At 31.1% G+C, this 56,877-nt stretch overlaps 7 protein-coding genes across 12 annotated transcripts; 3 read left to right on the top strand and 4 right to left on the bottom strand.

Annotated features, from left to right (window-relative positions):
• The first annotated feature begins 7,978 nt into the window (after positions 1-7,978).
• On the top strand, positions 7,979-9,752 carry LOC114389595 (CASP-like protein 1F2). 2 transcript variants are annotated; one of them, XM_028350298.1, is made up of 3 exons: positions 7,979-8,415; positions 8,556-8,676; positions 9,266-9,390. In XM_028350298.1, exons 1-3 carry the CDS (start codon positions 8,279-8,281, stop codon positions 9,290-9,292), a joined length of 285 nt encoding a protein of 94 aa, XP_028206099.1. In that variant the 5' UTR covers positions 7,979-8,278; the 3' UTR covers positions 9,293-9,390. The 2 variants fall into 2 exon arrangements, with proteins under 2 accessions (XP_028206099.1, XP_028206098.1); XM_028350297.1 differs by having other exon boundaries at positions 7,981-8,415; positions 9,244-9,752.
• Positions 9,753-17,044: 7,292 nt separating this feature from the next.
• Positions 17,045-22,298, bottom strand: LOC114389725 (BRO1 domain-containing protein BROX homolog). Of its 4 annotated transcripts, none has more exons than XM_028350470.1 (12): positions 22,162-22,298; positions 21,261-21,468; positions 20,913-20,987; positions 20,734-20,792; positions 20,505-20,652; positions 20,169-20,265; positions 20,011-20,077; positions 19,283-19,381; positions 18,862-18,951; positions 18,149-18,303; positions 17,962-18,063; positions 17,045-17,357 (listed from the first exon to the last, which is right to left on the bottom strand). In XM_028350470.1, the coding sequence occupies exons 2-12, from the start codon at positions 21,448-21,450 to the stop codon at positions 17,183-17,185; spliced, it is 1,257 nt and encodes a 418-aa protein (XP_028206271.1). In that variant the 5' UTR covers positions 21,451-21,468; positions 22,162-22,298; the 3' UTR covers positions 17,045-17,182. The 4 variants fall into 4 exon arrangements, with proteins under 4 accessions (XP_028206271.1, XP_028206273.1, XP_028206272.1 ...); XM_028350472.1 differs by lacking the exon at positions 22,162-22,298 and adding an exon at positions 21,549-21,929; XM_028350471.1 differs by lacking the exon at positions 22,162-22,298 and adding an exon at positions 21,561-21,928.
• Positions 22,299-28,703: 6,405 nt separating this feature from the next.
• On the bottom strand, positions 28,704-32,735 carry LOC114391241 (zinc finger protein CONSTANS-LIKE 15-like). The gene is made up of 4 exons (XM_028352295.1): positions 31,974-32,735; positions 30,650-30,799; positions 29,476-29,735; positions 28,704-29,160 (listed from the first exon to the last, which is right to left on the bottom strand). Exons 1-4 carry the CDS (start codon positions 32,607-32,609, stop codon positions 29,061-29,063), a joined length of 1,146 nt encoding a protein of 381 aa, XP_028208096.1. The 5' UTR covers positions 32,610-32,735; the 3' UTR covers positions 28,704-29,060.
• Positions 32,736-34,852: 2,117 nt separating this feature from the next.
• On the top strand, positions 34,853-37,565 carry LOC114391183 (translocon-associated protein subunit beta-like). The gene is made up of 6 exons (XM_028352203.1): positions 34,853-35,160; positions 36,182-36,280; positions 36,383-36,491; positions 36,581-36,652; positions 36,769-36,774; positions 37,172-37,565. Exons 1-6 carry the CDS (start codon positions 34,979-34,981, stop codon positions 37,286-37,288), a joined length of 585 nt encoding a protein of 194 aa, XP_028208004.1. The 5' UTR covers positions 34,853-34,978; the 3' UTR covers positions 37,289-37,565.
• A 4,271-nt stretch (positions 37,566-41,836) lies between these two features.
• LOC114389623 (GEM-like protein 5) lies at positions 41,837-44,321 on the bottom strand. Its single transcript, XM_028350332.1, has 3 exons — positions 43,847-44,321; positions 42,741-43,015; positions 41,837-42,216 (listed from the first exon to the last, which is right to left on the bottom strand). Exons 1-3 carry the CDS (start codon positions 44,151-44,153, stop codon positions 41,980-41,982), a joined length of 819 nt encoding a protein of 272 aa, XP_028206133.1. The 5' UTR covers positions 44,154-44,321; the 3' UTR covers positions 41,837-41,979.
• Positions 44,322-45,390: 1,069 nt separating this feature from the next.
• Positions 45,391-49,481, top strand: LOC114389313 (cysteine-rich and transmembrane domain-containing protein WIH2-like). Of its 2 annotated transcripts, none has more exons than XM_028349953.1 (3): positions 45,391-45,567; positions 45,657-45,875; positions 49,136-49,481. In XM_028349953.1, exons 1-3 carry the CDS (start codon positions 45,519-45,521, stop codon positions 49,138-49,140), a joined length of 273 nt encoding a protein of 90 aa, XP_028205754.1. In that variant the 5' UTR covers positions 45,391-45,518; the 3' UTR covers positions 49,141-49,481. The 2 variants fall into 2 exon arrangements, with proteins under 2 accessions (XP_028205754.1, XP_028205753.1); XM_028349952.1 differs by having other exon boundaries at positions 45,393-45,567; positions 45,657-45,879.
• Positions 49,482-51,120: 1,639 nt separating this feature from the next.
• LOC114389007 (protein AUXIN SIGNALING F-BOX 2-like) lies at positions 51,121-54,484 on the bottom strand. Its single transcript, XM_028349580.1, has 3 exons — positions 53,270-54,484; positions 52,162-52,657; positions 51,121-52,077 (listed from the first exon to the last, which is right to left on the bottom strand). Exons 1-3 carry the CDS (start codon positions 53,722-53,724, stop codon positions 51,310-51,312), a joined length of 1,719 nt encoding a protein of 572 aa, XP_028205381.1. The 5' UTR covers positions 53,725-54,484; the 3' UTR covers positions 51,121-51,309.
• Positions 54,485-56,877: the final 2,393 nt, after the last annotated feature.

The following is a 56,877-nucleotide window of genomic DNA, read 5'->3' as shown; positions in this document are numbered from 1 at the left end:
TTTATTATTAGAGCTCGTTGACGTGGCTTTCAAAATATAGTAACAGTACTTTTGTTAACAAATTGAATTTTTAACATTACAAAATTATTTTACTTATTAAGATCAATAAAAAAAATATAAAAATGTGAGGTTGAATATTATGAGATTTATTAACTTTAAATCCTTAAAAATTCTACTATAAGACTTTGTAACATATAGTTTTGAGTTTGTCTCTTTCATTCTTTTCAGGCAAAATAAAAATTTCATTCTCATTTTTAGAATAAATCATAAAAGAAGCAAAAAGTATGTACATACATTTTTATGTCATAGTGTTGGTAATTTACACTTTTGGGTCAAATGTATTTTGTCATTATTATCTCTTTGGCAAGCTAATTAAATCATGCAAGTAATACAGTAGATAAATTTAAGTGTCACTTTTTAAGAGACTTATGTGATATTATCAATTCAGGTAAATATTAACTTAAACTAATAAGTATTAAAAAAAACATAAGGTGACTTTAAGAAAGTTAATAATAGAACAAGTGCATAAACAAGTTAAAATGGTCATTTTATAATCATTTAAAACAATATAATATACCCTTTATGAATCAATGTTAGAATCGGTCAATGAATGTTTTCTTAACCTTAATCTCTTAGATGAAAAGACTATTAGTTCTATTAAATTTTGATTCCTTAAAAATTTAATAAATGAACTAGTTTTAAGTCTAATGATCGAAGATAATTGATCGATGAACCAAGCTTCATTCCTAGACACGAATTTTTTTAGATATTTTGCTTCAGTTTAAAATTATCAAAGTGTTTTTCAACAACAATCAAGTTTCAAAAACATGTCGTAATTGATCATTTCACAATAAGCATTAAGTAAATAAGCAAATATTAACATCAAGAGAAAGTTTCTCTCTAATGAACTTGTGTCTACTTTGTGGAATGATACAAAAAAAAAATATGAGAGATCATATGTAAAAGATAAACATTCACTTTAAACACTTCATAAAAAATTTTATTTTTGGTAACAAATTTCAGTTAGCCAGATTGTTTAGCTTAACTACAGTATATAAATTTAAAATTACATGACAAAACTCATGCTTGGCCATCAAATATTGCTTAGTCAGGCTTTGAATCTTTTGCTCCTTGTCTCAATTTTAGCTTAGCCTATAATTTGCCTAGCGACTATCTTTAAGGCATTTTCTTGGGCACTTTAAGCTTTTGTTCCAATCCTCTTTCTAACTTCAACCTCCATTTATAGAACAAAGGAATAAAAACACTACGATAAAACTACAAAATAAGACAACTAATTATAAATTTATGACTTTATAAATTAAACTAAGACAAGTTAAAGGAGGCTCCAAATGAGAAGAAAGGATAGACAATTGCCTCTTGAATTGCTCACAAATTAAGTGTCTTGGACAATTATAAGTCATTATAATTTATTTGTGCAAGTGCAGTGATTGTTTTTAAGGTGCATTTATTTAAGTTTTCTTTCCTATTAATATGTTTGGATAACATTTTCTAAATAAGAATTTGAAACAAATTAAATTTTGGATTATTTTAAAAAGTTGTAAGGAATAATTTATAAAAATATGAAGTGATGTTGGTTACATAGATATAGACCACACAACATCATTTAGCACAATTAAAAACCAAAGTTTCATGAATAGTATTAAGTTTGATCTCCCTTGATGATTTCTTCCTATGCCATTTTTAATTTTTCTCTTCTCCTTTTTCACGAACTAAAAAGCATGCAATCTACTATGCTAAATAACGTCTCTTATATTCTTCTTTATACACGTTCAAAACACCTACATTATTTTATTTTCTTATTTTACTAATGAATGCTATATCAATCTTCTTTGATATAACATCATTTTGTATTCTATTTTTTCTTGTATCATCACACATCCATCTTAATATTTTCATTCATGTCACTCCCACTTTTCTCTCATGTTATCCCTTTAAAGTTTAACATTTACTACTATATAATATAGTTGGACATATAATTTTATGATAAAACTTGTTTTCAAATTCAAATATTAGGGATCTGATTTGAAGGAAAAATTTATTAGTGACCTAAAAATGAATATATATTATGAATTAAAAATATATTTAAGCCTAAAAGATAAGAAATAAAAGTAAAATGGGTGATTTTAGTAAAAATAAATCAAAATTGTTAAGAGATGTGTGACTTAGGACACTAAGTCAAAATCAAGATTAAACGACGATGACATAACAAAGGTTGTAATTAACTGCCCCTAACCTATATGCTTCTCGTTGGTTTAATAAGCAATTATGTTTGAAGCTTTGAGGCGGTCTCAAATCTAAAACCGTGAGCATAATTTAATAAAAATAATAATAAATTTATTATTAATAATTATTGAATACACGCTAGTTGTCTAATGCCTTTGGCGCCCTTTCCCAGTAACTTGTATTGAAATTTTCCCATAAACCAAATAAAGAGGAACACAACTATACCATTGGCTTCCTATGCACCCTAAATTTTCTCTCTCACACTACCATTTGCTTCATTGTTATGGTTCCTAGATCCAACTGCGCCATTAAAAAGGTATCTACTATAGATCATTACTGTTTTTAATATTTTTAATAAAAGTTGTAAAATGATAAAGTTATCAGTAAAATATACTATGAAAAAGAATTGAAGCTGTGAATACATACATGCCTTCAATGTACTTGAGGATCTTTCCCGCCACCAGGAAGGAGTGTTTTACCGGGTGCTTCAACATCGAGACGAAGTTACCGGTGACTTTATCTATAGTATTTAGCTCATTTGTTATCTCTCTATCAGTGATCTTTATCTTCATATTTTACTCTTTTCATATCAAAATAAAAAACAATTGCATCTGTTTCACTCTCTTGGCCACGAACAACAAAGTCTTCTGTCACAACTACGATTCAAAATTCTATTTTAAGAATTTGGGTTCAATTAAAATAAATTAAATTTTATTAAAACAATTTTAGTTGGTCATGCTTGTTAATGGCGGAAAAGTGTTTGAAACAACAATTTGGGTGAGATTTAAATGCTTGCTAAATGCGTGAATCAATTTTAATTTGGGGAAAAATCAAGTGTTGTTGTATATTGTTGATATTTTTGGCGGAATTGATATATCTTGTTTTAGAAAGTAGTTCCATAACTATTTGTATTTTGTTAGAACATAGTTCTAGAAATTACTTTCTGAAATTGATATATGAAGCTTTGGAAAGTAATTTCCAAAATGATGCATTAACAAATAAAAGAGTATAAATGGAAATAAAAATATAAAGAGAAGGGAGCTAGTGAAATTAGCAAATATGGGAATTGTAAATAGAAAGTGCCGAATAAAAATCCGTTTGGTTACACTAGTCCATGAATTATTTTGTTAGTCCATAGTTTGGGAAGTTGATATTGGCCCCTCCATAATTGCTATTGGCCCCTACCATATTTGTGAAAATACCAAAATACCCTTTCCTCCTATTACTAGCACCCACTCTTCACCACCAATATTTCTTCCTTCTTTCCTCTTTCCCTTTCTTCCTTCCTTGCCTCACAAAGCTCTCTCCTTTGCACGATATTTTTTTTTTTTTGCCAACACAACAGAAGTACGATTACATTATTTTTCTAGTTTTATGGCAACCAAACGAAATCACAATTTTGTTGTTCTATGGAATCAAAAAAGAAAAATTTACAATGGAAGTAAATTTATGTTGTGCATTATACAACATAATCATACTTTTGTTGAATATTTTTTCGCACTCCCACTTATACAATGAATCATGATTTTGTTGTGCAATATTTTCACATCCCCAATTACATAATGAAAGTATGGTTCCGTTCTGCATTGTACAATGAAATCGCACTTCCGTTGCACAATATTTTTTGCACCCACACTCGAGATTATCAAACTTAAGAGTTTACATAGACTCGTGGAAGCTTAATAGACTCGACTTGTGGACTCAACTCATAAGAGTCTACTTCATTTAAAATAATAATAAAATATCTATAAATAACATACTAGTTGAATATTCCAACAGCATAATAAAGCAAAATAGTAAACCATAAAATTCACAATACTTAAATAACCAAGTCTAATAATGCATCACTACTAGATAATAACCAAGTCTAATAGTAGTGATAGAATATTTTCATTAAGGGTTTGTTATTGTTAGAGGTGATGGTTCTTCAATTCAAGAACAACACACCAAATAATGATATGTTGAACCCTAAACGCATAGTAAATAACCCAAAACGATCTAGATTTTGGTCTAATTTTTTTAACTTGTTGACTCATCGACTCACTGGTAAACTCGAGAGTCAACCGAGTCTGCATAGAGTCAACCAAGTCTGCATAAAATCTATTGAATCTACTAAAAAGAGGTTACACACTAGTCAACTCGTAGATGATAAATAGATTCATAAACTCAAGAATTTGACAACCATGCCCACTACTGCCCACTACTGCAATGGAAGTATGTTTCCACAATATTAAGTGGGAAAGAATATTTTTGGAAAATTTGAATGCGACGAGCGAATAACAACTCCCACATCTTTATCTTCAGGCCATTTCTCTTAGTTTTCAAGACCAGGACTTAACATCCAAATTACCCCCCAAACTTCTTTCAAGTAATAGATAGATTATATTAAAAAAAATAATGAACTTGCGTGGATTGAATTGTCTGTTGCGGTGTTTCTAACTTTCTATGCTTTACATAGCCACAAGTAGTGTACTTGGATATATTGTGTATTTGTTTATTCAGTTTTGTCAAGTTTTGTAATTCTGCAGCTTAGTTAGGCCACATCTTGTGAGCTAATTGAGTTTTTTAAATAAAAAATATTTTATTTAAAAAAAAAATAAGTAAAATAATACATACTTAATAAATGATAATATATATTATCATTGATAATATATTAATATTTTTAATAATATATGTTGTGACTAATTATAATCTAACTCAAAGAGATATATATTAATAAATTTTATAAATTAGAAACAGTTAGTAGCAGTTATCAAGTGACACTGGACTTGAAACGTCAAAATTTTAATTAGTTGATACTAAGCAACCTGGCACGTGTTTGTATCAGTTCTCTTGACCGTTAAATGCAGAAACAATAATCAAAAGAACTAGTTCGTGTGTCTTTTTTTTGGTAAATGATCAAATGAACTAGTTTAAACACACTACTCTTTTTTCTCAAACTGGATTTTGACCTGTGAGTTACAGGGGTTAACAGTTTTAGATTTTTTAATTGGATTTTATATTGTATATAATACCATGTGTTATATTTTTATCTTCATATTCTTATAAAAAAATAATTTTATCATATAATAATTTAGATATTAATATGAATTTATGTAAAATTTAATCTCCTAAAGAAGGTCCAGATAATTTTATCATATGATATCACGTAAAATTTTATCATAATAATTTTTTAGTGGGAAGTTGAAGGTCCAATAGAAAAGTTCTTAAAGGAAAAAGCTAGATCTACTAAAGAAAAAGAGGATATTACAATCGCTTTTTATTTATTTCTTTATATAAAAAAATAGCTTTTTATTTGCTAGCACGTTATATCTTTTACTCTTCAATATGAGTCTATTAAATTATTTAAATGTAATTACACTTTTGTTTCTTTTATTATTGTGAATTTAGTCCCCATTATTAAAATTATATACTTTTGGTTGACTTTTTTATTGGCATAACTTTTAATATTTAACAAAATGTTGATGTATTAGGAAAATGTGATGGAATGATGGGAAAACATGTAATAAAAGATAAGACAACATTATAAGATTAAGGCAACATAATAAAATTTCTTTATTACTCACAAATGAGAAAAACCACACAATAAAAATTAAGGCAACATTATAAGATTAAAAGAAAATATTATACATTTGTTCAACATGGTTCAATTTCTCATTTCTAAATCTACACAATTTTATTTTGTTAATGTAGTTCAATCTATCATACATCTAAGATCTCAAAATTGTTAAACATCCATAACTTCATCACAACTTTTCTGAACAAACTTGGTAAACTCTTCCTTTACACGTCCCCTCCTTCACTTAGGGTGGTGACCGCTTTTCAGGTTAGGTGATTTTTCTTATCTCAACAACTTTTATTTCCAAACCTAGCATCCTAATCTTAAATGAGAAAATAAAATCTTAATTTACATGTATTATTTTTAAAATATAAATAATATCTTAGATATTTGAAATTACCAATTTGAATTCTTTCACAATAATTTTCCCTTGAATTAAAATTTTATAATTTCATCTTCAATCATCATGAATGCTTGTCATGCTTTCTCTCCACACAAAGTTTGGTATGTTTCCCAACATGCTCTCTTTGAGTATTGAATAGTCTTGACTTGTAGAGTATTGCTATTAGCTACCACCATTGGAACACTTCGCTTGACTTTTACATTGTCAATAAGACTTTGGATACAAGGATCCACACAAATTCATCATTAACCCTCTCAAGCTTCTTCAATACTCTTTTTCTTTGATCACTAGGTCTCTTGATCAATCAACTTTGATATTACTGTTGGAAAAAAAAAAACACACTTATTCATTACTCACAATGAGAAAGAACACACATAAAAGATAAGACAATACCGTAAGATTTAAAAAAGATCACAAATTTGTTTAACATGGTTCAACCCCTCATGCTTACATTCACACAATTTATTTAGTTAATATTTTCATGCCTACATATTTATGGACAAACTTAGTAAACTCTCCATTCACATTACCCCCTTCCTCAATTAGGCTTAGTTTGGTAGAGAAGAAATGGAATGAAAAGAAAGATAAATTTTTAAAAATTGGTGTGGATTCCATGCCTCTACCATACTATTTTAATTCAAATATTTATTCTTTGTTTCTTTTCTTTCTACACTAAATGCTTTAAATAGTGAAAAACATTTTAAGTAGTGAAAAAAAACGTTATCCAAAGTGTTTTAAGAATGAAAGACAAAACAAATACATTTTGTAAGGATTAAAATATTTTTTTTACAAAGATAAAAATGAAAAAAAATACTAAATGGTAGAAAAAAAAAGATATTTAAGTCAATATTAGAAGACCGAATTTGCAAAACAAGCACAATAAATGACTAAAAATATAATTAAGTTCATTATTTAATAAAATAAGAGTATTTTTTTAATAAGTAAGAAAAGAGTATTGAAATTATGTTTATTTTGATTCATGTTTCACTATCTAGAATCACATTACAATATCAATTAACAAATTTTTAGACAAATTTTTACGTTTAGTTTATGATAAAAAATTAATTTTAATTTAAAGCTTCTTAATATACTTTTTATATTGAATAAAAAATTTATATTAATTTTTACTACTAATTTCCTTTTAAAATTAAACAACATAATATACTCAATTGAAATCAATTTTACAAACAGTTACTTCCCAACCTCGTCTGAGGCGGTTTATTCATAGTTGTGAGTTTCAAATTTTGTTAAAAACAACAATTATCTTTTAGTTTTTAACATTTAATTGTAAATTTTTCTCCAATTTTTTATTTTAAAATAATTTATTTTCAAAGTTTTCTTTTGTTATTAAAATTAGTTCTAGTGGTGTTTTTGTAATAAGGATAATGATAACAAAGGTAGCAACAATAAAGATGCTAATTATGGTAATAGTTAATAATGACAACTGACAATTATATTAATTGCAATGGAGGTGATGAGATAATATTAAAGATAATAATAATAATGGTAACGTAAGTAATCATAACAAGAATAACAAGAATTACCGGCAAATGTTAAAAGTGTATTTTCCTAAAATAAAAACTAAATTAAAAAAAATATTGGTTTTAAAAGTAAATGTAAAAAAATTTTAAAATTTAATTAAAAATAATTTCAATTTCCACCAACACGTTTTATTTTATAAATTACTATATTTTAAAGTAAAAAATAAAAAACTCACAGTCCTAAATTCCCAATATTCCTCTTTTAAAGATCCCATTTTTGCAGCTTGTCCTCGGGACAATGTCTCATTCTTTTTCCTTTTTCCGCAATTTCTCTTGTTAAATTCACACATACTAGTATTTTCATCATCATCACTTCCCTGTCAAGTCTCTGCCTTCCATTCCCTGTCGTATTCTTCCCCAATCAAGCTCTCTACTCTTTACTACCCATTTCCCTTCCTTTAAAGTAACTCGAAACGGTTTCCCTTTCCCATATGCCTGACGCCAAAGATTCCTCCATAGTATACTCCAAATCCAAATCAACCTCGATCAGCCTCACAACAACAACATAGGATTATACTAACTATTTTCTTGATGGCTCAAGACATCCTCAGAATCATACCCACTCTCCTCTCTGCAGCTTCAATCGCCGTCATGGTCACCAACAACCAAACCGTTCTCATCTTCGCTATCCGCTTCCAAGCCCACTTTTATTACTCACCCTCCTTCAAGTAAGTACCTTCAATTTCAAAGATTTGATTTTTCTGCTGTAAAACACGGAACACGGAACAGCATGAGAAGAGATAGTACAGAATAACATCAAAAATATTTTTTTTTTCAATTATCCTCTGTCTGCTTTTCGGTACCACAGGTTTTTTGTTGCAGCAAATGGTGTAGTCGTTGCCTTGTCTTTGCTGACACTGGTACTGAACTTTCTCATGAAACGTCAAGCATCACCAAGATACCATTTCTTCCTATTCTTGCATGACATTGTAAGCTTAATCCTTTTCCTTCTCCAATGATGTCGTAAATATATGCATCATATATGTATGCCTAGAAAAAAAAAAGTGTTAGACATTAATATAAAATAAGTTTCCATTACCATTTAATCATAAATTATTATCCAAGGTTATTTTATTAATTTTTATGAAAATGATTTTTAAAATTATAAAAGAATGATTTTTATTAGTTACATGTGAAAATAAATTATATTCAATAACCGTTGGTGAACCTCAAAACTGTGTTTTTGAAACGGATCGATTTATAGTATGTTTTTTGTGTTGGTCCGTTAGATTAATCTTAAAACCCGCGTCACCTTAGTCTTAAAATGTGTCAGTGCATGTTAGATGACAACTCAAACATGTCCATAGTCATTAAAATCAGCATAATTTAACATATTATTTTATTAGTATTCTCTAGCTTGTAATCAAATTCATAATGACACATCATGGTGCGGTTTGATTGATTCATATAATGTAAAAATGAGAAAAGGGTTTAGTTACAATTTGACTTTTCAGCCAACAAAATTAGTGAAAAAAGAATTTAATTTGACCTTGAAGGTGATGATGGTGTTGTTGATAGCTGGATGTGCAGCGGCAACTGCAATAGGTTACGTGGGGCAGTTTGGAGAGGATCATGTGGGTTGGCAGCCAATATGCGACCATGTGCGCAAGTTCTGCACAACAAACTTGGTTTCCCTTTTGCTCTCTTATTTTGCTTTCATTTCCTATTTCGGAATCACTCTTTTATCAGCCTACAAAATCGTCTCTTCTTCTCCCAAGAACTAATAATCAAATCAAGTCAATATACCACCAACAACAACAACTACCGTTACCAACAACTTGTCTAGCTAGCTACAATGATGAGGGCCATGAGGGGGATTAATTAATTTATACTATATAATCCCATGTTACTATAAATGTTGTGCATGTATTTTTTGTTACAAAATTGTTAGTTTGGTGTGTGTTTATCAATGCTTTTTTTGGTATGGTTATAAATGCTATAACATGTAAAGTAGGAGTTAAAGAAAATATTTACCAATAATAATCAAGCTGTGTTTTAAGATACATAATTATCCTATATTTTATCTTCTTTTTCATCCCATTTTTATTTTTTATTTTTGATATTTTTAAAAGTCAATTTTAATGATTAATTTATTAGTAAAAATTGGAAAGGATTTGAACTCACACCTTTCTTCCTCTTTTTCTTTACTCTTAATCATCAAGCAAATCTTATAACTCTAATTTTTCTTTTCTTTTCATTTCATTTCTCATTACACTATTTATCATATTTATTGATTTCTTTTTTTATCTCTGTGACTCTCTGTTCCTTCAATCGATCTATAGCACCCAAAATCAGATGTCACTTCAACAATTTCCCTTAATTGTGTCTCGCTTTCAATAAAATGCATGTGGTCCGGGAGACATATTCCTAGCTTCTCACCTCTATTTATTACCGTAATAATGATTTGTCAACGACGTTGTATAGTAGCATTTTGGACATGTAGCTAGTTTTTTTTATCTTTTTCCTGGGGGACTTGTGGTTAAACGCTTGTCTGATATATAAGATATTTGAAACCTAAAAAATATAATATTTTTATATAACTTAGATAATTTAAGAAACATAACCATAGCTTTTTAATTTAAGAAGAGCTATTTGTTACGAGAACTTTTAGTAGGAATTTAAGTGATTTTAACCAATAAAAAGAAAGCATTCGCCAATCAGAATAAGGGTTTGGCTTAATGGATCCTTGGGGAGAAAAAGTCGAAAAACTAAAATACTAATCTTAGCTTGTTCTCTTACGAACTTCTCGTACTATTTAGCATTTCTGTTTTAATTTATATTTTTAGCCACATATTTACATTTTTTTTGTAATGTTATCACAAATGTATTAGTTTAACAATATCTAATACCGTAAATCAATTTTTTATAGGGTCATATACGGACATTATTGTGAAAATTAATCAAACTTAAACTGAATTAAAGTTTATTGTACATAATTAAGTACATTCAAGATTATTCAACAATTAGTTTCAACAATTAATCCCGTACAGTTTTAAATAATTTTTCATTTTCTTTTTCATTCTTATTGTAAACTTGTTATTGTTAATAGATATATTGTATTTTGTTAGCATGTAAACCTATAATATTATGATAATTTTTATGGAAATACTATGGTGTATTTGATTTCAACTTTTTATGTATATTTCATGTTAAAAATCTATAAAAATGATATTTTATTTTGGTTTTTAGTATAATAAAATTATGATATAATATTTATTTAATGCTACGTGTTTTATATATCATTTAATTATTATTAATTCAACCACTATTCAACCGTAATTATCTGATTTTAAAAACATTAATAGTTAACCTTAATAAGAAAAAGTGGCAAAGTAAAAATTAAAATCTCAAATGTTAGCTTGTAATAGATTTTTTATTTATTTTTTAAGATAATTAATGTTTTTTTTAAAAAAAAACTACTATTTTGATAATAAATATGGGGGATATACTTTTTTTTTTCTCTACGGCCTTAGGGGGTTGAAAACTAGTATTTTTTAGGATTGAGGTAAGATAAATTTGGAGGATATACTCAATCTATATACAAGAATCACGAGAGGTTTAGCAAAACAAGCACATGAATATATGCAGCTTTGTTACAAAAACGTGAAGAATACCCATAATCAAAGTGATAGAACCATATTGAGAAGTGTGGAATGATATCTTGTAGAATAGATCCATCATAAGCAATTTCTATCTTCGAAGCTTTTCTTCCAAGTACTCCAAAAATCTTGTAGAAGAATAAGGATAAATAGTCATTTTGATCCCTGAAAGTGTAACTCGCTGTCAATTTGATCCCTGAATCGAGATAAATTGCAAAATAGTTCCTGAAAGTGCAATCGGTTAGTCACGTTAGTCCCTGTCGTGAATGGAGTAGTTAACGTCGTCAGTTTTCGCTGATGTGGCACGTTTAGTGCCACACAGACATGCCACGTAGTGAGGGACCAAAGTGACATTAAACATTTATTTATTTAAATAATGTTTTTTTAATTAAAAAACAATCAAAAGTCACGTTTTAGGTTTTTTTATCAAAAACTTTTCAACTCTCAGGGACTAAAACAATATAAACGTATATCTTTCAGGGACTAAAATGACAGTTACATACAAACACCACCATTGACAACAATTGGATTAAGAACATTCCATAGACAATTGTTCTAAACATCTTCATTTCAATCCCCATACAATCAAGCTTTGAGTTAACTTGAGTCTTCCACATTGTCTTATCTTCCTCTCTTCCAAATTGTCTTCTTTGTTCCATGGAAAATGTCCCAAGTGAATCATCAACTCCAAGTGCTTCAATCAATTGATCAACCCAAATAAAGTATCCACAATATCCAACTTCATCCTGAAAAGCCCCAAATAGAAACCCTAAATCAAAACCCCCAATGTGAAATCAAAACCCTAAATCAATAAATGTGAAATAGACATACCTTATTAATTGAACAAGTGAAAAACATCCTTCCTCTGTTAATATTTGTTCCAGCAACACGCCTAACAGCCCTTCTACCACAACCACAAAAAAGAACAACTTGTGATGAAACTCTTGTTCGAGATGATGATGCATTGCTCCTCTGCGACATTGTTGATAGTAAGAGAGAACGAAATGGTGCGATTTTTGAGATCTATTGAGATGATTAGAAGTGCAAATATGGAGGAGGAGGAGGAGAAGAGGGCATAGGTTCTGTTTAAGGGTTATGTTAAAGAAGAAGAAGAAGAGGAGGAGGATATATGAGGATTTTTTACTTTCGTTTTGGTCCCTCATTTCATTAAAATAAACGAAATTAGAAATAAAAAATTCACATAATCATGTCTGTGTGGCACTTAACGAGCCACATCAGCGATAACTGACGGCGTTAACTACTCCATTCACGGAACTAACGTGACTAACAGATTGCACTTTCAGGGACTATTTTGCAATTTATCTCGATTCATAGATCAAATTGACAGGAAACTTTGCAATTTATCTCGATAAATAGGGAATTTTGTAGTACCCATTTTAAACAGAGCAACTTTTACTTCTTCATGTGTTCTGAAAGGCATTGATAAAATTCTGATAATTTAATATTGCTATAGCTTTGTTGAAATCTCCCGAGAATTAATGCCTCTGATATGCTCTGTGTGGGTTTGTGTAAGCGAACAATTCCCCAAAATAGTCTTTTAATTTGCCATATTTTCAGTTTATTTTAAATTTCCAAAAAGATGTATAGGAATATGTTTTCCATAAAAATCTTACAAAATGAGAATTAAACTGAAAAGAAAAAGAAAGAGAGATAACAGTTTACAATTAATTAAAAATAAAAGTGTTATCTTAAATTAAATGATCCGATCCTGTTTTGTTGAAAAAATCCGTTCACTTGTCGGCATTTAATTAATCCAGCTCGTCCTTCAACTATAATGCTTATAATAATATCCTCTCAATAATTCTCTAAACCCTTTATAAAAAAATTACTTAGAACTAACAATTTTTTAAAAAAAGGTTACATGAAGATTTAAAATTATTCCACAAGCCCGATGAAGCGAATAGCCTCCCTAAACTATCTTGTCCACCCATTCATCAAATTTTTGGTTCAGTCCATTTTATTGATATTGATCGATTTTTAATTCAACATTAACAAAACAAATGTTAACTGATTGACAGACGGTGGGGTTTTGTTTTTCAGCACATATTATAAATTTTGTTGACTTTTTAACTGTTTGAGATAAATCACACGTCAACTAAAGTGTAAGAGTGTTGTGGGCACTTTGACAAAAGAAAATGAAGACAGAAAAATATTTTGCTACTTTCAGGATTTGAGTTTGAGAGATTATAAATCTTAGCTATTAAAAATCAAATAAGAAAAAAAATCAACTTAATACGTTACTAGTATTATTTGATACTGCTATTTGCCTACTTCCCATAATTATTAAATAGTTAGACTACGTTCATTGATTAATTAAAACAAAAGGATTATTGAGTTTAATTAATAGTATGGACAACAATCAAATGGTCCACTCCCCCTTTATATTATTGATTGATCTTGGTAGTTGAGAAGTTCGGGTCATTAAATGTTTAACGAATTAAGTTTGATTGCATCACTTGTTACTAGCTAGGTTAATCTAGTCATATTTCTAATTTAACATCTAATCTAGTACCACCTTTTTATAGGAATATTTTATGAAGTTTTTATTTTTTTTAAAATATATAGAACTCTTTCTAAATTATCTATTGCTACCACATTATTTTCTTTTCTTCGTATTATTTAATTAGGTGGAAAAATTAAAAGAATGAAATTTAAACAGTTTCAAGGATAACACAAAAAATGAAATATTGACAAATTAGCTTTCATCACCTCTTTCATGCTCATGTCATGGGAATGGGATAGAGGATATAATCCAGCAAAGGGCATACCCAATTTAGAAATGAAGAGCCTAACACGGTTGAATAAGGAAGGAGGTGCAGCACAACGGCTGAATTACCAATAGTCATAAAGCGATCAAATTTTATTTTGTTTTTTGTTTTTTTTAACTTGCGTGTTACAATTTACAAAAGGATTTTTTTTCTTAAAAAACAAATATAAAAAGCCAAATCCTTTCCTAAAACTGTGATAAAGGGATAAATTAGTTTATGAAGAATGAAAAATATAAATTTAGTCTATTAATATACAACAAATTAGTAATGTCATTAAATATGTAAGATTATTTTGTCTTTAAATTGTAATGTTTAAGAATCAATTTAATAATAAATTATATTTTTTAGATTAATTTGACATTAAGATGTAAAAGTATAAGAATTAATTTATTATTAAATTTTTACATGATTAATTTATCACAATTTTTGTAAATTCAAAAATTAAAATTAAAATTTTCATTCTCGAGAATATACTTATCCGTGCTTCAAGGACTAACCAGCTATTAAAACAAAAAAAAAGCTAGAAAAGACGTGGAAGAATAATTTACATTTTTTTATCCACTAGTTTAAATTCTTTAACGTGGTGACTTTCAAAATAATTTTTTTGGAGTTACAGTTACATCCTTCCTGTTAATGTCTGCTTGCTTATTTCGCATTCAAAATACAATAAAGTTAAAAAATAATAATAATCAATGACTGGTTACATGGTATAAATTAGAAGTTATTAATATTTTTCTATGCCTAACCCCACCCCTACCCCCGAATTTTATTTTTCCTTTCAAAAGAGGCAACATGATATTTTAGAGATAGAGATAAACAATAATAGATTTGCCTTTGCATGGGTTCTATCAGATGGATCCAAAATTATTTTCCACATTGAGATCATAACGTTTTTGGCTAAATCGTCTAATCCAATTAACAAAGGACAAATTACACATATAGCCACGCTACTTTATTCATGCATATCTTCTATGACAAGTTAGCTTTCATGGCTCATTGCTATCGTGAGCCACCGGGAAGATTCACCCGTGATTATTGCAAAAAACTAATTAAGACTCGCTTACTTTTAAAACTTAAATTAAAATTCAAATTTCCTGAGTTTTTAAACATGATTAGAAACAAGGGATGGAAATAACTCGATCTAAATCCATCTCGACTTAAATTTTAACTCGATTTTAATACGATATTTTTTTTTCTCAAATTTAATTGAATACTTAAGTTCGTGAACAAGTCTGTTTAATTTGATTTAAATTATAATTTTTTTCTTCATATTTTTATTTATTTCATAAATATATAGTATTAGTTAAAAATCAATTATATAAATTTAATAATATAAAATATTATATATATATAAATGGGTTCATGAACTAATTGAATCAAATTACACATAATTTAAATTTAACTCATTTATTTAACAAATTCATTTTTTAACTTAAATTTAACTCATTTGATTTATGAATTATGTGTTTGAAATAAGATAAAAAAAAAAAGAGTATAAGGAATATTGTGTTGTAACAATAACCACTTCCCCAAAAGAAAATTCCAATAAACCTTCGATATAATAGGATTTCTTTGCTCTCCAAGGTTTCCACAACGCTGTGTTTGAACCCGTGCACGAACAAACACATTGCAGTCTCACGAAGAATGTCAAGAAGAACGAAAAATATAAGAAAAGTTAGAGAAGAAAAATATTTGGGATTTGGAGAAATGTTGGATCGATCAAGCGTCATGCTATTGTTCCTTATAGAGCAAAGGAAATCGATTCATTGACAAAGGTTTAAGAATAACTTCTAATGCTAGAAAAAACGGGTTTGTATAATGACCAACAACGATAACAGAGAAGAAATGGTTAGATAATTATCGAGGTAACACAATTGACAAATTTTTAGTGTGCGTATAAACTATGAATTAAAATCATACCAACTCACAAAATCATGGTAATATTATGAAAAATATAAAAATAATTATTTATCATTTTATAATCAAAATGAAAAACCTTAAATGATTTTTTATAATCTTGAAATTATTCAGAAAAGTCTAAACATGTCAATTTGAACTATTAGGTCCAACCTATCTTATGAAGAGGTTAGTCCAACCCGATTCAATTTTTATTAAGTCCCATAAATGTTAGTTCGACGTAACCCATCACAGGTTAATGGATTAAACAGACTGATCCACCGGTCCACTTAAAACTAAAAAATTATTGTTTAAAAGAATAATCAACAGAAAATTAATTTTAAAAAAATAAATTTGAATATTTAGCATAATTTTGAATAATAAATGATAATATTATTTTTAAATTTCATGAAGCTAAAAAATATCAATGAAATGTGAGCCAAAATAGTCTAGAATAAAATAATTTTAAACAATATTATAAAGCACAAATACTAAAAAAACATCGAAGTCTATAACTTTTTGCTTTGAAGTCTAAAACATTACAAGTGACTAAAAAAAATCAGTAGAAAACACAGCAAGTAATAGGCTTGATATTAGGTTAATTTTTAGGTAGACTACATGAGTCAACCTGACCCATCACGGATTCAATTTCCTAACTAACTAAAATCTTTCTTCTTTAGGCCGGACTGGGTTGGCCCACGGGTTCCAACCCGTTTTGACGGTAGTACGCAAAACTCAATGAATTAAGAGAGGATGAGAGAAGAAGCGTCTGGATTTATTTTTTTTATGGTGGTGTCTAGAATATTACCTATGCAGATTTGGGTTTTAAAATAACACAACTAAATAAAAAAATTTAAAAAAATAATTTTTTATAAAATTTTATGTACATTTTCAAAAACCAAGTTTTTATCCCAGTTGGTTTAAAAGTCAAAAGGCATTTGGTTTTGATTGATAAGGCTATGTCTTATTGTTGATTATGGAGATAAGTTTGTGATTCACTAAGATTTTGTAACTTGGGAGTCATATAATGAATAGTAACCCTGATATTCTATGATAGTGTTAGCATGTATAGAAGAGCTTTGACACTCAAGCATGTATTCAACTACAAAATACAAAAGAAAATACAAAAGAAAGAAGACCATTTAAGTTTCTCAATCAGTTGGATTCTCTTCAGTCTCATCACTATCTCTAAGGTGCTCCTTCAATGGCTGCCCTAGAGATTTCCAGTTTTTACTATCCCATGCAGGATCAATTTCAGGCAGTTCATAGTCATCTGGACGTAATGATAATTGGAACTCAGGAAGATCTGGCAATGATTGAAGTCCTCTGCATCATTAACAAATTTCCAAATTATGCATAATTCCTTATTATATATGAAGGAAATTAGGAATTTGGCTATAAATCAAATGAGTCCAGAGTGTTTTTGGTACTTGTATTTTCAGTCAAATTTGATTTTTATCCCTTTATTTTCAAATTGATAAATTTAGTCCTCCAACATTATTAGAAAATATGTGAATTTATATTAAAATATAAGTGTGAGGTGAAATCTCATATTAGGTATGAATGAGAAGGTTAAACACTATATAAGTGAGGAGAAGACCCATAAAACTTGAGTCTTATGGTTTTGAGTTGAAACGTGGTGTTAAATTTACTTATCTGATTGCTCGGTGGTCTATTAGTGAAAATTCTCGGATGTTTACCTCTCTCAATTGCACAACAAATAAGTCTCTCTCCAACTTTGTACCCGTTAAAAACTGTCACTAAATATTAAGTTTAGACTTGACAAGGGACTAAAAACATATTTTTAAAAGTTGAAAGACTAAATTTAAAAGTAGAGGGTCCAAAATTAAGTTTGATAGAAAGTATAAAGACTAAAAGCACATTTTGTCCGGTTAGTTAATCAGAGTTGTAAACAAATAAAGCTACTTACTTCTCTCTCTCCCAGAGGTAGCCATACATCTGGGACTTCCTTGATGCAACTTCAGGAATTTTCTGGTGTAAGAATTTCATAGCACCCCAGACTGGAGGAGCCCTTGACAAAGAAATACAGAATTTTTAAGATAAAGAAATATTACAAAAAGAACCATCTCAGACAAGAGTTAAAGATCAAAACCAACCTTGTCACTGGAGGTGCAAGACAAAAGCTTAAGCATGCCTTCTTGCTTTCAGCCAGAAGTTCTTCTGCGGCAAGAAAACAAGACACAGCACCAATGTGGCTGCTTGGTTCACTACCCTTGTCAAGGATCAGTCCATGGTAGTAGTAGGCTGCAGCCTGACAAAATTGGAACTAGGAATAAGGTATGGATCATATGTATTACTATCTCCTTCCCATGAATTTTGATGTTTTACCATTTTTTTATCTCAAAATAATAGATGTTTTAAAATTTCAAAGTTTAATTAATGTTTTTTTTTCTTTCAAATATATCCTTATGTCATATCTATCCGCTGCCAGTGGTTTAGCCATCAAGCATCAAGTATTAAATAAAGATATTTTAGTCCAAATATAATATTATTTTCATTAAATATTTCTTAATCTATATATATTAACATTATATACCTAAATATAATGGAGGTAGTATGAGTTAATTTTGATATGTTGTCATCGTATCAGGTGCAACTAATTAGAAATCATTCTAACAACTTTTTAAACAATTGTTAAAAAAATCAATAATTTTTAACTATATGTCAATTCATGATTAGATTAGATTGTAAAAAATATTTACTCTCAATGTTTCCAACTAAATTCATATATTATTGGCTATGTCAAAGATTTATCTTCTGGTGGGGTGGGAAGTATTTAATCAATGTTGATAGCATTACTATTACTAACCTTGGATTCAAGGAACTTCCATTTGATAAATCGAATATGCTTCCTTCCAAGCCCTTGGTTGATGTCGCATCCTGACAAGCAGTGATACGCCTGCTCAAGAAAGTGAGAAACATTTTTATTTGAGAAACAGCAATCAGCAACAGAACATACAACAAAACTGGTGTTAAAAGGAAATATTGGACTACAATAAAAAAATCTCTTAAACTAGTCAATGAAGCAAAGAGCATGTTTGGATACAAGACTAAAAGTCCTTTTGACAGCTTTCGATAGCTTCTCTACCGGAAAAACTTTATATTTCCAAAAGAGAAACTCTCAAAAGTACTTATACCTTGTATCCAAACAAACCCTTAAAGCAGATTGCAGTTATAAAGTTAGTGATTTAAAACATTAATGATGAGGCTCAAAAGATTGGAATAAAAACCTGACTAAAGTAAATCAGCTGCTCACATGCCAACCTCCTCTTCACAGACAAAGTTGCCTTCTGACTTTCCACCGCAAGACCAAGTTGAATCTCAGTTCCCTAAGTTATCATCAAGATGAACTATTATACCCAATCTGAAGGGGACTTGTTTTACAAGCTATATTTGGCTACTGGTCAATAGAGTCAAAGATGAGGAAATTGGGATTTGTGCCATGCTTTTTTCATGTCCTTTGTGCATTTCAATAGAAGAGCAAAGAAAATGACAACCATGTACACAATCCAACAATTAGAACTGACAAAATATGTATTGTATGATGTTTGATATAATTCAGGGATGAACAATCCACTGTTACAATAAAGTAGACTAGGAAGGTGTTAGTTTATGATATAAATTCTTTTTAGCTTATTTCATAAGCTTCTTGGTGAATCTTATCTAAATGAGTTATAAGGAGTTTATAGGAGGGTCATAATCCACTTTTATGGGTAATTAAAATAAGCTTATTCAGTTAAGTAGCATATGAAAATAAGCTAGAAACAAGTAAAATAATAAGTCTTGTACCAAACAAGCTTATTTTGGTCAAACCAACTTATAAGTTTCTAGTAACTTGCCAAACACAGCCCTATGGTAAGCTCTTAATGAGCAAGTGTTTAATTAAGTTGTTTACTTATAATTGTACCCTATAAGAATTAAATACTTAAGAGTTGTAAACTATAAGAATCACAAGTACCTGGCCTAGTGTTTGAATAGCAATAGCCTCCAATACACCCTCCTGCAAGTCGTGGGGGAAAGTTTTCCTGGATGTTGTTTGAATGTAGTTTATTAAAGGGTGATCAATACAGGTCCAAAATTAGTTTCACAAACTTAAAAATCTATTAACAAACATACTTGGTTTCAGCAGGTATCCGAGTAAGAACATCCCTTACACAGAACTCCAGGTATCCTGATGCCTTGAGTAACAAATCAATTGCTTCCCTCTTGCTATCTGACAATACAAATATGCACTGATTAATCATAGTTCAACGTGTGGATCGTTTAATAGAATCTTACTTCATGCATCACTAGTACAGATATAAGGTTGGTTCGGTGGTTGAAGAGAGAAGGGGGAGGAAGAGGTCACAAGTTCGAATCCCTCCTACTAAAATTCTAACTAACATTTGCCAATCTAAAAAAGAAAAACTAGTATAGTATCTAAAGGATAAAGGTTGTGTATTGGCACAAAACCTGAAGATACAACCCTGAATCCAGAGCCTGAGGGGTCCTTTGGAATCATCAGTGAGTCAGCCTCTGAGAGTGTCAGCATAGACATAAGGTGAACTGAAGATAGCACCTCAAACCAGGTATTTGATATACTGCTATCCTGCCAATTGGACTTTACCATGTTAAAGAACTAAAAATTCAATAATAAAAAAATAATAATAATAATAGAGAATGAGTTTGTTTGTGGTCATACTTGTCTCCCATCTTCTATATTTTTCCACTTGAAATCTATTACTCCTTCTAGACCATACTCTGTTAACAAATAAAAATTACTCACAAACTATTTGAGAAATGGAGAGAAAATATTCATTCTATAAAAAAAATTGAGAGGGTTTTGGAAAAAGGGGGGGATAATGTGTCAATTTGGGAAACCTTTCTTAGTAAGTCCAATCAGAACGGACAAATATTCATTCAAAGCTCGCTGCAATTCAGTTACAGCTGACCCACCTGCACAAAATATTAAAATTTCAGATCCGCATAATATAAGAAATTTGGTGTTTCTTTATGAATATTAGTAGTTGAAGAAGTGGACTTATTGAAAGAGCATAACATAAGTTCTAAACTTTTGACCACTTATTGTCCTATGTAGTGAAAATATTCAGGTCTATAATCCAGTGTGCTCATTCTTCAATTCTTCTATATATTTCAATAAACACAAACAAAAACAACTATACAAAACAGATATAACAATACATATCAATTGAAAAGGCAAAGGCACACCAGTATCCTCTGCAATCAACACTATCTGATTCCTTAGTGCAGCCAATTTATCAGCAAGATCCCTTGGAATTACTCCCTTAAGCACCCTTTGGAGATCAGATTGAACCGGAATTCTTGTTGATGGAACAAAGACCACCACTTCAGGAAAGCTTGATTTTTTCTTCCTATACACAGAGTAAGTGCACCCCATCCTTTCAAGCAAAGCATCCTACACAAACCAACCATTCATTGATTTTCACAACTTAAGTCCATGACACTGGCAAGCAGTGATAATATGAAGACACTGACTCATTCACTCACGGAGCATTAATTATGATATGGACTTGTTGAGGTAATAATGAATGGGAGAAAGGATGGGACTTCACATGAGCATAGTTGGCACATTTTTTTTAACAGCATAAAAGTGATGGAATTCAACTCTGATAAAGGGGGTTGGGAATGAAAAAAACCTCATCTGAACACAGTTTTCATCATGACTATTAAGTGCATGTTTGGTTTGTCCTTAGAAATGTTATGACACGTGTTTCAATGCAAATTCAAAGAAATAAAAACAAAATAAACTCAAAAGCAAAGGTCATGATCTGTTAACAAAATTACTTTTGTCTCAAATGTAATTTTGCAAGGGATTCTCAAATATGTTGTAAATGGTTTGGCCAAATAGAAGGTTAATAAAAAAAACAGTTGGAGCATCTACATGTGTGGGACAGAAAAGACAGTTAATATTGGTGGATTCAATTCAAATATGCCTTATTCAAGAATATTAAAATTAAAATACCCAAATCATGGGAGGAGAAAAGAAAAAACACACACACATACAATGATACAAGTTGAGAAATGAAGGAAGAAGGGAATAAAATGGTTATTATTAATAAAAAGAGAGACAAAGTTTGGAACAACTTACTGGATACAGAGAGGAGAGAAGCAGGGAAGATTCTTGGAGAGGCAGAAGAACATGTTAATATGGTATCTGAGTGAATTGGAAGCTCAAGAACCGAGACATATCTCACATGGCCATGGCGCAGAAGTCTCTGCTTCTTTCAAAGAACCACGTTCACTTGTATTTATTTTTTGGTTTCAGTAAACGCTTAACTAGTAGGACGTGTACTGGTCCAAGATTACTACTATTATAATTACATGCATGTATAGTTTAGTGTAATAATATTAGCTATCGATGTTTCCATAAATAATTAGATTTGACATTTTGTACTATTTTTTTAAAGTCAAATCTCTATTTTTCATGAAAAAATCACACTTATAAACAGTGAGGAATCCAAAAAATTTATATTGTTGGGACAATATTCATATAAATAAATTTGTGGGGAACATACTTATAGTATAAATTAAATTTTTATATTGCATTTCATATTGTGAATGTAATTTGTAATTAATAATTACATGTGTATATTACATAATGAATTTCTTAAAACTTTGTGGGGAGAATTTCCTCCAGTATCTCATAAGTGAATATGTCCCAACTTGTAAATTTTATTGGTATGAAGGCGGGTATATAAGTGACATCTAAACCAAAATTTGAGAAATACTTGTTTTATTTTAAATAAGAAAGTTATATTGTTTTCCCATTGACAAAAAAAAAATAAGAAAGTTATATGTGCTGTGTTTTTCTTTTTTTATATATGTTGCTTCTTTTTTCTTTAAAAAATTAATAGCACATTTTCTTCTTTAGTTGATGGACATTGACATGAGATATCTAGAAAGATATTGGTCTTTAACCAGATATTGTTAGTACATGTAAAAATTAGAAAAATATAATTATCAAAATTTGAGATATTAAAAAGTAATTTATCTTTACTTATAATATTTAAAGCTAAACTATATTTAGTTAATAAAAAAAAGGCTTTATACCCAGTTTGATTCCTTAATTTATTTAAAATCTTGAATGAAGTCCCTTAATTTTTTTATTATGCAATGGATCATTTAGTTTTCAAAATTGACCCAATGGGGTCCTTTTTGTCAAGTCCTGGCATATATGAGAACCGATCATTGATTTAATTGGGCAGGTGTATGTTTAGGGTTTGTGTGGGCAAGTGAGAAAGTTCTGGTCTAGGGTTCATTGGTTGTGAGAAATTATATTGCAAGATCAGTACTATGTTAGAATTGGAAATTGGAGAGTATTGGCACATGGATTAAGGATGAAGGAAGTAGTGGGTCCCGGAATGACGCATTCTGTGAATGCTCGCACGTGCAAACAGGAAGTCATCATCATCCCCATATCAGCTACATTCTAGGACCGAGACACACCAACACCAACACCACCATATTTCTTTTCTCTCCAAACTATCACTCCATATGAATTGTCTCCAAAGGAAACTTTGGAATAAAGTTGTTCTATATTTTTAATAATTATAATCAAGAAAGTGTTGTATTTTATTTCTTATATTTTTTTTAGCATATAATAGTTTTAACCATGTTTGAACTTATAATTTTATGTATTCTATTTTAATCTCTCATTATTTGGAGTGTTTATGAATTGATCAAAATTAATGTAGATCGAAAAAATCGATTCAAAAAATCAAAAACAGAACAGATAAAAAAAATTAAAAAATTATTTTTTTTATTAGATCAGATTATATTTTAGATTTATTTTTAAAAACCAAACTTATATTTGTTCATAAATTTATATAATTAGTATCACTAGTTCTTATTTTGATTTCTTATATATTTATAAAATTATCATATAACTTATATTTATTTATTAAAAATATATTTAATTAAAGATATTTTTACTGATTATTTGAGTTAACAAATATCTTATTATTAATTATATAATGACATATAAATAAAATATTTGATATTTGAAATTATTTGTTATTGTATTTATTATATATCTTACATTTTATTTAATTTTTTTTAAAACAATAAAAATAGGATTAAAACTGAAAATCTATCAAATTCAAACCATTTCAAATTACATTGGATCGGATTAAAATTTTAAATTAAATCGATTAAATAATAAATTAACAAAACTAAAATAATTAAATCAATTAATTTTTCTCTTCAAAATTAGTCTAATATAATTCACCAAAATCCCTACTCAATAGGCCCATCTCAGAGGATTGTTTTGTTTCGTATATGTAGTAGTACCGGAAGTAGTATTTTTGTCAATGATTTAGTTTTAAGGATAAATTGTGACCTCCAATAAAGTCTCTTGTCTAATCCACATATTACAGCAAAAGCCTTGAATCTCCGGCAAAATCTTCTTTGTTTTTACTAAAGAATATGTTGGTATTGAAAAGCGGATTTGGAAGGATTGTCTACATTTATTTGTTAAATTAGAATATCCCATCTTGTCCAATCAACTCTTGTTTATCATTTATCAAGTGAAATGTCACATATTGACAACTAATGAATAGAAACGTAAAAGTGATAAGTAATGCAAAGAAACAATGAATAAATGTGAATTTGTGTAACAAAATTTTGACGTGGAATTTTTTTTATAATAAAAATTTAGATAAATTAGGTTTTGGAGATTTATTAAGATTAAAACATGTGTCAAGGATAAAAAAACATTTGATATACTTATAGATTATTTATTCATTAATAAAAATCTCACATTAGTCACAAGAATTAAACCAACATTTTCATGCGACATCCATAAATAAATCTCAATTACGTATCTCGAGATTCTTTATAAAATATTTTTTTACTTAATAAAGTCAAAAGACTTTTTTAATTTTTGATATCATATTAGTTTAAAAATATATATAGATTTAATTAAAAATAACATAATCTAATAAAATAATTAATTTTTTTAATAAATAATATATATATATATATATATATATATATATATAATTAATATATATTTACTTATAATCACGACTAAAGGATGTAAGTCATTTATTCTAAGCTCCGCTTGCTTTTAATTTCTTGACCTGTAATCTTAATTGATCATCCTTAACCAAACTTGCAGCTTTTGTATCATTGTTTTGTGATTGAGAGGCAACATCTAATGAAGATATGTCGTAGTTTAAATCCAATCCATTTGGATTTGGATTGGTTTTTCAAAAATTCAATCTATCTATGAACACTCCAAACTGCCGGTATCCCCAACTATCCGAGGGAGACAATATCATATAAATTAATTATAATGTAATTTATTATTTACTAATTCTATAATATAATATGTCAAAATATATTACTTAATATTAAATATTTTTATACATTATATAATTAAATTAATCTACCATTGATGCTCCATTTTCCATGGTCACAACGGAAGAGAGGATATTTATCTCCTCTTGCAATGTGTGTGTCTATATAGTGTTTGTTGTCCTGTTTTTTATATTTTTCAAATTTCGTCTTAGTATATTTATTTATTTTCAAATATTTATCATTTCTTATATTTTAAAAGTTTGTGAAAAGAAAAATAGAGAATTTTTTTTTTAAAAAAGTGAGAAAGTAAGAGAGACCAAAAATATAATTAAATCTATATATTGATAAGAATATAAGTAGAGTAATTGTTGAGACTGGGTGCCTTATATAGTAGGACATGGGTTCAACTCTTGAGGAGATTGTGAGAATAAAGTCATTATTATTAGTCCACATGAGTTGGTATATGAAATCATGTGGAAAAATGATTTTTATGTTGAGGTTTATGAATCAACTTAATTACTCTTTAAAAAATATAAAAAAAAAAGTTATAGCAGTTACTATTTTCAAATCAAAATTATTGATGTTTTACATATTTCAAGTCTTATTAATTATTTTCTTTCGCATATACCCTTGTTTAATAATTATAATTTATTCCACAATGCCTTCCATCATAAATATTAAATGAGGATATTTTAGACTAAATATGTAGTTTGTAAGTAGTATTATATATTTTTTAAGTTGTGTATATTAACCTACAACATCAATAGTTTTGGTCGAAAAATAGTATATTTTATCTTCTAAAGCATAATTTCTCAATTTAGAGTAATTAAATCCTTATTAAAAGTTTGTATTAAAAAGAAAGATATAAGGTTCAACCTACAAGTAAAATAATTTATAAGGAAACAAAATTTAGTAGATGTGCATATCGTTTTATGGGTTAACAATTAGCATGTTTAACTGCAAGTATAAAACGAGCTTTTTTGACTCATCTAAACGCACTTATATGACTTGGCCCATTTGACCGAAGACTTATGAAGCCAGGTCCAAACTACACAACATAATAATACACCAGTGATAGATATGGTTCACATTTGAATCGGTCACAACAACTGTTTTGGTCCAATCTTTAATACCAGTTATAGTCATAGATCTAGTCTTCTTGCTAACATCTACTATCATAATTTTTTGGTAAGCAATAGATTCAATGCTTTAAATTTGGTTCTTAGACCAAATTCGTGGTTGAATTAATCAAAAGTCCTGTCTTGTTTTAACAACATTGTTTTTCCCTTATTGAAATTTCACTGGCACCTCACAATTCTTGTATGCATCATAATATATTTTCCTCTATAACTATCGGGCTCTTGCATTTACGTACCCCATTTTCCCTAAGTATACCCCTATAGCCCCCTTTCTACCTCCTAACTACCCGTTATCTCCTTTTCCCTTAAAGATGTACACTCCTTTTGCTTTCTGGAATTAAATATATCTATTCCAAAAATATGTCTCAAGTACTATAATTTATAGTTTTGGAGATATACTTCCAAAATAAATATGTTTTTTTAATAAAATATCACTTAGGATTAAGATTGTTTACAAGAAATACAAAAAAAAAAATCATCGATAGGACAAATGCTTATCTTATATCGATGTTTGATAGTCTTATTTTTATCTTATCATTGGAGTTTTGTGTATTAATCAATAACATACAATATTTTGTATTTTCCTTCATGTGACACTATGTTTTAAGGTATGTTCATGACTGACTTCATCTATTATACACCTTAATTGTAAAGCAAAGCTTTTGATGATGGTTTTTTCGTTTAAGTGCATTCATTCATTTTCTAATACAAGTTTATGTAAAAGACCCTCAATGACTCTTATGTAATTTGATTGGGTTATGATTTGTTATTATCGAAAATGTATTTTTGGAATAACATATACCATTCTAGAAGTGTATCTCAAGAACTATAAATTATAGTTTCAAAGATATATTTTTGGAATAGGTATATTTAATTCCAAAAATACATTTCTAGAAAGAAAAAAAGGGTGTACATCTTCAAGGGAAAAGGGTATAATGGGTAGTTGGGAGGTAGAAAGGGGATATGTTGGTGCACTTAGCAAAATAGAGATGTAAATAGCAAGGTCCTATCCGGATAACTACCCACACAGTAAAATTTATAATAAACGGGATAGGTTATACTTTATATTTTTGTATCATGTTTGGGTAAATTTATTTCATAAATATCTCTAATAATAGAAGAAGAAAAAAATGAAACAAAAATTTTCATAAATAAAAATGAACTTATGCATAAATTAAAAATTATCTTTTGGAAAAACTAATGAGAAAACTTTTACAATTTAACTTAAAGTTTAATGGTAAAAAACTGTCAGAAAATCACAAATCATTGTTTGAATTACTTTAAAATAATTATTTTAAAAATTAACAAGTTCATCATATATAGTAGAATGTGATTGAATGACTGTGTAAAATTTTTTATACTATTAATGCATATAATCTCTTTTTATCTTTAACTTATGTATAAGTTAATTTTAACTTATAGAAAAGAAGAAGAAAAATCTTAGAAGTATTTCTAGAGAAGTTTACCATTCATAATTTTATAGTTATCTTTCCTTTCTTAAACTTCTTTTATATTACTAAATCCCACTTAAAAGTGAAAAATATTAAACTTTTTTTCTTCTTAATTTATCTATGATTTTAGACTTATTGAACGTTATTCTAATTGTTATTGTTACATTGAGTTTTATCCTTACTTTAGGTAGCTAGGTAATACAAAAAATTATGGCTCTTTGCAGAATTTTAAATTCATCTCTAGTGTTTTGTTTGTGCATCTTTTTTTGAGTAAACCCCGAGAGTTAACATACTAAAATTCACTGAAGAAACTGACTTTTGTTCAAAAATGCTTTTTCTATATACGTCATTTTGTGTTTGTGCATCTAAGCATTTTTTAATCATAATTTAATAATAGTTTATTTAAAAGAAAGTTCTTCATAAATTAATGTACAATACCCCATACTAATATTAATAAGACAGCTTCCAATTATATTTAATAATAGTTTATTAAAAGAAACTTCTTCATAAATAAATGTACAATACCCAATACTAATATTAACAAGACAGCTTCCAATTTTTTTTAAATCTACAACTTATTAATTAGAAGTCCTGGCAGCATTTTTAACAGGTTAATAGAAGATTTGTATCGTTTAGGTGAGAGGTAACATCGCATGACTGTTCAAAAGTGAGATTTTAAAGCGGAAGAATTCAGTTCATTTGATTTATTTTTTTTCTAAGCTGAAATGAAGAAATAGAAGTGGGAGAAAGATTATTTTATGTGAGATTTCCACGTGACCATATTACGTGTAAAGAGATTGAGACACAAGAGACTTTTACCATAACTCCACAAATTCTAACACAAACTCACCAATTTATTGTCAGTGTCTCTCTTATATATCACCCTCTTATGAGAGAATCTCACACAAAAAAACCTCTTCCCATATAATGTAACAAACAAAAATTCAAATAAATCAACTACCAAAAAAGATTCAAATCAATCAATGCTCAGGGAGTTCATGAAAACTATAATATATCCATATTTCTCTTGTAGTGTAACTTATGTACACACACACGAGCATTGAACTCGGATGAGATTTCTGAAAAGGCACTCATCATCACGCTTGAACATCACTTGCCTTCACAAATCTCCCTCTCACCCTTTTTCTAGTATCAGCCCTGGCCTTCCTTGATTCATAGCGAATGTGCTTATCGTACCTGTGCAAAGTTTGATGACACGTATACTTCAAAATAAAGATGCAATGTAATCTTTCTCAAAATAAAATGATGTGCATATTGCCTGCATGTATAGATAGATGAGTTTATGCATACATATTCACTTGCATTTGCCACAATTTCTTTTTATATTATCAACCAATCAGAAATCATGATAAATATAACTCTTAAAATAGTTATTATAAAACTAACAAATTTATTATCCATGTTAATTTGTGAATTTATGATTGGATAACAGTATAATTTTTTTTTATGCTGGCAGTGTATAGACTATTTATTCTATTAAACTAAACATACCTTCGAGTTTTCTTCTTCTCCTTGTAACGCAACATGGCATCCCCTCTATTCTTAGCCAACTCTTCCAAACTAACCCTGGCTGTTAAGGTGCCAACATTTTCATTCCCACCAACAAGATGCTCCATGACTACGACATTGTTGGTGCCATTGTACGGTATGGATTCAAACAGTTTGGACTCTGATGATAACCCACCTTTAGCTTTTTTGTTGTTCTCTTCTTTCTTCTTTGCATGGCTTGATGATGACTGATCCGATTGATTCTGCAATTTTTGTAAAGATTAATAATTCATTGTTCACATTTTCTCTCCAGATTAAAGTTAAAACACAAACATGAAATAGAAATATCTGACAAATAATGAATGAGAAAGCCAAATCATATGGGAACTTTACTGCAATCATTGCATAACAGTTCATAACACAATAAATTGTGGAAAAATTACCCATGTGAAACATAGAGATGGTGCCATGGTGGTTATCACATACTCTCTGCACCATCTCACTTGAGAATGAGAAGCATGATTGCATCTTCGGCTTTTAAATGATATGGATGCAGCTGTTAAAGAATGATATGGATATACTTGAGACAATTAAAGTTGGAAGACTCTGTGCGTCTTTAGCAATTAAATCCTTCCGTCCTCTATTGTCCCTCCCCATGTGAAACTCTGTACACTTAATCAAAGCTATGAAGGCCCACAGTTTTGTCAGTATGTACAGATTTCAAAGCTACTAACCCACTTCTACTGCAACTTTCTTTTTCAACATTGATTTCGTTTAAAAAAGAAATCCACAGGTTCATTATAATTAAGGTGTGTCAGAATCTCAATATTTCTCAAAATTATTGGAAGACAAAGAAAACTATAGAGCATTCGCATACTCCATTGACATCCTTAGAGAGCCCGAAACAATGATACACAACCAATATACCTTAGCATCACCCATTCAAAACCATTTCATCACATTCATACCAACATTTGCAATCCAATGACTCTCACTTTATAAAAAGAGACAAGTAGCATACTATAACTTCTTGAACATGCCAGTAACTGTAAATTTGAAGTAACACAAGTGAACTAGTTTCAATTCTGTGGCAGAGAATTGGTAACTCGCAATACATCAAGCTCAAAAACGCACATGGCAAAAATAAAAAACCATTAAGCAAAAAGAAATGGCTTACATTTCTTGATAGAATATCAATGTCATCACCAATTGTTGAGTACTTCATATTGTGCTCATCCTGAAATAATTTTGGAACTTCTAGACCATCAAATGTTACAACTCTTGGTTCATGGCAATCTCTTGATTTTTGTAACTGAAAATCCCACACCTGCATGGAAGGAAAAAAAGAAGGAAGAAAAGTAAACAATAATTATGGCATATTTTATGTCTAAGCCACAACTCTTCCATATTTAAACGTGCCAGGACGTTATTGGTTGAACCATTACGCCATAATAAATTCAAACAATTGAGTGTTACATAAAACGACCATATTAGGGACAAACGTAAAATCTCAAACAAACACAAGTAAAACTGAAAAATCATTTTCAAAGTTTGCCTGATTCAGCTTTTTTTTTAAAAAAAAAAAAATCAGTTCCCAAATAGGAATGGTGTAAATGAGTAAAGGAAGATGTTCGTGCCCACATAGATTTCCTCAATCATGTAAATTTAAAAAGAAAACGAAAGTTAGATACAATACAATGCAAGATGGCACACAATTAAAGGAGGCCGCATCATTTAATGACAAACAATGCAACCTTCCACCTCTAAGCTATTTAATTATTCATCCACGTTGCAATTAAATAATCAAATTTGAAAAGAAAAATAATCACAAACTTGAGTTATTAATTAGATTCATTCAAGTCTTACCTTCAAGAAAAGAAAAGTTGGATTCAAGTCTTATCTTCACCGAAGAAAATCTAGCACATAATAAAGTGACTCAAACTTGAAATCATTAAGGGTCTATTCGGATACAAGCCAAGAAGTGTTTGAGAGCTACTGAAAAAATATACAAGCTAAAAGTTCTTTTAAGAGTTTCTCTACTAGAAATATATAGAGCTTTTTCCGGTAAAGAAGCTCTGGAGTACTTCTAGCCTTATATACAAAACTCTAATTAAACTAGAACAACCTTGTACCAATTGATAATATCGAATTTAATTCTCGTGAATATATATACATGACATAATAATGTGTTTGACAGTATGAATGTGCTTGGTTTGCAGTTGGCAAGCCTCAACGGAGAAGTGCATGTTTGGATAAACGTTACAAACGGAGGTTTGTAGCAAAATGAGTTTTGCAAAAGGATGCTGACCCTTCCTTTTGGAAAATGAATTTCGTACACCATTGATTTAATTTCGAAATTCGTGCACAGCTGAAAACCAAACATCCACTAATTTTTTCTACATTGGAAAGTGAGAAATTCCATCGTTTGCAATGATGCTTGCAAACGGTTCCCAACACACACATAGTTTTTTAAAATCTGGAAGGTGGAATTGCAAACAAACCTGAGGAGGCTGATACGCGGGGTTATAATTCCAGAGAAGATCCCCTGCCTCGGTTCCGTAACCGTTGTTATCGTTACTTTTTCGGGAGTCGAATTCAGATTCGGAATTTGGCAACATAAGCAAAGACGTGAACGGCGTTTGCTGCATCAGCATCTCGTCAACAACAACGACGTCGTTTATGGGGGATTCGTCGAACTTGAGTTGTTCGGCGCCGAGGTCGTCGTTCCTCTGCCGCGCGATTTCCAGCACCTGCTCGTACACCTCATCGCGACCGCCGGAGGCGGCGGTGGGGACCACGGGATCCTGGGCCCGGAAATCGAGGCACAGCGCGGAGGCGATCTCCGTGACGGAGGGGCAGCCGGAGAGGCCGTGGAGGCGGTGACGTTGGTGGTGGGAGGAAGCGGCAGCACCGTGGGTTTCCACATCGCAGTGGTGGCAGAGGACGAGGTTGTCGGTGGAGCAGCGGAGGACAGCGGTGTCGGTCTTGCAGGAGTCGCAAATCTGGAAGCGCACGTGCTTGAGGGAGAGGGCGTTGGCGGCGTGCACGTGCTGGTCGCATAGCAAGCATAGTTTAGCGGAATCTGGTCTGCAGAAGAGTATGGCGGGTTTGGAATGGCAGTAATCGCATGGCAACATGGTGGTGAATGGTGAATGGTGATAAGCATGGGAGGAAGCTGAATGCAAAATCTCAATTGTGAAATGGACCAGTGGGGACAACGAGGTGGAAAAGATATTTCGTCACTGACATGTGCTCTTTTCCGCTACTCCATGCTCTTTTGGGGAGAGTGTCAGATATTTTCTTTGGACTTGGGCCACCTGTTTGGGCCGACCCAAAGGATATCCAGAGGACACCAAACTAGTATGAACTAACTCCCACAGCAAACCAAGGGAGTTGTATGAACTCAAATAGGTTTTTGCACTTTTAATATGAAAAGTATTAGATTTGGTCTTATATCATTACATGTAGAATACTTTATATAAGCATAATAGAAGTTCTCTTGCTTGGATGAAGGTAAGGATGATAAGAAAGGTGGGTGAGTGCGAGTACTACTTTACTTATATTTGTCCTCTTGAGAAAGTTATGACTAAATAAGTATTGTTAGCATACACATTATGATATCTTCGTTGCAAATACTTATTCCAAATCAAATGTCTAACCTATGGAATTGAACCACCTTAACCCAAAATGGTAATATCTCAAAAGTGTTTGGACTGAAGTTCACTACAAGTAACTCAATTGTAAGACAAGTTTGATGCATCATGCAACACAAGAGTATACCTCAAGTTGGAATAAACTAATAGCAATTTACTCTCAAATAGGAAAATACTATTCCATAAGGGGCTTGGGCACTAAACCATCCATCTCAGTCTATCTCAAGGTTTTGTTATAAATATGATCATCATCATTAGTGTTAGCTACACATTATTACCTTTATCATTATTTTGTTAAATTCTTCATGTCTTGAGTGTTGGAGTACCTTGATAAGTACTTAATTTATCTCCATCAAAACTCAATCATATACAAAGAGAGAGAGAACCTTCAGAAGAGAGTCATGAATATCAGATAAAGCTTAAGTTTGACATCCCAAACTAGTCCATTGGCATCGTATTTGGGATCATGATAAACTTAATTCTCACTTTTCATCATGCCGAACACTTAACATTCAATCCAAATGTCTTGAAATCACACCTAAAGGCTATGTGAAAAAAGTGAACTCTTACCCAAAGTATTTATCCATTGATGAAGTTTCACCCAATCACTTTCTCGAATGCTCTAAACAATTTGTGAAGGCATGACTAATAATGGTCTCACTCAAGTCAATTGTAGAGACAAACTTACTTGTCAACTCCAAGCTCAAATATTTGAGCTCCAAAATCAAACTATGGATATAATTCCTCCATCAAACAATGAATTGTAGTTATGTGTCTGATAGTTGGAAGAAATATTATCCCAAGGACACTTACCAAGACCTTAAGGTTACTTCATCAAGAGGAACCCTAATGTATTATTGCAGGTCCCACTCAACACATGTCAAGACCTTGGCTTAATGCATATCAAACACTCAAATGTGTGAGATAGTCAACTCAAGACTCTCGCTTGCCTCCTAATACAATCTAATAGCCTAATAAAACACTCATGATTTTCTAGTGAGGCTTTACGAGGAAGTAATACCAATGTAAAATCTATAAGAAAAATGTACATTATTTTGTATGAGAATTTTAGAGTCCAGGTTGCAAAGTGTAATAGTCCAGAGGAATCACACTAGAATGAGAGAAATCCAGAGGTTGTACAGGTAAGAGACTGTACAATTGAGGATAACTTAAAAAAATTAATTAGTATTATTTATACTAACAAAATGCATCAATTCTTCGATAGCCCATTACTTAAGAACTCATCAATTAAGCAAGTTTGACTTGTAGCAATTATGAGATGAATGACCTTTTTTTTTTGGAAAGTTTTCTAGAAAATAAGTGAGTGATGACACAACACGTTGAAAAGTCTCGTGTTGATTTGTGAGGATAATCATTAATCTTAAAAGCAGTCAAACGATATCAAAACTGATTGTCGATGTCTAAAAAAAAAATTACCTGTAAAAGATTATGACCGATGAAAAAGTTCTGACTAACATAGCGTGTTTTATTATTTTCTTGTGCAAATATTTTTTGCTAACAATAGACACATGTCGCAAACAAGATTAATCTTCAATTGAATGTATTGGAATTTGAAAGACACGTATGATGTTTGACCTAAAACACAAAAAACAAAACAAAAATGTTAGATCTAAGATTCAATTAAAAAAAAAAACACTAAGCAAAATATGAGACAAATAAATATTTTTTTTTTTCAAATAGCTCATAAAATCACCGGAGTATTTGTTTGCTTCCTGGCGATCCCTTGCAACCCTAGTCTTCGAATTGCCCCATATCACAAACCACATTAAAAAAAGACTACCACGTATTCTTCTCTCTCCGTCTCTCTCTCTCTCTCTCTCTTCACAGTGCCAATGGCGGATCCAATCGCGAAGGTTCTGATCGCGTTTGCGCTCTTAGCTTCCCTCTTGCTGTGTTCGCACGCTTCCTCCGACGTTCCCTTCATCGTTGCTCACAAGAAGGCCTCCCTCAACAGACTCAAGTCCGGCGCCGAAAGGGTCTCCGTCACCATCGACATCTTCAACCAAGGAACCTCGTACGCTCCGATCTACCATGAATTGTTCATCTTTTTCTTCAATTTTCAGTTTTCGTTGTCTTAGATCCCAATTCCCCCATTTGCATGCATGCCCTCATTCCTTTTTGTTTAATTCAAATGCTTGAATTGTGTTTGTGCTACTTGGATGCTGATGAAATGTTGGTGAAAATAAATAAATTTAAGTCGGATCTTGTTTTTTGTTTTGTTTTTCTTAGTGGTATGGGAAATTATGAAAAAAGGGTAAGGTTTGATCTACTTTAGAAGAAGATAGAGATGATAAAAGCTAGTGACTTTTGTTTATAAGCAATTTTTTTTAGCATCTGGGTCATATCACTTTTGACTGCATGAGTGGGTAAGTGGGAACAAAGGTGATTTTGATTTATCTGTCTTGATCTGATTTTTGAGGAAATGGAGAGTTCCTGTATGGTTTGGCGATGCTTAATTTGACGTGAAAACTTTGAATTTGGTGGTTTGATTGGGGTCTTTGAAGCCATTTTAGTGGTGCTACTTGTAAAATTGACGAGTGGGTTTTTTCAGATATATGAGAAGTGAGTTGCATGTTGTATTTGCTTAGATACGCACGTTACTCTTTGATTTCAGGTCAAATAATGAGAATGAACACGGAAACAACAAATAGTTGCATTTGATTTGACACATGTTGCCTATGAAAAACGTTAAAACAAACACGGTGTTAGTTTTCCCCCGTACTTGTTAAGGATGGTCTGGAGGACAGTACCAAATGCATAATCTCTTCTCTTCGTGTGTTTTATAGGATTGTGTTAATGACTGTGTCAATCCATAAGATAGGTCTTTGTATGCTGTCACTTCTGTTGAATCATGGTTTTATTTCCAAACTTAACGTAAACTAGCCTTCTAAATTGTAATTCCCTGTCCATTTGTAACTTGTTGAATTGTTAAATTTAGGATTTTCAGTTATTTAAAAAAGAACATCTTATTGTATGGTATCTATTTTTATTTTGCAAATTATTTATTTGTCCATTTTCTTCTGTTTTTTTTAAAGGACGGCCTATGATGTAAGCTTATCAGACGATAGCTGGCCAAGTGATGCTTTTGATGTAATCAGCGGTAGCACTTCAAAGTCATGGGAAAGGCTTGATGCGTGAGTTTCCTATAACTTTTTTGCTACTTGAGGTTACCTCCTTCTGTTTCTGCTCTGCTGCATTTTAGTTCATCCCTTTTTACAAACAAGTGCTATTTTCAGTGGTGGCATCCTTTCTCACACATTTGAGCTGGAGGCAAAATCAAAGGGAGTATTTGCCGGTGAACCAGCTGTCATAAAGTTCCGTGTTCCCACAAAGTCTGCTTTGCAGGTTAATATCTGTTGGAATTGTTGTCTATTTTTTATTTTATTTTTGGTGAGCAACTTGTTTCTTATTGTAGTAGTTTTTTTTCCTATTAGGAGGCATATTCAACTCCCATATTGCCTTTGGACGTTCTTTCTGATAGACCTCCTGAGAAGAAGTTTGAATGGGTATGTTTCCTTATACTTTAACTTGACAGTTACATGAATCAGTATCAATTGCTTATGTTGACTGACATGTTACTTTTTGTTTTCATGTATTCTACTTGGTTGGACCGACATCTCAGGCTAAGGTATGGACAATTATTTTATATTAATATATTCTCTATAGTTGCAATCATCAAAACTTGCAAATGACATAAGTTTGAATTAGCATGAGGGTTGCGTATTTCAATAGTTAAATTTGCATGTCTTTGTTCAAGCATGATGAATGGGGTCTCATTCACCTTTCTGGTGCTTGATCCATTCTTGTTAAATGGATGATTTGATAAGTTGTGTTTAGTGATGACCCTGAAAATAAAGTTTATCTGTTTTTTGCTTAGTTGTGCATTTTTCTCTTCAGATAGAAGTGTTATTCATGAAGAAAATAATGCAATCGTTAATACCTTTTCAATGATATTCTTTGCAACCACTTCCTAGATGTATCACTGTAAAGTCACTACCTTACTGTCAAACTTTTTTTGTCCACAGAGGTTGCTGGCTAAGTATGGATCTCTAATCTCAGTGATCTCCATCATGGTCCTGTTCGTATACTTGGTAGCTTCACCATCAAAATCCAGTGCAAAGGGAAGCAAGAAGAAGCGTTAATCATTGGCAAATTAGTGCATTTGCAATCAGACACTTTGGAGGCTAGATCATGATATTCTGATGGTGGTCAGTTTTTACATAGTTGTTGGACCTTTTTGAATGAATGGTTAAATGAGTTAGTGAGAGAACAAATTAATTTCTTGACGGCATAGCCTAAACAGTTGTTTTTGGTTCTCACTGGACGGAATGTATCTTTTAGCTAGCAAAAGTATATTTTCTTAATTACCTGATCTCAGCTATTTTGGATTGAATGCCATATATTCTGACGACCTCTTAAGTTCTATTTCCATGGTAAATTATTTGCCACTTCACCAAATCAGTTTTTTGCAAGCATATAGCATGGCCATGGTAAACTTCAGAGGCCCTCAACCTTCCTCTTTATCTCTTTCTATAATCTACTTACCATTACCTTCCACTAGAGTTTGAACCTACTACTTCCTTTCTTGGTAGCTGATTTTTGAAACATTAGTGATCCAACAAGTATGTGCATGTTTTTCGATTAAAGTTTGCAAAAGTAATTCAAGTCTTGCTTTTACAAAACAAACTGAGTTTTTAGGCAAAATTTTCATGTGCAAACAGACTTTTAGGGGTAACCAAGCATACCCTATAATAACAAGAATAAAATGGGTTTACTCTCCAAACTTAGTTTTGGAGCTCCCCAAATGGAAAACCAAACATACCCTATAATAACAAGAATAAAATGAGGTATCGGGTAAAGACAAAAAGAGACCTAACCTTTTTTGTTTGAACTCTGAAGTTTGTTCTCATTGCGTGTCTGTATTTTGCTCTTGCATAGGGTTCTACCTGCTTTTTCATTTTTGAGAAGTTGGTTAAAATCTTCTACTTTTCGAAGATCTTGCCATCCAAATGAATTGTCTTGTTTCTGTTGGCTGTCCTGAGAAATACAATCTTGATGTAAGAAAAATTGAAATAAACAATGTTATGTCATGCAAACAACCCATCTTTCTTGGGGACTGATAACCCTTGAAGTATTTGATTACCGAACATAACTTTGGTCCAACAAGTTTTCATTGACGAAGTAGGGTAGAAAACTAGGATTTAAATACAAGTATAACCGTTAATTACGACGGCTGAGAAGTATATTTTGGGATCACACAATTATATTTCGCAGGACCTTTTAACCATTAATAATAAAACACAATGCCATAAGAATTGAAAATTACCTGAAGTGAATTTCAAATTGTGTATCGTGAATCACGTGTGACATATGCAGTGGTGTTTCGACCCACGTAAGGAATGGAAAGTACGCACATTGTCAATGCGCTACAATATAAAGTTTTTTTGTGTTAACTTTACTTGACACTTTTTTGTTTTTGACAGAGTGACCTCACGCACTGTTAATATATTGAATTACTTGAAGTATATCTAGATTATGTGCTTGAAATAATCAACATGTTAACTACCAAAAAAGAAAATCAACATGTTTTATATCTCAACAAATTTGTTGTAATTATTATAAAAGAAACTAGATTGGTGGTATCTAAAAGAAAGAAAGAAAAGTTAAACGGAAGATATTTTTAAGACATGAAATTTGACAAGAAACGATTATCTCGATACTAATATCAATAGCATTTGGAGAAAAAAAAGTTTCTTATGGGAATTTTAAGAAAACTACAAAAATTTGTGTGGTGTACTAATTATGTTTCATACTTTATTTCTAATATTAGAATTATCTGTGCCCTCATTGTATAAAAGATAAAGAAATAGTCCTTCAATAAGGGATTAACAAATCACTAGCAGTTATTAACACAAGAAACTCCTACTTGGTTCTATGTTTCGGATGTGATTTTTCGTACTGTGGATGTAATTTTCAAAAGCTAATAATCCTGGCTTCTACATCCTAAAGGTATTTTCTTTCTTCTCAATGAGTTTCCAAACACTATTAGTATTCCACTTTCTAAAGGCTCATTGATAATAGAAATTGTTGCCTCAAAATTAGGATAGAGAAATTCCAAAACAAATTTTTTCTAATTATTTAAAAGAACGTATCGTTCGATATATTATCCAAGTATTTAACGTCTAACACTCTAACTAAACAAAGACTATTACTAGTTGGATATATATATATAACAATTCCTCACCTTATAAGATGTTTTATTCAACAATTTCTTTTTATTAACAACTGATAGTAAAGCAAACTCAATTATCTAAAAAAGATGTTAAAACTGTGGTCTCAAAACAATTTTTTGCAAGATGACGAGCTTTATTTTCTTTGATTTTGATACTATACATACAAAAGGAGAAAAAATTCCGAATCACTAGGGTCAGTCTAATGATGAAAGATTTGGGATAAAATGCATAAAATTTTAGATTTAAACATTAGTGTGACCATTGAACACCAGCAAAAAAAGAGGGAGAAAAAATCTGTTACCAAAGTTTTTAACGACAGTTTTGGCAAGAAAAAACAATTGCAAATCAAAATTTAAGACAAAAGATCCACATATTAGAGACCATCAAAATAGTCGCTTTAGTATCTGGATTAATATGCCCTAGAATCACAAATCAATAAACATTGATGAAAAGAAAAGAAACACTCAACTTGTTCAACGTAAAGCTGTTCGTTCATATTCAAAATCCTTTGATCCCAACAACTCCCAGTAAATTTATATCTCTATAATATCTCAATACCTTTAGTAAACTCTGATCTTGTTTCTTCAATACCTCAAAAACTTGAAGAATTTTTTTAATATAATAAAAAGACAGGCTAATAACACACTTTATAATACATTTTTTTGAAGACATATTTTATTATTAGTTGAAATTTATTAAAAATTATAATTTTTTGAAAGTTTCACATTTTATTTAATGAGCATTTATCTTGATTTTCTAATTTTTAATAATCTTTTATCAATAATAGAGTGCCTGTTAATTATAATAAAAACTAGATTGCCTCATGGTTTTCATTATAGAAAAAGAATGGCCGGAAGATCCTCTTAAAAATTTTGAAAATTATTTTTCCTTTTAAATAATAATATCCATATCAGGACACTTAAAACCCCCAAAAAGTTATGAGTTTATTCTTGTTAACATTGATCAATTGAGATTATTCACAATAGAGATAAATATAACCAAATTGTTTTTTTTTTCAATCAAAAATCATAATTATTAGGATAATAAATTGGAATTAGCCAATTTTTCTGTTATTTTTTTACATTGATCACGAATAAATAGTTATCTCATCATGAATAATACATAGGATGATAGTTACATGAATTACGACATCATACATAAGCGATAAAATCATGGTATTTACATCTTGAAACCATTGTTTTTCAAGTTCTCTCAAGTCTTTTTGAATGCTTTTGCAATCCATTTGAATGCCTCTGGATACTCTTATAATAAGGATTAAATTTATAGGATAGGACCTTTCCCTCTTTCTCTGCGTGTAAACAATTTTAAGGACATGCTCTTACAACGTTACTTCGTGTAGGTAAACTTTACAACGGTTTAAATCTCACTGGTAGCACCTTGAGACTAAGGTCACACCTTTACATTTAGAGCCTGTTTGGATGCATCCTAGAAGAGCTTCTAGGAGCTTCTTTACTAGCATAAGCTCTTTACTGTTAAAAAGTGGTGTTTGGATGAATAATAAAGCTTCCGGATAAGCTCTTCTCCTAGAAGTTCTATTAGAGAAGCTCATCCAAATAGACCCTTAAATTACTTTATCATATCCCATAGGAACAATCAAATTCGATGTCCACACAATGAGGGAGACTCTAGATGAAACTATGATGGAAATGGAAAGGAAGAAATTGTTCAAAATCGATATTTGAGGTCAATTTAAGGAATATTCACAAAATTGAAAACGAAATATTTAAAGCTTAAAAAATCATGTCTTTTACGGTCATTTGAAAGATGAATGCTACGACTAAAGAGCCCAATCTAAGTCACTTGACACCAAACTCAGAAAACTGTTGATTAGAATGGGCTCAGAAAAATACAAAAACCTTTGAATGAACTATGAAGCTTGCTATGAATTAAAATGTGAGAAGCTACTCCGTCCCATTTCAGCTACTATACTAATTAATGCAGTTTGATTGGTATGCATTTATTGTTGGCCACTCTTCAAAGATGGAGACTCGAATAATTCACAAGGTGTTTACTTAATCATACACACTTCAACCACAAAATATGTGAATCAACTGATATGGAATTGTTTCGCTTTAATTAAATGTTTTGGATTCGAATCTTAGATACATAACTGTATTGCATGCTTTGGGAAATTTTTTATCATATATAATAATTCTATTTGACTCAAACAAAATTATTTCTAATAAAATAAAGTATGATTTAAACCAAAAAAATCACTTCACATCAAGATCTAACCCACTTCCTCACTCTCTCTCTTTCTCCGGTTACGATCTTTTGAAGTAAAAAATATTAAATAAATAAGACCAAACAACCTGTTTTGATTATTATATTTTATTAGATTACTACAAGAAAAAAAATGAACTTTCCCAAATATGGGCGCATATTTAACTAAAAATGTAAGAACACACTAGAGGAAAAAAAGATGCAGAGCAGACATGACATGTGTATTATGAAATATATAGCATACACTCAAAATTTTTACAATAAAGTATTGTTCCAGTATACAACACAAATCGAAAAGTCAAATTCTAAACAAAATTATAAATTATTATACATCATAATAATTCCAAAACTAGAAATCACTGAAAGTTCTTTCCATTAGCTTCCGAACAACTAGTGGATGGCACGGCCACTCCTGGCGCTACAAAATGTGAGATACCTTCTGAGATGTTCTTAACTGCTTTGTCAAAATTAACAAAACCCATGAACCAAAAATCATGCCCATCCACCGTTACAACCTGAATGTACTTTTCTGATGGGTTGTCCCTCATGGTCACTGGGTTGACCACTCCAACCTTCCCCAAAGGCACCATTACCTGTTACACAATAACACAATTTCAAGTCATTTCACACACCAAAATGGACTAATTAATAGCTTCTCTGATAATTCATTTCAGGGTAAAAGGTGTCAAGTCTCTCAAAGATTTGATCAAATTTGATTTTAGTTCTTATATTTTTAAAATCGTAGTTTTAATTCTTAGATTTTTGAAAATGTGATGAATTTTGTTCATGATCAAATAAAAATGAATAACATGTTTGGATTGTGAAGTGAGCCAAAATCAATTTTGAAATCATTGTTACTGTGAAATAATATACACTGAAAAAATTATGGTGACCCCTGATTTTGAGGTAGCCCCATTAAAGTATATCCAAACATGTTGTTAAAGACGAAATATTCCACATTTTAGAATTACGAGGACCAAAATCACAATTTTTAAAAACATGAACTAAAATCAATTGATCAAATCTTAGAGAGCTAAATCTCATTTCACCCTTCATTTAATTTAATCTGCAAAAAGGAAATAAGCTTTGATAAGGTATTTTGGCTTAAAATAAGTACCTTGTAGTATGTCCAAGTTTCTTGGCCAGAGGGTGCAGTGAAACACAATGGGCGATCACTGCAAAACGCTACATGAATATTGGACAGGTAAAGGGTTCCTGCAACAGGACCTGTTGATGTTGAAAGGTAACAAGCAAAGCTCTTCTTGAGCTTCTCGTTTGGATAGGTTGTGAATGTTTGCTTGTAAAGGGACTCAAATCCACCCTCTGATATTGCTTTCACAGTCAGATTCATCTTCCCCAGTGCAGCTGAAGACACTGATGGACCTGTTTTAACTGCAAATAACGGTAACAAACCAACAATCACATCATGTGAAATAAAAAAGAGAGGTACATTTAGCTACCTTTCCCATTTTCTTAGCCACATGACATTTATCCCATCAGAATTTCACTTAATTTGAATGATAAAAGTTTGTCTTAAAGGTTAGTGGATTATTATATTCTCTCAAATTTGGCGAAAAATACTCTTTTTAATTCTTTCAAACTGATTTTTATTTTTAGCGGTTTAGATAGATAATTTGTAGCGATTTTTGCCCGTATAAAAGATTAAAAAGATTTTTTTTCAAAGTTGAGGGACTATATAACAAATTTAGATTTAATTTGAGAAACAAAAACAAAAGTGATTTAATTCGAAGAATTAAAAATATATTTAAGTCAAATGGTATGGGGTTATGGTTTTAAAAAACTGGGCTGCTAAAATAAAACTTCAACTCTAACTGGTACACAACACCAAAATTACTTAAAACGAAATGCATCTAAATTTGGTCTTTCTCCAAAAGATGAATATTTTTTCAGTACATATATCATTCTAATTCATGATATTATATGGAAAACCAAATTAATTTCTCACTTTTAACAATTTGATGTTGACATCTAATAACATCGAGACTGAAAATATAAAGTTGGTATACTGGTGATGGGAGAATGAAAGAGGAAGAAGAAGTAATAAGTTCCAATCATTCCCTTAACAAATTAATTATTAATATTTACTAATAAAAAAAGCATAAAAGCATTAGACTAAATTTGCTATCTTCTATTGATTGTTCCAAGTTTCAAGTTTGGATTAATTAGGAAGAAATTAATAGAGTAGTAGCTAGGAAGACTCACGGTTGTGCCAGACGTTATGTGCGGTGGCTTCAGCTTTTCTGCTCCATGAATCGAACATGTTGAGGATTGACTCCATGGGACTGTTGCTTGGTTTGTCAAGGGTGCTATGTTGCACGTAGGGATGATGATGCTGGTCATGGTAGTATTGAACTGGTTGAGGTTGTAAAGCTGCTTTTTTGTTATCTGGGTGGCTGCTTGGAATAGCCGGAGTGCCCATTATGTGAGTTCCCCAATTCTCAGTCCCAACTTTGGGTGGAGAAGATGCTTCTGGAAATGATTGGTTTTTCTTGTTGCTGTTGGTGTTCATCTTGGATTGTGCAAGAGAAAAGTCGTAGAATTGGAAATTGATGAGATGAGAAATAAGGTGTTTGTTTGTGGTTTGGTTGAGAAATAAGTAGTTGAGTTTGGAAGGCAAAGTATTAGGCGCTTACGATCAATAAAAGTCCCACACCGGCTACCGTTATGCTTAGCCGTGTATTGCAAAATAGACGGCTTGTGAATTAAAATGTTGAATTTTGGTATAGACTATTATAGAATCAAAATTCAACTGAACACTCGTATCCCGTGATTTTTTTATCTGTTTAGGAGATTGAATTGAAATATATATATTTTTTTATTTGTGAGAATTGTAAAAACACAGTGTGAGAAGTATGAAATATCAAATACTCATTATTAATTTATTTTTTTGACAGAATAAACTTTGCATTTTTTTAAAACTGTATTCATTATTCAATAATGAATACATATTTTTTTTTGACATATTTTTTTAAAACTTTGTTTATTTTCTCTTATTTCCTAACGTATTGAAAAACGGAATATTTTCTGTAATGTTGTCTATGTTTTCTTTTTAACATGGATCGCATAGACGCATATGTGTTTCGCCTGGATGTATATAGGTAGACGTTTTCTCGGCACTCACAACTCACAAAACTGTTCGAGATGCTTCTACACTAAAATGGTATAATAATTTAATGTGTATTCTATAATGAATTAGGTGGTGACTTCTTTATTTTTTTTTTACAAGAGAATCAAGTTACTTTAATTATAATAGTTATGTATTTTGTGAATTTAATAAAAAATTGACTTTATTTCAATAAGAAAAGAATGAATGTAGTTTAACCCATAATATATTAATGAAATTTATAATTGATTATAAAATATCTATATCAATAGAGTGAGTTTTTAAACGATATTTTTGAAGAAAATTTTTATTTCATTCTTTCAGCTTAGATCCTGTTGATTTAATTATTTATTTATATATATATATATATATATATATATATATATATCATTCCATTTTAATATATTTGCCATATTATATTTTATTTATTCAATTTTATTCTCTGCCACTAAACTAATTATCTAAAGCTTAATGGATGTGGTACATAATTGCTAATAGTAGAGTTTCAAGTGTCATTAAATTAGTGGCATAGCCAATCCAAAATAAGATTTGTGAGAATATCTTAAAATTTCAGCCAATAATTAAATATTCTGATTAAAAAAATTCTAAGAGTAGCAATTACATAAGCAGCAACGTTGACTTGGTACGTGAGGAACAAGGCTGTCCCTATCCAACACATACATTCAGTTTTGGTCGTCTTCCCAATTTCCTTTCTCATCCAGAAAAATAAAAAACCCTTGAATTGATGCCTTGATCCCAATTCCACACATAATGAGTAATTACCAGAGAGCACCCCAAGATCCCTATTATCCTCCTCCAGGTATATAATAATAAAACCATATTCTCTTTTTCTAAATTCTTCTACTTTTCAATTTATCTTTGTTTTCCCAATTTCAATATGCTACACAGGCTATGCCCCTCCTTATCCCCCACAACAGGGTTACCCGCCACCGGGTTACCCGTCAGCGCCGCCGCAGCCTCCGCCGGGGTACTCGCCGTACCCGCCGCCGCCGCAGTACGAAGGTTACCAAGGCTATTTCAATCAAGGGTATCCTCCTCCACCTCCTCCCAATTACCACTGCCACCACGTTCAGCATGATAACCCCGGTTTTACTTCCTTCTTCCAAGGCTGGTACATTTTTCTTCTTCCTTTTTTTTAATTATACTTTCCTTGTTGATTATTATATTAGATTTAGAGGAGTATTTTTTTATTATTTTTTTTCGAGGTGTTACTTTCAAATTCAAATATACATTTCTAAAATCCAATGGGTATAAAGCACTTAGAGTTCAATCCCGGCATAATACACTCTTGGGGAGGGATTAAGAACTTTAAGTATGACTAAGTCTTAGATCAAGGTTTAGACCCATAATCGGTCTAATGGATCAAAGCTTGTGGGGATACCTCAAAGTTCCAATGGGGAGTCAAAGGCCCTAATTAATAGTGGTTGAACCAAATGGTTGAACCAAAATATATATATACATTTCTAGAACCCTGGAGGTTATGAATTCACATGATGTAAGTAATATTCTTATTATGTATGAAAAAACATCTGATGAAAGAGGTAAATGGATTTAAGTATATCTGGAGATTAGTCTTTGGCTTCTGATCGAGGGATACCTTTGTTCCTGGAAAAAGAAATTTAACATTTCCATACCAATTTCTTCCCCTTTTTTAAATTTTAATCTAATGGTTTAAGATAGCATAATTTTGTTGTAGAAGATTAATGAAGAAAATAAATATTGAAATCCAAGTTCAATGAAAAACAAGAATTTGACTCTAGCATTACATTAAGAAAATATATTTCTGACAAGTTTCTGTAAATGAAATATCTGATTGATGACTTACTAATTAACATAGATAGAATCAAGGCACCCTCATAGGATCTCAGCACCACTCAAGGTACTCAAAGAATGCAACATTGCTGAACCAAAGCATCCCTCCCTAAAATACAAACATATAGAATTCTCTACAGTACAAACAGATAGATGAATAGTTGCTCCTGTATTTTACCACCATAATAAGTAGAAACCCTTGTAAACTCCTTGTAGAATTAGAAACTGACTATTGTTAGTTATTGGATCACCTTTCAAGTGTTGTCTTTGTTCCTTCCATCTTTCCTTTTTTTTCTTTTCTTTCTGCACAATGAGTCGATGATGCAGAAGTGGAAACAAATTATCATTGCTATTTGTTCAATAACCTTTTGGGCAGGATATTCCTCTAAGGTTTCGGTTTCATATACTTTCCGAAGAAAAAGAAATCTCGATATTATAATTATGCAGACAAGGTGCCAAATGTTTACACTGATGGTCTGATTATAGAATCAACAGAGAAAAATATCTGAATAAGATAACCCTATTCTATAGTGGGGTAAGTTAATCCAATTCAACATAGAATAAACTCTCTAAATGGAAAATAATCACAAATCAAAAGCCCTAATTTCAAAATCAAATCCTAAATTAAATTTGTAAAATCACTTGCCCATTTTACCTCATTCCATGGAGTGAGAAGATTTCTCCTCCAAAAAGTCTAAATAGATAATGATCCAAGAAGGCATAATACAACTGATGAAAGCCATCTTTTATCCATGTAGCATTCAATGAAGGATGTTTCTTCGACTCACATGGTAGTGGGGGAAAAGGGTAGTGGAATAGCTGATGTATTCATCATCCGAATCAATCTATATCTGATTTGACAGCCGAGGAATGAGGAACAATAGGACTCTTGGGAATCTAAAGAGGCCTAGGACCAGCAGAAACAATTGAAGACAACAAGGATGGATAAAAAATGCCTCTATATGGTGTTAGTTTCTCCTCTTTGAAAACAAGATTAATATTTATATTGCTAGGCTAATCAAGTAAATATGCATTAGACATGTACTTAAAAAATATTTCCTGAGAATAAAACATTCCTAGGAATGCTAATTTATGAATAAGTGGACATAAAGCTTTCCCACCTTCATAGGTGGGAGTAAAACTTTCACATAGTAATTGAGTGTATAGTTACTATATTTTCCCATGGTAATTGACGGTATATGTATATTATTTTTAGCAAAATTGAACAATAACCAAACACATTTTATAAAATTTTCCAGGAATCCTATTCCTAGAAATTTCATGCTCAGGAATTTTAATTGGGAATAAAAGATGAAAGATTCCTTGTACCAAACGCCACTTTAGGCTAATGTTTAGGTTGAAGGCAAATCATAACATAGTCACTCACATTAAAACTTTGAGTCCAGCGATGCACTCTAACAGTAACTTTATAATTGTTCCTACTCAATGCAAGTTATCTCTAACATTGGAATGTTAATCATAGATATGAGTAGCAAAAGACTTGGCAACACGTGAAGGAACAACACCCAGCAGGCTAACAGAGAATGTACACTAGGAGATATACTATTAGATGCCTAAATCATATACCTCCTTGATCAATTGAAATAGTTTCTACTTTCTAGTATGTTTTGATTTATTGATTTCTTGGTCTAAATATAGGAAATAAGACAACTGTATGTATAATCATCATAAAACTGACATTTTAGCTTGACCAATGACACCTGTACTGTACTTGTCCATGGAATCCATAGATGTATCCCTCACTTCACATCACCTCGGAATAACTTTTATAAGTCCACATGTGACAAGTCATTGTACTGTAAAATTTGATAACAATTCTTTCAAACTGGGTATTACATGAGACCAAAAGTATTCTGGAGATCTAAAACAAAATCCTTTGGACAACCATGTCCTCTCTTTTGGCTACACCTCCTGTTGGTCAGAATGATTAACCTGGCATCAAACCTGTAGTTTCTAGAAATACATCAACTAGATATTGAATTTCTGGAAGAAAAATGACAAGTAGAATGGAATGACTATAGCTAAATTTTCTTTAATCATTGAAGTCAACTCCCACTATTATATTACTTCATTAATTCCATATTACACTATAAAAGCAGGTGACTTGAACCATTAGACTAAAATATAATCTAAGGTTTGATTTGCTCAAAAGTTACATTTTGCTGATGAGCTTAACCTCATTTTTGTTTTAAATGTAACTCTCAAACTTTTTTTGGGTGTAACAAAGCATGACATTTGAGTCATTTGTTAAATTTATTAATCCAACGCCAGGTTTATGTTTAAAGAACTTTCGTCCAAGGTGTAGGGACTGGGGAGAAGTATTTCATATGACTACAAGCTTTCCTCAATGTGCAGAAATATCATTTGCTTTTCTAACATGTCATTAAACAAAAGGAAATTTGTTATCTTTCAGCTTGAGAAATCAACTTTTTCAATTAAAAAATCCTATGAAATCCTTTTTTACTTTCCGTGTTATATTGCTTGTCCTTTTTGGTTCTAAAGACTAAGATTCCTTTGTTCTTTTACATGTGCAGCTTGACAGCAATTTGCTGCTGTTGTTTGCTAGAGGAGTGTTGCTTTTTCTGATAATCATATTAAAAGTTGTATCTGCAGTTTGGTGTACTTGGTTGGTTATGGCTCTCTGGATAAATGTTGCTCTAATTGTCTTACTCATATGTGCGGGACCTGGCAAGTGTTAGTCATTCTTGTAACTCTTAGTCTTTACCGTTGCCCTCACTCATTTCTGGGTTGTTCATACATTGTGATTTCATCTTTGTATGAGTGCATAATGTATATTGGAAATTGTAAAAAACAGTCATTTTATGTGGAATAACAAACTAATATACTAGTCTTACAAGGCTTGAACATGATTGCTTCTAATGAAGTATACCTATGATTTAGACCAAAAAAAGTTGTGGTTGAAACAGTGTGTGTATATATAATTTAGTTTTAGTCCCCTGTCAATAACTAGGAATATGTTTTCTATGTAATTTCAGAAATTAAAAACACAATTTAAGTAGAGACTAATTTCAATGACAATATATTAAAGCCTGCATATTACAAACAACTGTAAGTTTGCTATTTTTATAAATGAAAAGCATATCTTGGAAACGCGTATGTACTGGACAAATGGTAGATTGGCACCACTTCAACATAGGAAGCTGAGTTTGAAACAGGCAACTTCAAGATGAACATTAGAACATTGAATTGGACTGTGAACAAATAAACCAGTTTATAGATTCTGAAGCTGGCCTTTGAATCAGTTTGGCAGTTGTTACGCAGACCCACCCACCACAATTGCTGGTACATCCAATATAACAGCATGATTGTGCAATCCGTAAGTGATCCATATATTATTAAAATGACGTTCTGACCAACTAAACTAATAGGTCAATTATGCTAAAAATAATTAATATCGTTACATGTAACATTAAAATTTCTAATGTATATTTAATGTCCATATAAATTTATATTATAAATTTTGTAATAATTAATTTTGATTTAATAATTAATTTGTTTGCATATATAAATTGTAAATAAAAATCATAGGTTTATTAACATAAATCTACTAATGTATTTTTTGATCTTATTATAATTAATTTTGATCTAATAATGTATTTTTTACATATATAAATTTTAAATATAAATCATAGATTTTATAAAAATTCATATATGTAAACATATTAATTATTATATCAAAACTAATTATCATAAAATTTATTATCTAAATTTACATGCGCATTAAATATATATTAGAAGTTTTAGTATTATATATAATAACATTAATTATTTTATAACAATTGATCTATTAGTTCGGTTAGAGTACTATGCTACCTAGATGGATCAACTTAAAATCAAACTTAACTCTCGAATGTTCAAACTTTTTTTTGTTAAACATTAAAAAAAAAATCTTACATAAGTCACTTCATTTCACATTCATTAAAATTTGCAGCCGTTCACTCAAATATACTCTCAATTTATGATGATAGATGGCTCTGCCTCAAGACTAGCGTATTATTAATTATACTCTTTTACTTTTTTTTCCTGGTGAATGGGGATTCATATAGCGCATTATTAATTATACTCATACTTTGCTTTGTTGAATGGGGAGGGGAATTAGTTACCCAAATTATACTCGTACTTGAGCACAAGGAATTGAAAAAACAATCAATTTATATAACGAACAAATAATAAATACTATTAATTTGATATTCGAAAGTTGTAGATAACCTAAACTATTTAACAAAAATGAGTCAGAACAGTAGTTGATGTTCATGGAAGCTTTGTTCATGAACTTTACTTTCCCAGCAAGGGAATTGATCTTTAATTCTTAAATATATGTTTCAGCTGAGAAAATTATGTTCCAACATGGATGAAGAAAAACTCTTCAGCTGTGACAAGAACATGAAGAAGTGTAAAAAAGAAAATTCACTCCAATTATCACATGGAGGGTGAAATTAAGCACTTGCATATGGTATTCAACAAGTAGATAAAAGGCGAAATACCCACTCTAATAATATACGTAGTAAAAAGTGGCATTATGGAATAATAACTAGGAGAAAAAGCAAGCAATCTAGCATATGTATAAAACTAGCAAAATGCAAGTTACAAAACACTACACCCGGCTAAAATTGCATTAATCAGTCAGCCCTAAAAGCAAAGTACAAACTTCTGAATAACAAGAAATTAAATGACCTAAAAAATGCACCTATAGAGTCCATACATATTCAGGTGCATCTTTCCTTTTCCCAGCCAATGTACGATACAAATACATCTTCTCTACCTTCTGCCCATCTTCCAGACTACAATCTTCTTGCTCGTTTTCATTGAAGATCTCCACATTCAACCTCGGCATCTTCTTTGCTAGCAACTTGCAGGCTCCGACGGTCACTTCACAGGACGACATCCAAAGGGATCGCATTGTTTCATACTTCCCTACGTCCGTCAGAAGTGCCACATTGCCAAAAGGGCAGTCTCTAATCTCAAGCTTCCTAAGCTTCTTGCATCCATTCAACACATAGAGCATTCCCTTGTCGCTCTCCCCAGCAAATGCAATGGACAGCATTTCAAGCTTCTCAGCGTACATTCCTATGTAAAGGAAAACCTGGTCGGTCAATTGCCCCGAGAGGGATAGGCGCCTGAGTCGCCTGCAAGACTGAACAATTGCGCCAAAACCTTCGTCCAGTGGCTGCATTGTATCAGGGTCGGGTTTTGTTGCATCAAGGATACACAGCCTGAATCGGATAAAATTCGGGCAGTTCTTAGCCACCGTTATGAGTGCAGCATTTGTCATCTGGTGGCAGAAATAGAGCAATGAGTGAAGCTTAGGGCAACCCATTGATATTGCAACCAGCCCTTTTTCTGTGACGGCTGCTGGATTTCCAAAGGGAACAGATGGAAACACCCTCAATTCTTGCAAGTCTTTACATGAAGTAGCTACAACATCAAGTCCTTTGTCTCCAATGCAATCCATTATCTGCACAAGTCTAAAAATTATTGATATTCACCAATATAAGAATTAACAAATAAAAGGAAAAAGTTTTGAATTTGATAGATTTACCAATAAGCGCTGAAGTTTCACACAGTGACGAATCAGTTTTATCAGATCACTACCCTGAATGCCTGCTGCATAGCTCAAGTTCAAGGATGTTAAGTTCGGGCAAATAGGATATATTGCTGCAAGACAATGAGGAGCAACTTCCAAAAATCCTGACAAACTGGTTATGGACTTGCGCTTGAGAATGGTATTCTTAAGCTTTATGTAGGCCTCTGATTCTGGATCATGGACAAATGATCCAATACCCAAATCCGATAATTGAGGTGCTCGCATCATTATCCTTTGCAGTGCATCAAAGGGCACTGAACGATTCAGCTTTAAACTCTTCAGGTAAGGAGATCTGGCCACAAGTCTCTCTAGTGCTCCCAAACTAACCTCTCCTTTAAGGCAAGCAAAATTAAGAGAAACAAGTGATGTGCAGTTGTCAGGAAAGCAACTTAGCCACTGGCCTTTGTGATCTTCAACCTCATTTTCTTGCAGATCCAGCTCCCTAAGAAACCTGCATTTCAAAACAATTATAACACAATCAACATTTGGGAGTCAAGAACACATACCGAACATCCTACACACCATTCTCAATCAGAAGAATAGAATCATCATCATCATTCATCCTTAACCCCACACATAACACATACAAACAAGATACTATTTTGAAGCTTGAAACTGTCTCAAGCAAAACTTCTCTACACATGAACAATTCACAAATCGACTATAAACTAAAGTAATAACAGATCAAACTCTCAAGACCCTCTTGAGCTCTAGATTGCCAACAAACCTTGACATCTACCAAATGCCAAGTTCAAAGGTCATTCATTCAACCACTTTGCCCAACCAATTAAACTCAATAATCAACCGGTAGCTACAGAGAGTACAACCCAATAATCAACTTCAAAACAATAAAAAAAAACTTGAAATTTGACAGCACAAGAAGACAAAGACAAAACCAATCTGAACATACGTCCAACTATACAACCTCCAAAACACAAGCAGCAGGAAACCATCAAAATTGTACAACAAACAAAACCCACAAACCAAAAAATAAGTTGTGCAACAAACACTTACATCTACTCCAACAACACAGGATTGAACACAACAAACAAATCATTCTCACCTGCAATTTGCAGCTAAAGCAGCAAGGCCATCAGTGGAGAACCCTTCACAGCTAACAAGAACCAAAGACTTGAAGTGTGTGAAAGACCGAGAGAGTAGCTCCAGGCTCTCATCCGAGACCACCATCCTCTTGAGCCTAAGCTCCTCCAAGCCAACCTTGTTCTTGGCCAGTGCCTCAATCCATGGATGCACAAAGCCACCCCAATCATAAGGCACCAAACTGAAGTCAGCAAAATGAGGCTTTCCCTTCAAAGTCAAAGACTTTAGACCAGGAAACCTCTGGATCAACCTCTCCGGAGTGATGGAGTAACAGTTCCCTATGAACACCCTTTGCCTCGTACACCTCTCTATCCTGTACCAACTTTTACACACCAAAGACAAAGCATTTCGGTCACTATGTGACACCACATAGTCAAATATGTGCTCTATTACCTCGTCCGGGAAATAATTCATCATCTTTTTTTTTCTTTTCTCTCACTCAGTGATCCTAGCTCACTAATTTTCCAGGAAAATTTTCATACTCCAAAAGGGGAAGGGGATAGAAAAAAAAAAAGCAATCTCAGAAAGGTAAAGCTTTCAAATTTGAAGTTCTACTACATCATGGAGAAGACCAAGATCTAAAAAAAGAAAAAGGGGGGGAACGGAACAGAACAGATCTTGGCACAAACAAGAGTGAGGCAATGACAAGATCTTCAAATCTAGAACATGAGGGGAAGGTCTGGAAAGAGGATACAGATAAAAAAAATTGAAAATTTTACATTTCCCTAGTTGGATCTGCTTGGAGGCTTAGCCAAAAAGAACTCAATTTTTTTTTCACAGGAAAAAATAAAACCAGAGAAGAAGAAGAAGAAAAAATGGAAAATGGTGTGGAAGAGTTGAAAACCAAAGCAGAAAAATTATGGCCCTGCAAATCAAATGGTGATGATGACGATTTCCAAACAGAATAAAAGGACAAAAAAGAGAAGTTGGATAGATCTGAGAAAAAATTTGCACAAATGATAAATTACATTATAGACCACACCACCCAAGAGGTGAATGAGGTTAGGACTTATTAGAGTGAGAGAAAGCCTCAAAAAGTCTCAAACCCTTTGTGGCACTCACATGTTCCGTGCTAAAAAGAAAAGCTCAAGAGGGAAGGAGAGAATGAAGAAGCAGAAAGGAGGAGGAAGAAGGAGAAAGGAGAAGGTGGTGGTGAAGTGAAAGCAACCAAGTAAGGTTAACACAAATGGTTGAGTTTAAGTGTAGATTTATTTAACCATGGTTACCTTATCCTAACTCAAACTCGATGGATGGTTGGTTGGGGGCTTTGGAATGGAAAAGTGAGAAAGGGTAGGCGTCGATTTTGATGATGGGATGTTGAGAGAATCTTGACCGTTGAGTGCGTGAACATGCATCAGTCCTTGTCACTGCTTTCCAAGTGAGCCTCACACTCTCTCTGCTATGTATATGCTGTAGTATACTACCCCTCATCAAAAATTGTTTTTTTTTTCTTAGATCACAACTACTATTTATCATTCATGGAGGTCTTTGAGTGGGATTTAGATTAATAAAATGAATTTTAATTTTAAATTAATAAAATTTATGTTTAAATATTTTTATTATAAAATCAAATTAAAAATAAAATTTAATATAAATTTTTTGATTTAAAATAAAATTTATTTAAAATTATTTTAACTCAAAATTAACTTTAAATCAAGAATTAATTTTGAAATATTTTATAATAAAAACAAACATGTATAAAATTTTAATTATGATCTGAAATTATTTTTTTAATATTAAACCAAACGCATTTTGTATGACTATTATTAATGACAAATTATTTTCTTAAAGTATCTAACGTAATGACTTAAATTTGAAGCTTTTAATAAAATTAAAACAATTACAGAAATATAAAATAAGTAGAATGATCAATAAAGAAAAAAGATAAAAAAAATTACACATTCAATTCCTGAACCAATAAAATTAATAATTAACATTTATGAATAAAAAAATTTAAAAAAAACTCAAATTAATTAATCCACGCTACTTTAAGGGTAAAAAAAAGGTGATTTTGAGAAAAGAGGGAGAGAGAGAACGACTGTCAGATTAATGGCACCTGTTTTCGGGGAAAACTACGAAAATGCCATGCCTCGGTCTTAGATAACTATGTAGATAAGATCGAATGTAGACTTGACACGAACATACTCCGCGCGTCTCAGACAATCGCGCGTTTTGAACATGTTTCTCAATGCTACAGTAAAAAAAAAAGTTAATTCTGATTACACAATCATTATTAAATTTAATGCCCACAAAAAAAATAACTGTGATTAAATTTAATATTTTAATATTACTAAGAAAAGGAAAAAATACTCTTTAATTTCAGTAACTATTAGTATTTGATTTAATCTTTAATCTTATAAAAACAATTTAATTTTAACTTTCATGACTATTTTTAATTTTGATATACATAAAGGTAATTTAGTCTCTGACAAATGAATTAAATAATTGCAATTAAAGCTAAGGACTAAGTTTGATTAATTTGATAAACTTAATTGATGATATTTGATAGTTATCAAAATGCATATTATATTTTTTTAGGAAAAATAATCAAATTAGTCATGATATCAATTTTAGTAACTAGATTTTAATGAGGACTTGCATTATTTGAAGACAATTGAAGATGAAATCCATCTCTTATTTTACTTTTGTAGTACTTTCATAACGGGAAGAAAATGACATGGGGTTACAAGATTTGCTGGTTTCTCATGTTTTCTCTTTTGAAAGGGAAGAGAAGAAGCAATTTTGTGAACTTTTTGTGTCTATATTTTATATATGATACTAAATTTTTTCCGTAAATGATATTAAAAAAGAAAATTAATTTTATTGTATTTCCTTTTATCGTATCAAATAAAGCATAGTATTTTATTTTAAGAATGTTGTTAAAAAATATCATTTTTATGGAGTTAAAAAAATATCTTAAAGATACTAATTCACAATTATTTAATATTATCAATTAAATATTTTAGTTAATTTAAAGAAATGCATTTAAAAGGATTTTGTGGACATAAATTAACATTATTTATAAAAAAAAACTTATTAATAAGACGTCCTTGTGAGTATATTATAAAAAATATTAAAGATATAATTTTTACTTTAATTCTTCTAGAAAAACAACCCAGTGTATATTTACAAATCATTACTCACACACACACGAAATATTTTTTTAGAGAAATATGTTAGCATTATGTATTTTTTTTGGTGTAGTTTTCTAAAAAAACTAAACAGTTATCAAACATAAATGTTAAAAAAATATTTGTTTAATTTGAGAAATATTAATACTTAATTTTTTTAATAATACTCGGAGTATCTTTTTGGGTGATTTTTTTTTACTAAAATCTATGCAGCTCGCCAGCAAATAGAACATTTTTTTTTTCAAATGATTAGTAAATTAAGATATGAAAAAGAATAAATAAAAAAAATGACATTGACAATGACAAAATCTGTGAGAGTTGCTTTTGGTTGGTTTTCGCATGAATGCCAAGTAGTAATAAATGGCGATATTAATTGCGAGTTAGGGATTCATAAAGATGTTAACACTGCTCTCGTAACATACACATGATTTTCTTGTTT

This window comes from Glycine soja, chromosome 16 (assembly GCF_004193775.1).
Source record: "Glycine soja cultivar W05 chromosome 16, ASM419377v2, whole genome shotgun sequence".
Classification (NCBI taxonomy): Eukaryota; Viridiplantae; Streptophyta; class Magnoliopsida; order Fabales; family Fabaceae; genus Glycine; species Glycine soja.
The sequence above is the reverse complement of the archived record's forward strand: the minus strand, read 5'-3'. Positions and strand labels throughout refer to the sequence as shown.

Coding starts and splice junctions, on each gene's coding strand:
- LOC114389595 (XM_028350297.1), top strand. CDS start 8,279: ATGGCTCAAGACATCCTCAGAATCATACCCACTCTCCTCTCTGCAGCT. Junction 8,416..8,555: donor TATTACTCACCCTCCTTCAA/GTAAGTACCTTC, acceptor TCGGTACCACAG/GTTTTTTGTTGCAGCAAATG. Junction 8,677..9,243: donor TCCTATTCTTGCATGACATT/GTAAGCTTAATC, acceptor TTGACCTTGAAG/GTGATGATGGTGTTGTTGAT.
- LOC114389725 (XM_028350470.1), bottom strand. CDS start 21,450: ATGGGGTGCACTTACTCTGTGTATAGGAAGAAAAAATCAAGCTTTCCT. Junction 20,793..20,912: donor GATTGGACTTACTAAGAAAG/GTTTCCCAAATT, acceptor ATTTGTTAACAG/AGTATGGTCTAGAAGGAGTA. Junction 18,952..19,282: donor AGCTGATTTACTTTAGTCAG/GTTTTTATTCCA, acceptor TTTCTTGAGCAG/GCGTATCACTGCTTGTCAGG.
- LOC114391241 (XM_028352295.1), bottom strand. CDS start 32,609: ATGTTGCCATGCGATTACTGCCATTCCAAACCCGCCATACTCTTCTGC. Junction 30,800..31,973: donor CCGCGTATCAGCCTCCTCAG/GTTTGTTTGCAA, acceptor CCTTCCATGCAG/GTGTGGGATTTTCAGTTACA. Junction 29,736..30,649: donor TTGATATTCTATCAAGAAAT/GTAAGCCATTTC, acceptor CAAAAATTGCAG/AATCAATCGGATCAGTCATC.
- LOC114391183 (XM_028352203.1), top strand. CDS start 34,979: ATGGCGGATCCAATCGCGAAGGTTCTGATCGCGTTTGCGCTCTTAGCT. Junction 35,161..36,181: donor ATCTTCAACCAAGGAACCTC/GTACGCTCCGAT, acceptor TTTTTTTTAAAG/GACGGCCTATGATGTAAGCT. Junction 36,492..36,580: donor CCACAAAGTCTGCTTTGCAG/GTTAATATCTGT, acceptor TTTTCCTATTAG/GAGGCATATTCAACTCCCAT.
- LOC114389623 (XM_028350332.1), bottom strand. CDS start 44,153: ATGAACACCAACAGCAACAAGAAAAACCAATCATTTCCAGAAGCATCT. Junction 43,016..43,846: donor ACATAACGTCTGGCACAACC/GTGAGTCTTCCT, acceptor CGTTATTTGCAG/TTAAAACAGGTCCATCAGTG. Junction 42,217..42,740: donor AAACTTGGACATACTACAAG/GTACTTATTTTA, acceptor ATTGTGTAACAG/GTAATGGTGCCTTTGGGGAA.
- LOC114389313 (XM_028349952.1), top strand. CDS start 45,519: ATGAGTAATTACCAGAGAGCACCCCAAGATCCCTATTATCCTCCTCCA. Junction 45,568..45,656: donor TCCCTATTATCCTCCTCCAG/GTATATAATAAT, acceptor TATGCTACACAG/GCTATGCCCCTCCTTATCCC. Junction 45,880..49,135: donor ACTTCCTTCTTCCAAGGCTG/GTACATTTTTCT, acceptor TTACATGTGCAG/CTTGACAGCAATTTGCTGCT.
- LOC114389007 (XM_028349580.1), bottom strand. CDS start 53,724: ATGATGAATTATTTCCCGGACGAGGTAATAGAGCACATATTTGACTAT. Junction 52,658..53,269: donor GCTTTAGCTGCAAATTGCAG/GTGAGAATGATT, acceptor TTTGAAATGCAG/GTTTCTTAGGGAGCTGGATC. Junction 52,078..52,161: donor TGAAACTTCAGCGCTTATTG/GTAAATCTATCA, acceptor AGACTTGTGCAG/ATAATGGATTGCATTGGAGA.